A 72,089-nucleotide genomic window follows, 5' to 3' on the forward strand; every position below is an offset into this window, starting at 1 on the left:
TAAACAGCTTTCTAAAAATAAAAATTGTAATATCCCCCCTTCCCTTTTCTTCTAGGGTAATTATTCAGCCCTAGAATCTGTCCTCAAACAGAAAGAAAAATGCCTTTGAAACAGGCCAACAATACAGATCAGTGACCTGGATTCTTTTCAATGTGTCCAGGATGTTTTTCAAGGTTACAACATTGCTCAAGATACATTGTATCTAGAGTGTGGGATCAGTGTAAATGGAACTCCTGTATACCAGCATGCTACTTCTAAGATTTCAATAAGTCCACATCACTCAGTTTAGAGAATTAATTGAGAATTAAATAATTTACAATCAGTTTATACCTTCATACATTTTGGAAATGATTTAGGACATTTTATATATTATGTAAAAAATATTATTTCTAATATTTTAAAGATTTTTATTTAAATTATATATATTTATTTTATGTATATAAATATGCTGTCTTCATGCACACCAAAAGAGTGCATTGGAGCCCATTAAAGATGGTTGTGAGTCACTATGTAGTTTCTGAGAATTGAATTCAGGACCTCTGGAAGAGTAACCAGTTCTCTTAGCCTGGAGTCATCTGTCCAGCCCCTTAAATTCTTTTTAGCAGCAACTACCTTGTATTAATTTTTTAAAGTTTAGTTGTTGTGCCTAATTACATTTGCGAAGTTTTTTAGTTTTATGGATGACTCTTAGCTATTTTAGAAAAGTTGATTTAATTAGATATATACTTATATACCAAATAAACACTAAACCTTTTTATATTATATACACACTTGACAAGAAGCACTTAACATTCTGCATTTCACTGTTAATACACTAAGGAAAAACAAATTATAATCTCACCTTGTTGTGAAACCTTATTTTGAAAATTAATTACACAAAAAAATTATACTAGGCAGGTGTGGTGGTACACATCTTTAATCCCAGCACTCTGGAAACAGAGCCAGGTGGAATCTAAACAGTGAATTCAAAGCCAGTGAAATCTACAGGACTAGATTTGTTTCAAAAAGAAAGAAGGGGAGGAGAGGGGAAGGGAGGGGAGGGGAGGGGAGGGAGGAAGCAAGCAATTAAATTATGCTTAACACCACTTTAAACTTGACTGTTTTTTTTTTACTTGTTTTCTTTTGTTGTTGTTTTATTTGTCTCTTTTTAATGTTTCGTTTTGTTTGTTTTTGAGACAGAGTTTCTCTGAGTAGCTCTGGCTGTCCTTTAACTCTGTAGACCTTGAACTACAGTGGCCTTGAACTAAAGAGATTTGCCTGCCTCGGCCTCCGGATTCAAGGCCCCACCACCCAGAACAGATTTTAAAGACAACTCAGTCCTGGGTCAGGCGATTTCCCCGGTGAGTAAGTCGTGTGTTTATGTGATTTCCTGATGTGCAAATTGGAATTAGTAGAGTGTCCTAGTATTACTATCGCTATGATGAAACACCATGGCCAAAAGCAACTGGGGAGCGGGGGCGGAGGGGGTGTGTAATTTGGTTTATACTTCCATTATCATCATCAGAGGAGGTCAGGACAGGAACTCAAATAGGGTAGGAACCTGGAGGCAAAAAGCTAAGGCAAAGGCCATGGAAAAGTAGCTTGCTCCCTCTGCCTTACTCCACCTACTTTCTTACAGAACCCAGGACCACCAGTCTAAGGGTAGGCCCCTTCCTATGAACTAGGCCCTCCTATATCAATTAATAAATTAATCCTACATTAATTAAGAAAATGTCACAGACTTGCCTATAGCCAGCAGATCTTAGGGAGGCATTCTTGAATGAGATGCCCTCCTCATGGATGACTAGCTTGTGTCAAGTTTACATAAAACTAACCGGGACATACAGGAATCAGTCTTAAGTGTCATCCAAGGACTAAACGCCCTAACGCGTGTATGCACCATGCCTAAGACACAACGCTATACAAGTTTCACTCATTATTACCACAATGAGCAGCAAAACCCTCGTGGCTAAAACCCTACCTTAAGAGACTGTAAAGGGAGGCTTATAGGATGGAGCAAGCGAGAGAGACACACTAAAAGAGAATAAAGGAAAACGAGGATGGGTAGGTGGAATAGAAAAGCGAAAACCCTGAAGTACCATTCTCGAAAAGAAACATATCGAATCCTAGACTTCGGAGAGTTCGCCAGCAGTCAGTCCCAGGACCGGTTCGCACTGCGGCGGGCTCAGCAGCCGCAACAGTAAAACTAGACCAACGCCTTGTTCCTGCCTACTCTGAGCTGAAGCCACAGGTGGAGAGCTAGCGGGCGCACCCTCCTACCCAGATCTTAGCTGTTCTGCTTCTCTACAGCAGTCGCCACCACAGCTTGCTTCCGCCCGTCTCAGCCTCGCGAGGGCGCTCATGCCTCGAGGCGGCTGGAATTGGACTTCCGCGGCCCCCGTAGCTAGGATTTAGTTGCCGCTGTCACCGCCTTTTCCTCTTTTCCCTCAGTTCCTTTTCACTTCCGGGGTTGCTCTAGATCCGCTGGTTCCGTAACAACATCCCGTTGGCTTCCCTCAGGCGGCGGGACCTGTGTAGCCGCCTCCCTCAGAGAGCCTGCCCGCCTGGGCTCGCGCGCTCCCCAGCCCGGGCCGCCATGGCCACCAACCCGCAGCCGCAGCCCCCGCCGCCCGCGCCTCCGCCGCCGCCACCTCAGCCACAGCCTCCACCGCCGCCACCGGGCCCTGGGGCTGGCCCCGGAGCGAGCGGGCCGGGAGGCGCGGGTGCTGGCTCCGGGGACCCGCAGCTCGTTGCCATGATTGTAAACCACCTCAAGAGCCAGGGGCTCTTCGACCAGTTTCGCAGGGATTGTCTGGCGGATGTGGACACCAAGGTGCGGGGCTGGAGCGGCGGGCGGCGCGGGGAGTGGGGTCCCGCGTGCTCGGAGGGGCGACTTTCCCGGGCCGGACCCTCGGGACTGTCTTGCACAGGGCTCCTTTTGCAGCCGCTTCGTTTGTTTATTTGTTTGTTTGTTAGACCTGCAGAGGTGTGCAATGCACTCTGCAAGGCTTGGAATGTTCATTCATTCCCTTGCCCCTCTGTTCCTTTCTTGGGCTTGTGTTTCTTGAATACCTACTATGTGCCAGGCACTGCTTGGGCTCAGCAATCATACCGCTGTAGTAAGCTAGACCAAGTCGTTGTTCTTAGGGAGACTGGTTTGAAAGCGGGACTCGGTTTAGTGTTCGTTCTTATTTCCCATGGTCTGTCTATTTACTTTTTCCAGCTAAGTTGTTTTTTGCCTATCAAAAGTTTCTTCGGCTTGTGAACGCCACAGATTTTGCGTTTGCAGATATCGTAAAATGGTAAAGGAATGGTTTACAATGTGTTTTGCTGGATGTTGAGGGGCGGGTAAAGTTGCAAAGGTAGGAAGGCAAACCTAGGCAAAGGAAAAAAGTGAGTTGGGAGACCGGATGGTCTTTTGCAATGGCTGCCTAAGTTAGGTCAAGTCAGCTTGCTAAGATGAGAAGAGGCAGAGAGAGGGAGAGAGGGGCCGGGGGTGAGGGGGGAAGGATGGAGCCAGCCTTTCGGTTGAAAATTCCAGGAGAAGAAATGACAGCAACTTGCTGAAGTGAAAGATGGACGCGCGGGGGAAGGGGGTGGGGGGTGTGCGTTAGGAGTTGAGGCCCGTGAGGCAAGGGTCAGCAGAAAGGTTCCCTGACCAAAATGAAGGGGATATAGGCACTGAGACGGAACGGTGCTTTGCAGGTAAGCTGTCATCTTGGCAGCGATCCAAGGATGCGGGACCAAGCAATGAGTGAAGTTAGTGAAAAGCTAGAGAGTATGTTGGAAGCGGGAGAAGGAAGAAGTGTTGCTTCCTCTTGTGGGGTTTTGGTTGCTTTCACTTGGTTTTGTTTGGGGGTGTATGTGTTTATTTTTGCTGCAATGTGGGTTGCTCCATTGGATTGGAGTTGTGATAATGGAAGGTTTTCTTCAGCCTGTCAAGTTTGAAGAACCTGGTTTCTTTAAAAGGGGGTTGTTTGCAGCACCTTCACATCCTCGGGCTTTGAGGTCACCTGTACACAGTTCTGCCATCTCCTCTATAATAATTCCTCCAAAGAACTTGAGGATATCTAATACAAGGATTCTGGTCCTGGGCCCATTCCCTTAGCCTTTCCAAAATGTTGTAGGTTTTATTTACAGGGACTTCAATTAATTGGGTGTGTATAGAAAGTATAATCTTACCTTGCTTAGGGGCTATCACAGACATATTATAAAGTCATTGCTGTTGCCTTTTGAAAAATATTTTAATGGGGAAATATTAGGCATGGTCAGGTAAACATTCCCTCATATAAAGCTAGTTGTTTGCAAGTAACAAGTGGATATTACACATTAATGTTCTCAGAAATCTGTGTATCTGTGTTGTCACTGTATATCGTGTTTAATAAATTTAATGTTTTAATATTTTGATGACAGGTGCAGTCTTTACAATTGAGCCTTTTATTTATCCTGTCTCCATTAAATATTACTGTTGCCTGTGATATCCCTACCCAAACTTCCAAAAGTAGATTTTTAAAATGTTTCTTGGGGAAAGAAGAAAAGTTGGTATGACAGTGTAAGGAACGTGGCCTTTCTCTTCAAATGTGCACAGTAAAGTGCTCTTTTCAGTAGTTGACAGTGGGTGACTGTAGGCAGTTTCATGAGGTTCAGCCTTGTGCTTTGTATAGAGAGTTGAGGGATCACAGAATGTTCTTCTCTAGATAAGAAAGCTTAAAGCTAGATAAGAGTGTAACAGAAAAGACGCTCTTCCCAGAGAGCAGCACAGCGGGGCATAGTTGCTGAATCTCCCTTATAATCATTCAGTTTCTCTTCTACTCCCTACTGTTGTTTCTGTTCCCCCATATCTTCCTTTCCCTTAGATAAAAGTTGTGTTGTTTTTAACCTAAATATTTATAAATAAGTCACATTTCTATTTTTTCTAATATGTACAATGCAAAAGAATATTACTTAAGAATGTAGCATTTATAACAAAATACAATGAGTAGGCCAAAATAGAGGCAATATTCCCTATTCATGCAAATGAACTCTAAGTATCATCTGCCACTTATAGGAAGTATGGTATTCTTCACACCTGAAGATGAAAAGCTGCTCTGCTTTCTACCTAAAAGTCTCCCCTGTGGTGTATAGGCTATGAACAGTCAGTGGATTATGTCAGTCACATACATGTATAACAACCCTGGGTTCATCCAGTGTATCCATACTGGGACGAGGGGTACCAGTGTCTACTCCCACTCCTGGAGCCATAAAACATAACTATCCTGGTAGTCCTACAGTCATCAGATATTTCTATGGCAGACAGATTGACTGTCATTCTTGAAGGACTGTAGCCTTGGACAGCTCCAAAATCTAGCTACACCACTAAAGAGGCGCCTTCTAGACAGCTAGTCATCAGGTGACTGACTCAAGCTGTGTGGCTTGAGAGCCATTCTGCCCCCTTCTTATTGATTACCAACTGGAGAATGAGGAGGGACAAGCTAGAGGCCCAGCATCCTGTCCAGACAAGAATTTGATGGACCAAGAAAATTCAACTTCTCTTTTGATGACTAGTAAAAGTAGTTTTGGATACTTTCCCAATTATGAATGACTTCTGGTCAATTAGTTCATGGATCAAGTAAGTATTCACTGATCAAACTTGTGTGACAGACATAGTTTAGAAGTTGGAAGTGCAACAGTAACCCAGAATCCTGCTGCTTCACAGTTTATCCTAGCAGAGGGGAAAAAAGTAAGTAGTCTATAATCAGCTCTGTACAGAAGAAAAAAGCAGGAAAAGCGTAAGAAGGCTTACTGTTTGTTCTGGGTAAGGTTTGAGTTAAGATACTATTTGAACTATACTTGAAGGGATTGAAAAACAAACAGAAAACGGATACCTTCCAACCCTATAGCAGAGGTAGAGCCTAAGACCTGAGGCAGAACTGCTGGGAGGAGAAAGTACACCTCCCACCCCCAATCTAGTGGATTGTGGATCTCAGCCTAATTGTTTAGGGTTTTTCTAGTAGTGAGAAGTTTGTGAGTTTTGGGAAAAAGTTAATGATCTGACTTGTATCTTAGATGAGGTGATAATTCTTGGTCAACTTTGGACTACAAATGTTTTGCAACCCTAATTTTAGAAGATTTAATGTACTCTCTCAGAAGAGGGATGTGAGTTAGGCATGGGCAGGCAGGAATGTCGGATGTGAGAAGCCTTGGAGCAAGGCTGGAAAAGATAGTAGGAAATGGGTTCTGAACGTCCTCTGATGTATCTGCTAGGACCTGTAGACTTTGCTGACCAGAAGAACTTGTTGGCTTTAAATTTAAGGCAGGATCTTGCCATATAGCACAAGCTGGTCTTGAACCTAGTACGTAGCCTGAGTAGACTTTGAAATTGCTGTTCTACAAAACCCCGGCAAATACTGATTACAGACATGGACCATTGTGTCCTGCTGGTAAAAAAAAAAACCCATAAGCAAGAAAAATTGTTCTTTGTGGGGGAACTGAAATTTGAATTTATTTTGAGGGGACTAAAGAGCTAAATGTATTCAAGTCCAAATGCTTGTTAAAAGAAAAAAATACACGTTATAAATGTTAGAAAGACAGAAAATTTCCCATTGATTTAGAGTAAGTAAAGAGAGGCATGAATAAATAATTGGGTGATTTTCCTAGGGAAGAGAAAGAAGCAAAAGTTGAAAATTGAAAGTGATGGAAGAGCATCGCATAAGGCTAGGACCTTAAATTCTGTGGGAGGTAGTACCTAGTTATCACTGGCCTGCCAAGCAGTGTGGACCAGAGATGCAAAAGTACAATGCCCTACAAGAATTGCCAAGTGGTGGTATGTGTAGAAGATGGCAGGAGTGTGAAAGGATGGTGGATAATAAGCTCACTTTGGATGCAAAGAATGAGCTCTAAGGCGAGAACTTTGTCAGGTGGACGAGTAGAGGGAATGGTTATATGAGAATTGCTTACTGGGATAGCGGCTTTTATAGGAGGGAGAGAGAGAAGTGGCACAGAGTGGTGCTGCTCTATTTTCCCTAAAATCCTTCCAGGTCACTAACTTATATTGAAGGGGAAAAAGACAGATAAGCAAAGATAACCCTGAATGAGTAGATGAAGGGACTGATGTAGGTAAGGATCCTTATGTTTTGTTTGGTTTATTGTGTTTTGGTTTTGAGACATGCTTTCTCTGCGTAGCCCTGACTGTCCTGGAACTCAGAGATCCCCCTGCCTCTGCCTCCTGAGTGCTGAGGATTACTGCACACACCGCTGCAGCCCAGCTAAAAAGTCTAACTTTTTTTGTTTGCTTTTGTTTTGTTTTTCAAGACAAGATGTAGCCCTAGCTGCCCTGTGACTCATTCTGTAGAGCAGGCTCACCTTGAACTCAGATTCACCTGCCTCCCAAGTGTTGGGATTAAAGACGTGAGCCACCACCACCCTCACCACCATTTCTTAAATAAAGACTTGATCTTTCATCCTCCTCTGCTCCCCCATCCTGCCCCCCGCCACCTTTGGTGGGAGGGAGGGGCAAGAAATGGGCAGTTAGAGTTTCTAACCTTAGACAGTGTGGACCTTTTAGGCTGGTTACTTGTAGGGTCTGCCCTGAGCTGTGTGGGGTATTCAGTGGCATTCCTGCCCTCTCTCCTCAGTAATAATCTACAGTGCTTTAGACATTGCCAAATTCCCCCTGGAGGGAAGAGAGGTTAAAATCATTCCTGCTTGAGAACTACTTTTACCCCATATTTAGTGTATAGTTCAGTGGTGTCCCTGAGGAATTTCTCATGAGTCTGTAACTCGTACCTCATATCTTACCACCACAGACCTTCATTATTTCAGTTATTGCATACTTTTCCAGGTAAATTTTTTGTCTGCTTACACATAGCTGTTGAACCACTGTGTTCATATGTGTAATGAATGGCCATTCTCAAATCTTGTGCAAGTACCAAGTCCCAATCTGTTTCCAGCTTTATTTCTGATGCCATTGGACTCTCTTTGCTAACTACATTAGACTACCAATATATGGGTTTCCCTAGTACTTCTGACATATTGTTTTCTAGTCCAGTGATTCTTTTCTTTTGTTGTTGGCTCTGTCCACAAAGGGCATTCTCATCCCTAGTTACATCATGCAACTTTGAAACTAATTTTCCAGGTAGGTCATATGCCACATTCTTTTTTTTTTTTTTTTTTTTTTTTTTAACTTTTTTTATCTTTTTGAATGAATACAGACCATTTATTTGGAAGCTTTTATAAATATAGCAGAAGATATGAAATTTAAATTTTATTTAAACTTAAATTGTAAACAGTATACTGGACATTGTACTGGATCCTCAGTCCACCTCTAGTTCTCCTGTCAGATCTTTCCAGGGAGTCTACACCACCCCTTCTCAGGGCCTCTTGAGTGTGCAAACACTTCTTGCTCATGCAGCTCTTATAATATCCAACTCAACCACACCTTCCTCAGCCACTGCAGTTTTAACCTTTCATACTCTGGGGGAGATCTCTGGAGGTGATGCATTTCCTTCAAGCACAGGTCTCTGCTTTCATTCCGTAGAGATCTAGAGAATCTGCCAGTCAACAGGCTCACTGAACTATCTTGACTCCAGTACTGCAGTGTTTGGGACAGATATGAAGAGAATCTTACTGTCATACTTAAAGCAAGCCAGAGGGACATTAAAATAACATTGCCACATTCTTTTTCAGGACTTTTTTCCTCTCTCTGTTTCAAGGCCTCTAACATTAACTTTTGTGTTTTGTTTTCCGGTTTGTTTTTGTTTGTTTGGTTGGTTGGTTGGGTCTTCTTGTCTAATTTATCTTAACCCTACTTACAACTTGTCTTAGATAAACTTTATGTGTAAGTTATAACTGTGAAACTTTCCATCAACTATAAGAAACCTTAGGACTATGAAAAATGTTATTATGTTATGTTAAAATTACTGAACTGGTTTTCAATATTGTATGAATTAAAAGTTTCTAGCATTTATGGGTTTTTGGTTTGTTCTGTTTTTCTTTCTAGCCTGCCTATCAGAATCTGAGGCAAAGAGTTGACAACTTCGTTGCAAACCACTTGGCAACTCATACGTGGAGTCCCCACCTCAACAAGAACCAACTGAGAAACAATATCCGACAGCAAGTTCTGAAGTAAGTCTGAGTTCAGGGCACAGGCTAGGTTTAAAATGCCATTGTTTACTTTGTCCGAAAGCAAACGGACATACGTTCTCCTCATGTCGGTGCTTTTGGAAGTTTAATGTGACTTAGTCCAGTAGTTTTAGAGTATGGCCTCATAATTTCATATTTCTTTTATAAACTTTAACTCTTCTTTTTCTGTAGACTTATAGTTGTATTTAAGTACTTGAGAAAAGAAATAGCACGACTTAAAGGAAAACCATCCCAAAAAACTCTATGTAAATATTAATAGATGTAAATGCTATAATGTCCTAGACAGTTACATTAATGACTATTTTCTTGTTTAACAAGTAAAACATGACACAGCTCTGAAATTTAAAAAAAAAATCTCTTGATTATAGGTGTTGTCGTCTAATATATTCAGCATGTAGCTAGATAAAAGAATTTTCTCTTCAGTCATTTTTGCATCAGCATAAGACACAAAGAATAAAGGCTGAAATATTTAGAAAGTCTGAAATATTTACTTTTAAAAAAGGGCAAACTTGATTTACAGCCTTCTGCTTGTTTTTGAATATAAATATTTGCTAAGACAAAAAAGGCTTTCTATCCCAGTTGTTTAAAGAGTGCGTATTCTTCCTGCTTTGACAAATATTTATACTCAAGAACATTTATAAAGTGTGGCTTTAAACAGGTGATAGTACTGTATCAAGCCTATGTAATGTGATATTTCCAAGCTGTAGGAAGCCCCAGAAATAAAAATGCACTAAAAAGTTCATTTATCCCAGGTAATGCTAGGAACCCAGAACCAGGGAGCTTAGGCGGTGTCTCCCTGTACATAAGAAAAGGAAACAGCACTAGACTTCTTGTCTATGTTTTAAAAGCTACGAAAGAGTCTGGGTGAGATCAAAAGATGCTATCAGAAGGCTGCTTAACAATAATACCTCTTGGTAAAAAGTCAAGGCTGTTTCCTGAAAAGAAGATACTACAAGGAGTCTGTTGCATGACAGGCCAAGAAGGCCCCTTAATTCCACAAAGTCCTTCAGTAGAACAGCAAGCAAAGTAGCACAGGAGTGGGAGCTGGGGTGCAGCTGTGGTGCCTGACTCACATTTATATGCAGTGCTACTGATAATGCAAGGCTCTGTTCCCACACTTCCTCGCTGTGGCCGTCTACAGATGATTGCATTGCTTCATTACCGTCCCATTTAGAAGGCCCTTGCATTCTTCTCGGGAGAAGGGTATCTTTACAGTGCTGAACCAGTTCACAGGATCCAGCAAATCTCGCACTATTTTATTATCCAGTGTTGAGAGTCTCAAAAAGAACAGTTTTCTGGCGTTTTTATTTATACATTAGTGTGCAAAATCTCTTAAGAAGGAAACTGTCATTTGATTTTAGGTGAGGGAAATGTGAGAAATCACTTGCAACACTAGTACAGTAAAAGACATCTTGACCACAGTTTCTTGCCTGGTAAAAGGTAAGGAAGCCGAAACTGGCAGCGATGAGTGAAAGAACACTGTGAGACTAAAGACTGGGAAGGAATAGCCGTGTTCTGGGAATTCACAGCCACTCTTCCTGAGACTTCTGTACATTGTCCCCTCATTACCCTGTGGGTATGGAGGTCAAAGAAAATCTACAGTGGAATCCAGGTCATTGGGCTTGTACTGCAAGAGCTTTAACCATTGAGACATCTTGCTTGCTCCATTTGCAAATCTTTATGTTAGAAGCAGTATCATATTGAAGTTTTCCTTAGAGAAGGATTTTGTTACAGTTGATTTTGTTGTTTGTTTTTTTAAGATAGGGTATCTCTTTTTTGTTGTTTTGTTTTGTTTGTTTTTTTGAGACAGGGTGTCTCACTATGTAGCGCCGGCTATCCTAAAAGTCACTCTGTAGACCAGGCTAGAAACTCATACCACCTCCCTCTGCCTTAGAGTACATGTGCACCACTGTGCCTGGTTAGTGCAGGGTTCTTTAGTTGTATGCAAACTCAGACTGTATGGATGGACTAGCCCTATAAATAACTGTAGTCTCCAGCAGGTTTTCACACACACTAAAGGAGTACTCAGCAGACGTAAACCATCACATTTACCATTTCTATAGAGCAAATGGCCTACTGTCAGCAACTTAAAGCTTATCTTTTTATTCAGAAGGAAGGAAATTTTCACTCTATGTATTCATGCTGCAAAATCTGAAAATGCTAGATAGCTTTCAGTAATGATTTGGACAAAATTTTAAAAGAGAAAGAAAGGGTTAAAAGAGAAAGAATGGTTTTACTTATATATTTACTTTTTACCCCAGTACTAGAGGTGGAATCCTGGTTGTCATATGTGCAAAAATAAGCACCTTATCATTGAGGGACTTTAAAAAAAATAGTAGGGTCTCCGTATGTAGCCATGAGTCTCATATTCTATATGTAGCCCAGGCTGGCCTTGAACTAGAATGCTGGAATTACAGGCATCTACCATCTTGCTTCAGCCCTTTTTGTTTGTTTTTATTTTGAGGAAAATAAAGGAGGGCCTTGAACTCTTACCCTAAAATTTCCCTGTTTCTCAGGCTGGTCATAAACTTGTGATTATCCTCCTCAACCTCCCCAGTAGTTGATATTACAGACATGCACTAACCAGGTCTGAGATAAGTAACTCGAACCAGGAAGGTTTCTGTGGTCAGCATTTGACTTTACCTATGGACCTAGGGCTGAGACTTGTCTCTCTGAGGTGGCAGCTAGGGAGTACCTAAGGCAGTGAGTCTACAAAGCAGTGGACCAGTAGATGTGGACCCGATTTTTGCATAAGATCTTCCTCCATGGGAAGAAAGACTAAATTTAAGAGTATTTTTGTTTACAGGACAAGAAGCCAAAATATAGACAAAACAGAGAAAGGTAACTGAAGCAGCACTTTTGGGTTCAGTGGGTTTTATTCTTTAATTTTATGCCTTTGTACTTATACCTTAGAGCAAAAACTTTTTAATGGTTCTTTGTGCCACATTTGCAACTCATGTTTAAAGGGGTCAAAAAGACCTTCAAGATCTAGCACTGTTTTCAGGATTTGCATTCTGTTCTTTAATTTTGTAACTTGAAAAAGCAGGTAACCTACTTTGTTGCATGTCAGCTCATTTTTCTTTATGTCCCACATAAATAGAATTATGTTATCACATGGCTTCAAAGTGCCTCAGGAATTGAAAATGCAGTCCACCCTCACCAGACAGGTATACTCAGAAACAGCATTTGACAGTGTAAAGATAACACCTCCTCACCCACTCTATCTAGAAAGATGGGGGCCAAGAAGCAGGAGGTGTCTACTGCCTCGGCCTCCCAACACTGTCCTGGGCACTTTGACTCCTCCTAGTGCATTCTAAGAAGAGACGTGATCTTAACTATCTTGCTCAGATGTCCTTTTACACAAGTGCTGCTTAGGTGTTCTTGTCGTGCCTGTCTGCCCTTTGGGTTCTTAGGCTTACAGTTACTTCCTCCCTTCCTCTCTATACACGTCAAGACTCAGCTCAATGGCTTCTCTTTCTGCAGTATTCCACCTTCTTGTGGACATAGCCAATACTGCCTTACTCTTCTCTTTCCCCACAGTAGATTGTGCGTGTTCATGTCTAGCCTCTTGTATTTTAATTGTGTCTGTATCTTTAACCAACACAGGGTCCGGGTCTGGTTTGTAGTTGCCTGGTGGCCAGCATGGTGCATTTTATGTAGAAGACATTCATAACCTACGTCTTTAAATGGCTAAATCATCCTATTTTATAACAGGAAGGTAATAAAAAGGAAAGCCAGACATCTTGAGTTTTATTTTGTTTTCCTTGTTTCTTGTTTATCAATTTGATGAAATTATGCCTTGTGTATATTCTTTACCTTAACTAAAAACTCAAAGACTTGCAAAAAGTTTATATTTTCTATTTTTAAGAAAACATTTCAGAGTCAAGATTACTAGGCCTGGAACTCATCAGTCGTGAGGCCCTCTTATGTTCCAGGGATGGAGGTTGAGAGAGGCACCACCTCCTTCATGCTCTTCAGTACTGCAGCAACGCCAGAGACCTTTTCTGTGTTTTAGTCTTTCTACCAGGGATGCATTGGTGGATGGTTTACAAATGTCTTTGTAGTATAGCATGCCTAAAACCACTACTGTATTAACTTTCCCAAATAGAATAATGAAGGTTGTGCACATATAGATACTATTTTCTTTAAAATAATTTGTGCAAATAATATAAAATTATTTTTTTTTAACCTTTCTGTGAATTGCTTGTATTTCAGATCAGGAATGCTGGAGTCTGGTATTGACCGAATTATTTCTCAGGTTGTGGATCCAAAGATCAACCACACATTCAGGCCTCAGGTAGAAAAAGCTGTGCATGAGTTTCTGGCCACATTGAATCACAAAGAGGAAACAGCTGGCAGCACAGCTCCTGATGATGAGAAGCTGGAGTCCTCTGTCATTACCCAAGGTGCTTTGCTTTTCTCTTGTCGGTTCCCAGGCTTTCCTTGTTCTGATTGCCTGGATGGAGAGGTTTGGTTTTTAATATATTGCTCCATTTTGCTACTCTAATGAAATTATATGTACTTTCAATATTGCTCAAGTTCTCCAACTGGCAAGACATTTCTATTTTGAAATTAATTTCAGAAAGCATTGTAGTAATGATGAGTTTGTGTGTGTGCACACTTACTATAAGACAGAAGGCAACTGAAATAGTAAAGACATTTTTCTCACAAGTGGAATGTTCTCAGATGTGTTGGCATCCTTCCTGTAAGACACTATGTACTCAGGAGATAGAAATTTTTGAGTATGTGTGCCAGCATTGTACCTGAAAAGCCTACAGGAACATGTGTTTCTGCTCAGCTTATAACAGTTGTGTGTAGTGTCTTGAAGTAGAGGGGTGTACTTTTTCATACATTAATTCTAAGTCCTATCTTCTCCTTTAAGGTGCTCCTGCTCCTGGGCCCAGTGCTAATGTAGCCAGTGATGCCATGTCAATCTTGGAAACCATAACTTCTCTTAACCAAGAAGCTAACGCTGCCGCCAGAGCTTCAACTGAAATGTCAAATGCCAAGGCCAGTGAGAGAATATCCAGAAAACTCTCATCTCAGCCAAGCACTGACATTAGCACAGACAAGGAAAGAGGCTCAGAGGATGGGGCTGAGAGAGAAAAGGTTACCCCTGATTCTGGAGGAGAGGGGCTAGAAACTGCTCCCAAGTCAGAAGAACCCAATGATCTCCCATGTCCAGTGGAAGAAACTAAAAATCATACGAAAGAGAATAGCTTACTGTTCCTAAGTAAGGATGCTCAGCAGGAAAGCAGTGACCCAAAAATTAAATCAACGGACAAAGGAGAAAAGAAACCAGATGGTAATGAGAAAGGAGAAAGAAAGAAAGAAAAGAAGGAAAAGACTGACAAAAAAATTGATCACTCTAAAAGGAATGAAGACACACAGAAAGTGAAAGATGAGAGACAGGCCAAGGACAGAGAAGCGGAGAGCACGAAGCTTCCTTCTGAAAAGAGCAGCAGCAGAGCCAGGGCTGCAGAGGGGACAAAAGAAGGTACATGGATAAGCCACGTGGTTTCAAGAGCAGATTGTTCCTTACAGGAAGAGGGACAGTGTCACATTTGGTTTTGATTGTAATGATTTGTTTTGGTGTTTTCATGTCAAAACTTGCAAAACAGTAAAAGTAATAAGCTGTGCATGGTGGCACCCTGCAGTAATCTTAGCACTGGACATGTCTATTGCAGGGTCCAGGCTAGCCTGAGCTAAATCATTCTGCCCCATTTGGGCTGGATGGCAGGCAGGAAATAAATATAATTTCTTTACTATACTGATGTGTCTATTCACCAAAAAATTAACAGAAAAGCTACAAACTTTGTAATTTATATTATCATTTTTTCCACACTGTTCCAAGCAACTTATATCATGTATACTAATTTTCAAAAAACAGATAGTAATAATAATAGTTATTTAAAATCTACATTTGTATAAAGCCTTACATTATAAATTAATAGTTATTGTTGCAAGTGACTATTTTACCTTTGTATTTTATTAAGATAGCTGCTTTTCTTTCTGATAGCTAAACTTATTGTTTAAAGCAGGAAATTTCTAATACTGAGGGCTTAGGCTTTAAATACATTCTTGTGCTCAGTTGTTTACTTTGCTTCATGTTTTTCTTAAAGATTGTTCTTTGGTAGATTCTGATGTGGATGGCCTCACTGATATCACAGTTAGTTCTGTCCACACCAGTGACCTTTCATCTTTTGAAGAAGACACAGAGGAGGAAGTTGTCATGTCTGAGAGCATGGAAGAAGGAGAGATTACATCAGAAGGTAAGGGTAATGCATTTTTCTCAATATCTCTATGATATTTTTGTAAGCATTATTTGCATTCTGTTCTAATGGCTACTTCCTGACTATGTGGCATAACTAGAGCCTGCTACCTTGTGAGTGCAAGATTGGCTACTGATTGAGCTGCAGGGTTGTCTGTCTAATTATCCTTGTACATGTTCCCAGCCCTCAACGAGCTATCATTTGATGCTGTTACAAAATTGAGAGGAGACAGTGTACACAGGGCTGCTTTTATTTCTGTGTGAATGATACTTGGTGGAATACAAGCTCGAAGGCTGCCCTCACTTCTACCACCAGTTTGAAATTTGAGGGTCCTAAACAGCACCCTTGGAAAACTGATTTCCTAAGAAACCTAACAGAGTTAACCAAAAATAGGTATATTATACTAGTCAGGTATGTTGTCTTGTGCTTAGAATCCCAGCACTGGGAAGGCTAAGGCAAGAGAAAAACTGTTAACTAGGTCTATATAGAGAGTTCTAGGCTATACTTCTAATGTAGTACCCTGCCTCAAATAACAAATACTAGTCTACTCAATACAGTTGATCCAGCTAAGGAACATAGTCAAATCAGAGAAAGGATGGTATACAGGGGGTCAAGTTTAGAAACATTCCAAACAGGACCCCTCTGTATGTTCTCCCTAGAATTGTGGGCAACTTGACATCCGTTTCTATAATTGGGATAGACTATGATAAACCAGAGAACTTCGAATTTACAGATATTCATTTACCTCTGCCTCTGAAGTGTTGGAATTAAGGGTGTACACTACCACACCCAGATCATACCTGAGATCTTAAGCCTACCTATGTGTTCAGGGAAACATATAGAACTTCGGTCTGAACTTTGTATGTGGACTGGAGGATTAGCCATAATGGCCTGCCTGCCTTTGTGCCTCTAGCCCTAAGAGATCTTGCTGCAGGACTGGATCCCATTCCTCCATCTTAACAATAATAGACTTTGATTTGACCATGAGAGAACCAGGAAAGCAGAAGCACATCAGTCAAGTACAGCATCATGAGAGCCTGGAGATGACCTCTCAGAAGCCTAAGGCAAATGTCAGACCTCTCAGGGCAAAGTTGAAATCGTTATTATAGAGTTTGCTTGTCAGCCAACCCTTCCTACATGCTTAGTAGGGTCCAGAGACTGTGCTAATGTCTTTCTTTGTCTTAACTCCTGCAGCCCTGGAAAGGAGGCACAACAAAGGGAACAAAGTCTTGAAGTATGTCCTATCCAAAGTCACATAGCCACTGAGCACCAGGGCAGAATTCATAGCTGAGTCTGCATGTAGCCAGTACATGGTGCTGCTCTTTGCCCTGATATACTCTTACCAGTAGGCAGCATCCTTTACATTTTCTGCTAGTTTTGAATAGGATGTCTAGGAAGAAACTCAGAGGGGGAAGTAGAGCCTTTTAGCTTCACGGATCCTTTTTTTAGCCTTTCATGTCTTTAAATTTAATGTGTATGTCCAGAAGAAGCAAAGTTACATATTTAGAATAGGGGCAACAGTGTACACTAGCTATGATGGTGGTCCTTACTGCCCAGCCCATGTAGAAAGGCTAGTCCCCATCCTGTGATTTCTGTGCTTTTTCTACTCTGATGCTTTGGGGTCTGCTGGGGTGCTTTCTTGGTTGGGGCTAGATTTTATGTGTACATGCTCTAAATATAAGAAGTTCACTCAGAACAATAAATAATAAGAAATGAAAGCATTCCTTTTTTCTGCCTTTCTGCTGTGTCAAATGGAAAGAATGCCTTCCCAATGTAGAGGTGTTAGTGTAAGGTGTGTGTGATTAACTCCTGCTTTTTCCCTGAACACATAAGTAGGGTTAAGATCTCAGGTATGAGATAGGTATGGTGGTGTACACCTTTGAACCCAACACTTGGGAGGCAGAGGCAAGTGGGCATCTGTAAATTGGGGACCAGCCTGGTCCTCACAGTGAGTTCCAGGACAGCCAGAGAAAATAGTGAGACTCTCTCTAAAAAAACTAAAAAAAAATAAGTAAAATTTACTATGTTGTTTAAAATAACTAATGGGAGGAACAGTTAGGAAGGTTCCAGCAGCTTCAACTAAGTAGACTCCTGAATTACATCAAACACTAGACGGTAAAGGAAGACTTAAGCTTAGACTGGCAGAAACCATCTACCAACCTCTGAGTGGAAGCTTCCTTCCCATCAGGTCATATTCAGGTCACAGTCCTAAAGGCCTAGCAATAGTACAGCCAGTGTGTTCTTGGCTTCCATGTTGAGCCTACAAAACCACACCTCTCCAGGGGCAGAGTGGAGCCTCTGTGCCTCCTCTTCAGTTCTGAGCCTGTCCTGCTTCTGCCCTGCTCTGTGCAACTTTCCTTTATCCTTTTTTTTTATAACACAAATGTCTAACTTGGTCTGCCTCTATATATGTGGACTGTCGTTTTTTAAACTGTCAATTTCTGAATTTCCTCATACAGACAACCCCTTTGGACCTTTAAATACATTTGAAGTATATTAGTATCTTTTGCTGCATATATGACATGTTGTTGCTTGTTGACAGAAGCACTTTTTATATGGCTTCTTTCCAGATGAAGAGAAAAACAAGCAGAATAAAACAAAAGCTCAAACTAGTGATTCTACTGATGGAAAAGCCAGAAGTGTACGGCATGCCTATGTTCACAAACCTTATCTTTACTCAAAGTACTACAGTGATTCTGATGACGAACTCACAGTGGAACAACGGCGGCAGTCCATTGTAAGTCCAGCCAATCCCTGGCTGATTTAGCAGTGGTTCTAAACCTTCCTAATGCTGCAGTCCTTTAAACATTCCTCATGTTGTAGTGGCCCCCACACCATGAAATTATTTTCTTACTACCTTATAACTGTAATTTTGCTACATTATTTTGTAATTATGAATTATAATATATATCTGATATGCAGGATATCTGATATACAACCTCTGTGAAAGTGTAGATCAACCCTCAAAGAGGTCACAATCCACAGGTTGAGAACAACTATGATTTAGTCTGCTACAACAGACTGACAGAATTTGAATGGTAGTCTGTGCACGGTATAGTATGCACACAGCAGACATGGCCTTGCCCTCAGGGAGCTTGGCGTGGAACTACATAGAATAGACACAAAGGTGATACACCTCATCACTTTTCATGGGAGATCTGGAAAGTGCTGATCCCAGAGCGTTTATGCTGATGGAACACAAGATAAAAATCTGCAAGTGTAACTTTTTTAAAATGTGGTATGGGAAGCATAAAAAATATATCAGTAGTGCTATAGTATCATTGTTACAAACAAAAGTGAAAAAATGTAACTGTATGCTTCATATTGTGAAAATGCTCATATCCCTATGACTCATTCCATACAGACATACAGTGTGTAACTAGTATGTATAATATTGAGAGAAACGCAGTCTACCAATTTTCTAGGTTTGAAAATGCTTCCTACTATCAAGTACCGTGTTCAATTATTGAATGCTTTTCAAACAAGATTCATTAGTTTTTAAATGGCTTACAGTTTAAGGAACATAACAATTTTAAAAGTTTCTTACGTCATGATTAGGGAATTTATAGAAATAACTGTTGAGGACAGCACTATGCAGTGTGATTGCTAGCCAGCTTTCCTTCTAGGCTTACTTCTTAGAGAGGATTCTGAGTAGGAGCTATGCACCTGCTTGGGATTTTGAGTTGGATGTTTTGAAAGTTTGGCTTTGAGCTCTGAGCCAGAAAGGGATGGTTTGAATAACAAGATGATTATGAATTCTCTCTAGTTGAGATTCTGCCAGCAGAAAGTCCCAAGGCCACAGTCTAGGCCCAGGAGTGTAGCCACCAAGTCAGATTGGCTGTAGAATTTACCTGTCATTTGAAGTTCTGAAGACTTACGCATTTATGCTTGATATTTATGTTTCTATGACTTTTCTTTATTTTGTGGTTGTAGCATCACCTTTTTTCAGATAATGCCTTTTCTTCTTCAAATCAATAGCATTCTAATATAATAATTAAAAGTTTTCCTATCTGTGCCTTCTGTCAGCTGGTAGCTTCCAAAACAGAGTAGTCATACCCGTACCTAGGCACACACAGTTAATATCTGCTTCCTTTTTTTTTTTTTAAGATTTGTATGTATGTTTTGTCTGTGTGTATGTGTATGCCTGCAGAGGTTAGAAGGTGTTAAATTTCCTGAAAGTAGAGTTAGTGATGATTGTATGCTATCATGTGGTTGCTGGGAACAGCCTTAGTCAGCCTGGGGTCATCTGTGAGAACAGCACGTGCTCTTAACCACTGAACCATCTTTGTAACCTGATACATGTGCACTTTTGCATATTCTATTGATTTGTAAAAAACATCAGAAGAACAAACTAAAACTTTGTTGGTGGGGGCGACTTTGAGTACTAGGGTTTACAACCCAAGGCCTCCCTCATTTGCTGAGCCGGATCAATACCTCAAGGATGTACTCTCAGCTATTTTCTCACATACATTCTTTCAGAGTGTCTTTGCTTTTACCTGATAATATTCGGGCAATTGTGGTTTTAGGCTAAAGAAAAAGAAGAGAGACTTTTAAGAAGACGAATCAATAGAGAAAAACTTGAAGAAAAACGAAAACAGAAAGCAGAAAAGACAAAGTCTTCCAAAGTGAAGAGCCAAGGTATAGCAGATATTACTGTTATTTGAGAGTATCTTATACACACCATCATTTCTAGTTAGTCTCATATTGCTTGTGGCATATGCACATAAAAAGGTGATATGTTCCTAAGTGTGGAAGAATTTATTCTGCAGTAATGGTGGAATGGATTTCAGATAGAAGCAGATGAGCATTTCCGATGATGATAATGCAGCTCACATCATCTTTGCTTTTTCCTTTTCCTTTTGTTATTTCGTCTGATGCTGGGGATTGAAATCAAAGCCACAGACTTGCTAAGCACAAGCTCTGCCCCAGACTGTATTGCAGCCCTTATGTTGACATTTATCTGGCACAGTAAATATAACAAAATTGGCGTCTGTTTTTCCTAGCAGAAACGGAGACTCCTTCGAAGCTATTTTGTGTTTTATACTGATTATAAATGAAAAGTAAATAGAGCACTGTTACAGAACTGTCTTCTGAAATAAAGCTTCTTTATTTACTTTCTAGGCAAAAGTAGTGTGGACCTAGAAGACTCATCAACTAAGACTTTAGAACCTAAAGCCCCAAGAATTAAAGAAGTCCTTAAAGAACGGAAAGTTTTAGAGAAGAAAGTAGCTTTAAGCAAAAGAAGAAGAAAAGATTCAAGGTGCATTTTTACCTGTTATATTCTGAGTGTCACATTAGTGGTGTGTTTGCAGAACAGCTTTGAAAGTGGGCATAGGCTGTCTTAAAAGTAGCTAGGCATAGTGTGGAATGCATATAATCCCAATACTGGGGAGGCAGGAGCAGTGGGATCTCTGTGAATTTGAGGCCATCCTGATCTACACAGAGAGTAAGGACAGCCAGGGCTATAGACAGAGACCCTATCTCCCCATTTAAAAAAAAAAAAGTCCTTTTCAATCTGTACTTTGATGGATTGTGAGTTTCTGTGTTAACCATCATTTTTTGCACAAAGAGACATCTCTGTTGAGGTCTGAGAACTGTACTAATCTATAGGTGTAGAAATAACCCTAGAACGCTGGCCTTGGGCTCACTCTCGTCCTTCTGCCATGGCCTCTCCAGTGCTGGAATTAAAGGTGTGTAGCTTTTTTAGAGAGAGGAATTTATAGGGCAGTTTGATTTTATATCTATTCAGCAAAATAAAAGTACTATGTCCACCTCTGGGTCCCATGAACTCTCTAATCATGCATTTTAAATGTCATAAGTATTTAATATTAGTATGACTAATATGAAAATTAGTCAAATTTACAGTACCAGGCACATGTCTCTTGTGGATCAGGCCTTAAATCCAACCAGAACATGATTATGACACCCATAATGTTCCTGCCACTATTGCACCTATGAGCATGTCTTACCATGCTGCTGGTTGTGGGAGCTCACAGGGCTCACAGCTCTGTGGACTGTGGACGACTCCCTCCATCCCCAGGAGCCTGCTCAATACCTTCTGGTACCATGAAGTTTACCCAGCAGGGAAGAAGCTTTGAGAATAGGACCAGCTTGATTTCTCCATGTCCTGTGGTTGCAACCAAGATCAGTGATAATAGCTAGTACTGTTTTGGGAATCTCTGAGACTCCTTCCCAACCAACAACTTGAGGAGAAGCATCTGACACTTGGGTAGTTATTTGGCAACCTAGGGCTTCTAGGGGAAGCATTTTCCTCTGAATATCTGGGGATAGAACTCAGGCCACCTGTCTTGAAAGGAAGCAGCTTTATTTAATGGGCCATCTTGCTGACCTTGACATTCTTTTATTATTATTATTATTATTATTATTATTATTATTATTATTATTAATCATCCATTTGTTTACATCTGAAATGATATCCCATATTCTTAATAGGAAAGCAGGAACTGTTACACCCATAGGAATGATTTGTACTACAACAGATGAATAGAAATTAAAAAAAAACAAAAAAACAAAAACAAAAACCAATCTGTCAGGAAAAAAAAAGAAAAGAAAGTCTCATGTTGACTGTAGGTGTTACTGTGTGTTTATGAAGGCCTTGCCTTACAGTTTATTGTTTTACCGTTTTTCATTGTGTTACTACCTGTAGCATTTTAAAGTACATTTTTAATCTATGAAAATATGACGGAGGCTTTAGATTGTGTCCTAGAAAGTGTGCATACATAGACATTAATTCTCCCTGTTGCAGGGAGTTGACTTTATGGGCTCCTGGAAGTAATTGTAGAAGCATCACGACTGGGCCTATGTAACCACTTCTAACAGAGGTTGCCTCTGTTCACTAGTCTTCCCAGCACCTGTTTTAACATCACGCCATGATTTCCTCTTCACCGAAAGTTGGGTTTTTTTTTTTTTTTAAGTACTGTATTTTCATTGCTTCTATTAGTTATTGAAGAATTACAGAGAGACTCTTGAAAATAGCTATGATGTAATGTGAACCATAGTCTACAATTTTATTATTCCATTCCATTCCAATTCCTTTCTTAAACTCACTAATTTTATTTTATGTGTATCACATATGTGCAGAAACCTGTGGAGACCAGGAGATGGTATTGAATACTCTTGAACTGGAGTTACAAACGGTTGTGAGCTGTCATGTGGGTGCTGGGACCTGAACCCAGGTTTTCTAGAAGAGTAGTGGATGCTTTTAGTGGTTAAGCTCTCTGTCCAGCCCATCATTACAATTATGTAAATTAGTCATAAACTTGAAGATAAGTGGATTTATAGAACTCAGAGAGAGAGGAGCCAGTTCTCAGGTTTATTGAACCCTATTCATATAGCTTTGAGTCAAAAAGATCTCCCTGCGTTTTCAAAAGATGGTGAGGCATTCAAACGTCTGCATAGTGGGTACAGTGTTTGAAGGACAACACATTAAAAACTGTCCGTGTAGCGTGTTTTGCTTTAGCACCAGGGGTGTTCATGCCACACTTGGACTGTGTTCTCTGATGACTAAACATAAGGTTAAATTAAAGTGTAACCAGCCTCCACAGATGAAGTGAGTAGTAAAGAAAAGAGTTTCAACTCTCTTGTGAGATTCTTAGATTCTGATTGGAAGTTCATATTTGATTTACTCCCCTCTCAGGAATGCTGATGAAAGTTCTAAAAAGAAACCTCAGGCTGAGGAAGAATCCAAAGAAGCCCTCAAAACAAGTGAGGTATGTCTTAGTGAAACCCTTGTCAGAACCTTGTTAGGTGTGGGTCATTCAGTATTCCTTTGCAACAAAACAGCATAATATGATCTTTTCAATATTATGTCTTAAAACCATTCTGCTCAGTATCTTTAGTCTCCCATTCGGTCTAAATTCCTGTTGTAATGAGTTGATGCATATGATTTTTGTTTTGTGTAGAGAGTAAGTTCTCTTCCTTTACTCTCTTCACTCTGTTTCTTATATACAGCAATAACAAAATTGTCAATGAGAAGAAAGAAAAAACAAAAATCACTCAGAGTAGGTTCTCTATTTTATCTCCTTGGTTTCCACATATATAGAGTTTTTTGGAAGGGAAGTATTCTAACAAAAAATTTTTTTTGAGACTTTTGCTCACTTTGTGTTACTTCATAATGTGCATAATTGTTTAACAATTGATTAATCTACTGAATGGATACATTCTCAATTACTTAAGCACTACCTTATATTTGACACTAGGGTTGTGTCCAAAATGTGCACCTTTTAAATTGTGAAAATACATTCAGGGAATGCATTTTTCCCTGTGTTTGGTTATTTTCTTGGGGCAGATTTAGCTTTAATTGAATTTAAGTCTTTATTTGTATGAATATATTCATAATCCTGTAGCTAACTCACTTGTGTTTCTGAGGTAGAAACACTAATAGCTTAGCAATTGTTAAAGCCAGTAAATTTCTTTATTCAGAAACTAGAGTCATATTTAGACATAGTCCTGATATGTTACTGTATATATATAAATATTTAACTTTCCTTTTTGTGGAAATTATCTCATGAAGTCTCATACATGTTAATATATTAAGTGCCAAGACTGGGGTGGAGAGGAAAGTTCAGGTACTGTGCATGTTTCCCCAATATGTCCCCAGAACTTATAAACATACATGTATGTATGTGCTTATGTCACATGTGTATGCTTACACTGTTATTCAGTTACTATATACATTTGGGATTTTGTAAATAAAAGATTGCACAAATAGTTTAAATCCATCTGATTTCTATAAGTGATTTGGGTCTCTAAATTTTAAAATAATATAAGTCTATCCACCAACATGCATATTTTTATACTGAAAAGAGCACTAGGCTGTACCTTAGTTAGCTTACATTTATTAAGGACTGTTGGGTCATAGTGAGCTATAGTCATTTATAGTATTGAAGACTTTCTAAAGGTATGAACCAGTTAGATGAAATAATTGCTCTAAAACTGGGAAGAATGTGAGACGCAGAGTCTGACCACCTAGACACTTACATTTCACTGGATTTCAGCTTCTTGGTGCCTGATACTTACTATGGGCTACCTCATCCATGGAGCAGAAGCGCCTCCCATGTTTGAGAGCTCACATAGTAACTATACCCAAATGTTAAGTTTGTATCTAAAATGTATTTCCTAAGTACCCTTTGTTTTCCAACAGCACTGTGAAAAAGAAAAGGCCTCCTCCAAGGACCTGAAGCACACTCATGGAAAAGGTGAACCAAATAGACCTGCCAGGAGGCTTTCAGAGTCTTTGCATTCAGTAGATGACAACAAGACTGAATCAAAAGTAGAGAGAGAATATAAGCGACGGACATCCACACCTGTTGTAGTAGAAGGAGCTCAGGAAGAAACAGATACCAGAGATGGAAAAAAGCAACCTGATCGCTCAGAAATTAATGTGGAAGAAACTCAGAAGCAGAAAAGCACCCTTAAAAATGAAAAGTATCAAAAGAAAGATGATCCTGAAACACACGGGAAAGGCCTACCTAAAAAAGAGGCAAAGTCTGCTAAGGAGAGACCTGAGAAAGAGAAAGCTCAATCAGAAGAAAAATCGTCATCAAAACACAAACACAAAAGTGACAGTGTCCATAAAATGGGTGAGGAGACTGAACCTCACTCTTCTGAGAAGAGTGAAGCAGAGGAAGGTGTTCGGAAGCAAAGTCAACAAACAAAACTTTCTTCAGATGATAAAACTGAACGTAAGAGTAAACACAGGAATGAAAGGAAATTGTCGGTATTGGGTAGAGATGGGAAGCCGGTGTCTGAATACACTATAAAAACAGATGAGCATGCACGTAAAGATAACAAAAAGGACAAGCACCTGTCATCTGAAAAAACCAAGGCAGAGCACAAATCAAGAAGGTCAAGCGACTCTAAACTTCAGAAAGATGTTCTAAGCTCCAAGCAACACAGTGTAACCTTGCAGAGAAGAAGTGAGAGCTGTTCTGAAGATAAGTGTGAGACAGACTCCACTAATGCTGACAGCAGCTCAAAGCCAGAAGAGCTTCTGCATAAGGAGAGGCGACGGACAAAGAGTTTGTTGGAAGAGAAGCTTGTGTTAAAGTCTAAATCAAAAGGTCAAGGCAAACAAATAAAAGTTGCTGAAACAGAATCACAGGAAGGTGTCACAAAACAGGTGACAACTCCAAAGCCTGATAAGGAGAAGAACACAGACGACAACGACACAGAACGGCAGCGCAAGTCCAAACTTGAAGACAGAACTTGTGAAGAAGCTGTCGCTGAACCTGCATTAGAGAGTGCTATGCCTTCAGCACATAGTTCACAAAAGGACTCTGGGCACAGAGCTAAGGTAGCATCAGTTAAGGAGAAGCATAAGACGGATAAAGACTCAACCTCCTCCAAACTTGAGAGGAGGATCTCAGATGGTCACAGAAGCAGAAGCCTAAAGCACAGTAATAAAGACGTGAAAAGGAAAGAAGAAAATAAGCCAGATGACAAGAATGGTAAAGAAGTTGACAGCAGTCATGAAAAGGGCAGAGGGAATGGCCCAGTCACAGAAAAAAAACTAAGTAGAAGGCTGTGTGAAAACCGAAGAGGAAGCACGTCACAGGAAATGGCCAAGGAGGATAAGTTAGCAGCGAACTTGTCAGGCACTGCCAGTAGTTCCTCTCTGCAGAGACCCAAAAAAAGCACAGAAACCGCATTGATCCCTGAACAAGAGCCAATGGAAATTGATTCTGAGGCAGCTGTTGAAAATGTGTCTGAACTTTCTAAAACCGAGGACCTCAGTAGTAATAGTTCTCAGCAAGACACTGACTTTGAAAATGTTACAAAACATAAAGCTGCTGCTGGAGTTTTAAAAGATGAGTTAAGAACTTCTATGGTCGATTCAAAACCAGCAGCAGCTGTGACCTGTAAATCAGGGCGTGGACTAACAATAACGAGCAATTCTGAAAAGCATGCTGACCATAAAAGCACCTTGACCAAGAAAGTGCATAGCCAAAGTACTACATCAAAAGCAACTCCTAGGGAGAGGGAGCCAGTTCAGCGAGGAGCCCAGGAAATAAGTGTAGACTCTGAAGTGAGTCGGAAAGTGCTTTCTAGGGCCCTATCAGAAAATGAGAAGGGACAGAAGAATTTGAAAGGCGTGTCCAAAACCACTGAAGAATGTGGCACGCACAGAAACGCTTCTCTTGAATTCTCTACAGACTCAGACCTCTTGTCATCCTTAGGCTCTGTGAGTGTTGTTCCTCAGAAAGAATCTCGTGATTCAAGTACAATTACTGTAGTTGACAGAGAAGCCATTTCAGAAGGTGGCAAAGCCAGTACCTCCCTTGTAAATCATTCTGATATTCCTAACCAAAATTTGGCTGTTAAGAAGTCAGAAATCCTTAAGACAAATGGCAGCAAAGAAGGTAATGATGGCTTCACAGTAGATATACTAGGAAAAGCAAATGGCAGTGGCAAAAGGCACCTTTCTGAAGATAGCCAGGCCATGTTGCTATGCAGTAAAGAAGGCAAAGTAAGCATACCTCTTGCTGGCAAGCCAAGTGGCGTGATTGGGGAAAATAAGAGCATTAGCAAACAAAGGAGCCTGATGGGCACAGCCAAGAAAGAGAGTGATCTGCATGTAGATCCTGATGTAAAGCAAGACAGTGCAGCAGGCGAGCATGTCGTAGACCTGACTACAAGAAAGGAGGCTGAAACAATCAGACGTAAGCATAATAAAGATCCAGATGAGAGTAAAAAAATACCAACGGATATTGAAAGGAAGACTGAAAACAGTGAAGTAGACACCAGTGCTAGGCGTGATTCTGCCCCTGTGCCACAGCAAAGGCATGGGAAAATGGAGAGGGGGGCAGCTGGATCTGGTAGACGAGACAAATCCTTTATTGCTACTAGTACTGAAGGGACGGACAAAGGCATCATGTTAAACACAATCAAGGCTGGAGATGCCACTACCACCTCATCAGAAACAGGAGAGAAGGGGGTGGCCTTACCTTGCACCAGTATTGAGGCAGACGAAGGCTTCATTATGGGTGCATGCCCTAGAAACAATCCCCTCCAGGTTGGGGCAGAAGCCAGTGAATGCACTGTTTTTGCTGCAGCTGAAGAGGGAAAAGGTGTTGTCACAGAAGGATTTGCTGAAAGTGAGATTTTGCTTACAAGCTCCAAGGAAGGAGAAAGTGGAGAATGTACTGCGGCTGAGTCAGAAGACAGAGCAGCAGGTCCCTTGACTGCTCATACAGTTCAAGCTGAAACCAATGTGAACAGTATTACAACAGAGGAGAAAGATGATGCAGTAACCAGTGCAGGCTCTGAGGAAAAGTGTGGTGGTTCTTCATGTGCAGTCGAGGGGACGGCTACTTTTATTGGTGAAGTTGAAAGTGATGGAGCCGTTACAAGTGCTGGAACAGAAATAAGAGCAGGATCTGTGAGCAGTGAAGATGTTGATGGGTCCCAAGAAAATAGGATACAAGTTGGTCCTAAAAAAGAAACAGAAGGCACTGTGACATGTACTGGAGCCAAAGGAAGAAGTGACAGCTTTGTGTTCTGCTTGGTAACTGGAGTAGGAACCCAGGAACAGCGTGTAGTTAGAGGTGCAGATGTGGTCCAAGAAAATGATGATAAATCCCTAGAGGCAAGCGCTAACCAAGAAGGAGATGGTTCTGGAACTGATGGTACAGAAGGTGAGAGTGCAGTCACCAGCACAGGCATTACTGAAGAGGATGGGGAGGCATCAGCAAATTGCACAGGCTCAGAAGACAACACAGAAGGGTGTGCCATTAGTTCTGAAACAGAAGAAAATGCAGAGAGTGCCATGGACAGCACAGAAGCCAAAGACATGACTAATACACCTTTGGTGGCTGCTGGTCCCTGTGATGATGAAGGCATTGTGACCAGCACAGGTGCAAAAGAAGAAGATGAGGAGGACGAAGGTGTCGTGACTAGTACTGGAAGAGGAAATGAAACTGGACATGCTTCAGCATGCACAGGGATAGAAGAAAGTGAGGGAATGTTGGTTTGTGAGAGTGGAGAGGGGGGTGGTCCGATTGGCCCTACTATGGACCACGTGGATGCTGAGGCTGGGGCAGCAGCTATGAATACAAATGATAGTAATGTTGATAGTATGAGTGGTGCTGAGAAGGAAGTCAAAGACACTGACATCTGCTCCAGTGCCAAAGGGATTGTGGAAAGCAGTGTAACCAGTGCCTTTGCAGGAAACAGTGACAGGCCGCCAGTTCTAGAGGGTAGTGAGAATCCTATGGCTAGTGCAACTTCTCACCACAGTGATAGTCAGCTTACCAGGAAAGAAACAGTAGAAGATACAACTATTTCCACTGGCTTGGTGAGGGGCAGTGATGATGTTCTTCTGTCTGGTGCAGTTCCAGAATATGAAGTTGGCCACATGTCACCCAGGGAAAATGAAGAGTGTGATGGCCTTATGGCTTCTACAGCCAGTTGTGATGTTTCCAACAAGGACAGCTTAGCTGGGAGTAAAAGTCAGGGCAATGGCTTGGTGATTTCTACCAGTACAAATGATTGCACCCCTCCGGTAAGTGCGGTTATAGATGTGAGAGGAGGGCATTCGTGTACTCTGAGCACTGAAGAAAATAGGAATGATGCTAGAGTACACATGGAAGGATTTGAGGCTCCTATGCCCAGCGCAATTTCAGATGAGAAGAGCCAGCTCACTGCTAGCAGAAGTGAAGAAAAGGACGAGTGTGCCATGATTTCCACGAGCATAGGGGAAGAATTCGAAGTTCCCATTTCTAGCGCTGTTACCATCACATGTGCTGAAAGGCAGCAGCCAGTTGCAGCAGTTGAGGAAAGCACTACAGGTCCAGCCTTGGTAAGCACTGAGGACTTTGAGATACCTATGCCCAGTGCTCCCACTGAAGCTGAAAGTCCCCTCGCTTCAACCAGCAAGGAAGAGAAGGATGAATGTGCTCTCATTTCAACCAGCATAGCAGAAGAGTGTGAAGCCTCTGCCTCTGGTGTAAGTAGAAATGCACCATCTGACGGGAATGCAGTCATCTCAACAAGTTCAGTGGAAGACTGTGAAGGCTCTGTGTCCAGTGCTGTCCCTCAGGAGTCCGTCCGTCCCTCAGTTGTACCAGTAGAGGAGACAGGTGACACTGCCATGATTTCTACAAGCACCTCTGAAGGACGTGAAGCAGTCATGGTTGGTACTATCCCTACAGATGAAGACCAGGCCAGCACTGTGAGAGGGGAAGATTTGAGTGATGCTGCCATTATTTCCACCAGCACAGCAGAGTGCGTGCTGACATGCACTAGCCTAAGCAGACATGAAGAGAGTCAGCAGGCCTCTACACACAGCCCAAGAGGGAATGGTGGACGCTTACTTACAAAGCAAAGTAAGTGTGAACTACCCATGCCCAGCCTCATGACTGAGAGTAATTGTAAGTGCCCTGGGCCATTCACGACGGGCAAAGGAGTAGGGCCTTTAATGGCAGTAAGCACCAGGGGGGAGCATGACAGACTGCCAGTCTGTGAACCCTCAGCAGGACAAAGCCAGCCAGGCACTGCTTTGTGCATAGGAGAGGAAGAAAGTCATGGCATGGACTGCCCTGGTCAAGACCTCAATGCCAAAGAAAGGAATACATTGCTGAGCTGTGTTCAGAGGGAGAGCAAAAGTGTAGAGGCAGAGGCCGCAGGGGAAAGTAGCACAGTCAGTGGTATAGTGAGAAAGGACTCAGAGAGGAATGCAAACTCACTGTCTGAGACAAACTGTCTGAGACGACCAGAACAGAAGTCTGCTGAGGACTCCTCTGGCAGTATTCACTGTCTGGCAGCAGTAAATACTGGTGCTAAAACTGATAGCATGCTGCCCATCACAGATGCTGCATCGGAATGTCCTTCTGACCAGCAGGAACCTGAGAACAACTTGAAAGCTACCACCAAATGTATTACGGGTCAAGAGTCAAAAATGCCTTCATCCCACACAGCAGCCCTTCCATCTGTCTGCCGTGTAGCTCCATCTGCTCCAAAACGGGAGGGGGGCCTGCCTGCAAAAAGTGACCACAGTGGCACATGGACTAGTGAAGGGTCTGCTGAGAAAATGGGACATGTTGCTGGTGCAAGGCAGTCATACCACAGGGAAGGAAACCTTGATGTCACTATTCCTCCTGAGGATAATGGGTGTGGCATAGGTGAGAGTCTATTTATAATTGTTTATTCTAACAGGTGACTTGAGAGCAAATCCTGTGTCTTAAACATTAAAACTAGACCCATTGCTCCTGGGTCAGTAGAGAAGAGGCAGGAGGCTAAGGGGAGGCACCTAAACATGTTGGTTTTCATGAGTGGCAAGTTTCTGAGCTTCATCCGTCCATCTTCAGATTTAGTTGGTTAGTTGAGGATTGAACCCAAACCTCTCACATACTGTACAGCTGAGCTACGTACATTTCTAGCTCCTATTTTTATGAACTGAGTTGGCGATTCAAGTAAGATGCATTAATTTCCAGTTTAGAGCATTTGGAAGGGGCAGGGGAGACACATGCTCCTTCTTCAAATGTCCTGTTCTTGTGGAAATCAGTACTGTCTTTCAGAGGTGTAGTGCAGTTATTACACTGTCTGGTTTCGGGTGGTGTGTACAGTTACTACTATGCTAGGCTAGGGGTGCAGATAATCAATGAGGGGAAGACAGCTATGAATTCTGCCACAGTGATTCAAATATGACAAGAGTTTAGGGTGAAGTGAAGAACAGCATATTCTACAAACTCAGTTTCTGACTTAGAATTGAAGGAGCCAGTAGACTTTGATTCATCTCTATTTTAGCTTTATAAACTATGGCATCCTTAACATTTAAAGAGGAACCAACTTTACTTCAGAAAGCTGCGGCTAGTAGATTTAGCCCTGTTAAACAGCATTAACAAATGCCCTAAGGAGTCTTCTCCATGGAAAAACACACCAATTGGTTGTCTAGCACTAAATAGCCCAGAAAATACACATAATACATACTGAGCAGGTCATGTTTACGGGTGTATGTGTGTGTGTGTGTGTGTGTGTGTGTGTACCCACAGGCGGGTCGCCACTAACTCCAGTTCCAGAGGATCTGACATCCTTGCAGAGATGTATATGCAGGCAGAACAATGTATATAGATATAAATAAATATTTTAAAGCAAAAAATTAGGAAGAAAAGTATTCTAAAGGTTGAAATGAATAACTTTTACCATTATTACACTTAGCCTAGAATGAATTGAATACTCCAATGATTTATGTGAGTCAGTTATACTACATTCGTTTATTACTCTGTCCCCTGAAGAGCAAATAGAGGCCTTTTAACAAGAAAAACCACAGGATCTTGAGGAAATGAAGGCTCTTGCTTTTCTTTATCAGCTTCTGTGTAAGACAGGTGAGGGAAATAAGCCACAGCTACAAAGTGGTAAAATTGCTACCTGACAAGATCCCATTGTCTCTGCATCTGCCTGGCAGGTTTTAATTCTGTGTTCAGTTTCACTGTGTCAAAAGCAAAGTGAGTCTACCATACATCACCTTTTTGGTCAGGTATTTATAAATCTCAAGGTTCAGAATGTTGCTTATATATTTTTAGAGACATTTAATGGAACTGACTATAGAACGATACTAGGAAGTAAGATAAATCCACAAATAATATATTTTATCTCTTTTTCTGGGCAGCTTACCTTTTTATGCAAACACGAAGGAATTCCATTCCCCACAGATGAGCAAATGGCCACTGCCTTTTTCCAGCCCCTTTCCCCCACAGTGTACTTCTTTTTGCTGCATTTTTGCTCACAGTGAAGTAAGTCAGCAGGCCCAGGTGGCTCTGACTACCAGATAACATGCCGTTTCTTTTCTGTGTGAGATGTATTTTTGCATTCAATTTTTTTAAATTATGTTAATTCTTTGAGTTTCATTAGGCAATGAAGAGTCACCACCAAAGGGTATAGAAGGATCGGAACTGTCGGCCAACTTAACAACTGAGGTAAGACCAGACACGTGGTGTTTTCACTGTGTGGGGTGAAAAGCTAAGAACTTAGGAATCTTAGTGAAAAATACTGTTGTCACTTCCATCTCCTCAAGGCAGACATGGAGCCTCCTTCAGTTTCTCTGTCACCCATGTTTAATTTGCTGTCAACAAAACATGAGTCCATGACTTTCTGTTCCCATAGCTACCACCCACGCCTCAGTGACGTTTGTGGCTTCCCATTAGACCTGGACTTCTGCTATCACCCTTCCTATGGTTTATGTTACCATGCCCAGTGTCTTTAAACATAGAAATTGGGTCTTGTCATAGGTCTGCTTAACTTTTCCATGGTTTTATGGTTTGAATAAAATTGTTGTTAATTTCGACAGATCTGTACTATACACAGTGTAGACTCTTGGTTCCTGTTTCTAGACTGACTCCTCAGTCCTGCCAACAGTGGAGGAGCTGGCAGTGAATGGGGGTTACTAACAATGCAAAGGGAGCTTACCCCAAGAGAGCATTAAACAGGCAGCAAGGAGAGTTTGCAAAATGACATTGGTGCAGAATCCTAAAGTAGAGTTGAAGTTATTGAAAGAAAAGAAAACCTAGGCAGAAAGAGAAAGGATGAAAGCTATTGTGGTGCTCCAAGCTCCCACTGTAAAACTGCATTCTGGCTAAGGAGTGGCCTAATCAGGGAGGAGCACATGTATTGTGCTACGCTAGAGAGTTTCAACCTTTCGCAGTAAGAGAAGCATTGCTGGGTGGAATATGAGGTTGGACTGATTTTTCCTGTTTTGTTTTTAAATGTTGACATGTTCATTCTTCAGTTCATGGGAAACATTTTTAAATTCCTTCTGGATGCTGAGGGAGGAGGTCTTTAATTCACCACAGTTGACAGCTAGCCTCATCTCGCTTATTTTTGTGGTGCTTTGGATTTTCATAGATATCTGTGAGTTCAGAGGAAGATACAAATCATGGAGTTGTAGCAGCACCCGAGAACCCGTGTGTTGGAAGGCCGAGTGGGGCAGGTAGGCTGCCTCTAGCAGTCATTCACACTGTCTGTTGTTCACACTGTCTGTCTCTGCATTGAATTTTATCTTTCATTGCAGCTTAAAGGTGGTTGATAGTTTAGAGAAAACACTGACAGACTATGAATTTGCCTCTTACTTTTTAAAATAGTTCAGAGAAAATACATTTTTCTATTTTTTTGTTGTTAAAGATTTATTTAAAATTTTGTTTATTTGCGTGGGTGGGTGGGTATGCACATGAGCGTTTGCAGGTGACCTGGGAAGCCAGAGCTGTCAGATGTCCTGCATCTGGAGTTAGAAGCAGTTGTGAGTCACTTTGTATGTGCACTGGGAGCTGAACTTTGATCTTCTGCAAGAGCAGCACACCCTCATAACTGCTGAACGCTCTCCCTTGAGCCCCGTATTCTTTCATTTTGTACATACCCCCTTTCCCCTCCTGTTTTACATAGGGTTATTGTTTAAATCTGACATCTCCAAATAGTCATGGTAAAAGGAAAACTGTCTAGGTTTCATTCCCTGTGTGCTTCTTCCTGCCCTTGCTGCCCTCCCAGGGCTCCTGCAGCCTGTTTGCAACAACCAGCCGTGTGCCCCAAGCCCTCGCATGCTGGCTTCGGCCCTAGTAACAGTATGGAACCACTCTGAGCTTGCCTTACCTTTTCCATCTACAGCATTCTCTGTTGTCAGCCATAAAGCTTTAAAGAGAAGTCTCGGAATTAGAAAGGATTAGGGCAATAGCTTTCAAATGTTTTAGTTTCAAGACAGTTATGAAGGACTCCAGGGTCAAAATATTGTCAGTTTGAAGAGTTTGAATGTAGAATGTCTCCACAGACTTACAAACTTGAGCATTTGGTCTCTAGATGGTAGTGCTGTTTGGAAAGGTTAGAGAGCCTGTAGGAGGCGGAGCCTCACTGGAGGAAAGGGTTTAGATAGCCTAGCTGTTCTTCATTCTCTGCTTCCTGACTGTGGAAGCAGTGTGCCCACCGCTTTGTGTTCTGCCATCATGCCTTCCCTGCCACAGTGGACTGTGCACCTCTGGAATTGTAAGCCAGAGTACAGTTTCTAACTTCTGTCAGCATGCTTCATCCCAAAAGTGAGAACGTAACTAAAACATACATTAAGACTACTAAAATGTTATCTGCTTTATGAGTTCATGACTGTGTTAGGGAGTTTTCAATTGACCCTGCATCTGCCATGTTCGCAGTTAACTAAAAGGGTCCCAAACTCCAATATGGCTGAAAGTATAATTCAATTCAGCAGTAAGTATGGCACTTGCCTAGCATGTGGGAAGCTCTTGGTTTCAGTCACCAACACCACCGCCAGCAAAAAAATCTCCAGACAAAATTCACTATACATCTATGCTATACTTTGTTCTTATATCATGGTTTTTAAAAAGAAAGGAAGAAAAGAAAAGAATGAAAAGAGCATCCGAGGAGGTGAAAGCAGAAAGGAGGAACTCCTTCGGGCCCCGCCTGTCTAAGAGCCATTAGGATAAGGAAGCAAGAATGAGAAAAAGTATAGCAATGGGAAACTATTTTCTTCTCAGCCATACATTAAGAAGAAAAGGACTGCTCTGTCAGGGTATAGCTCAATGGTCAATTGTGCCATATCATATAGAAGGCCCTAAGTTCAATCTTCAGTCCCGTAGTGGGAGAAGTTACTAGAAACTTTTGAGGTTTTAACTCTTTCCTCTCTCCCTTGCTCCCTGTCCCCCTCACCCCCTTTCTCCAATGTTAAATATCATACAAGAAGTGGTACAGCCAACAACATGAAACCCTCCAAAGACTACCTGAAAGGAAATGTGTAGCTCCCAGAGATGAGATGCGGCAAGGCATGATCAAGGAGCATCTGATGCAGACACAGCCAGTAAAACCTGGATCTCAGCTCTTCCACTCATCCTCCTATAGATCCGATTCCTCAAGCATAATCTTGAGAAAAATGCCTTTGTACATTTGTAACTTGTTCAGAAGCCTGAGGAGTATATTAAACCAAATGCTCTATTTCTGGTATTGAATAGTGTTGCATACCAGAGTCTGGGTTCCTGCAGAAGATGCTAGGATGGCAGTCATAATATCTGCTGTAGATAGCACTTCTAAATTATTTCTCCAACAAAACATTATACTAGGTGCTATGAGAACCAACATATATGCCATGAGTAAGGTGCAGGAAAAGCAGATCATTCAGATTCAAAGAATACTACATATAAATCCAAATTATGACTGCTATCTGGGACGTTGGCAGAAGGGGCATAACTGAGGGCCTTTCTGGACAAACACATCTGAAATGACCTCAGGAGCCTTCTACACAGAAATTCACAGTCCTCAAGACTACACAAAGATGCCAAGTCACTCATTCCGGAGTTAAATAATCCAAAATATGAATCCATTGGTTAAATGAGTATGGGTCTTTAAATACTGTATAATGTTCACTGTCAAGGAGATGTTTGTGCGTTCTCAGTCTTTGGTTCCCATATCTACTTTTAGACTGTTTTACTGTGTTTAGGTACAATTCAATAAGAGATCTATTTACATAGAAGGAGGCTGTTTAAAAGAAAAATGTATATTCTGTCATTGTTGAGGAGAAACAGTAGGCTTGTTACTTCAAGTTCCAAAGAATATAAACAGACCATTGCTGTGAGGGGAAAGGATCTAACCTTTCATCTGTTGGCATTATTTTTAAGTGAGCCAGTGTTAACTGCAGCTTAGCAGATAACATTTAAGATCTTTTTCCTTTTCCTTAGCTACAGATCATTGAAATGGTTAAATCACTGCAGTGACTTAATGGGCTGCAGACATTATTGTAAAAATCCAAGCTGTTTTTCTGGTAATACGCAGAACACAGGTTGTAAAAAATGATTGGTCAGAGTTTTACGATTCACAAAAATAGAGGTCACTTGAGGTTGTCTTGTTCAACTCCTCTGCTCTGGAAAGCTTTAAATGTGTTGTTCTACATTTCAAACAGTGTTGTTTCCTTCTGTCTCATGTTTTTGCACAGCTGAACTACAGATGGAAGCTTTATTGATGAGTGAGTCACTAAATGTAAGTAGTTGTAATAGCTTGGCTTTTGATGGTGGGTTTTTTCTCCCCCCATTTAAAGATGAGTAGAGAAGAAGTAACTAGTGTATGGGGAGTTGTGTACAGGAGGCTGTGTGGAAGCAAGCTCTCCACTCAAGTTCAGCAGCTTTTACTTGACCTTTTCCACAGTCACCTTCACCCCCTAACAAAGAACTCTGAGCTTTCGGTTTTTATTATAATAGAATTGCAAATTCAATTGTAATATCTTAGATTTTAATGTTGATGTAGACAAAATAATTTGAGAGTTAGACTTCATGTTAGAAGACTTGTCTAAATAAACTGAACTGGAATTACTATAAACACTTTTCCCCAGGTATGGTTTTCATAATTGCTTTGAGTCCTTGAAAGTTTTGTTTCTGTGTTGCCTCAGTGTATCTATAGGGAACCTAACACCAGGAGTGAACATTTTTATAAAATGCTCACAGATCTACATTAGCCATGCTTTCCTGTCTCCTGGAAGAAATGGGAGAGCTCTCCTACTGCCAGGCACTCTAGGGTCAGGGTCCTTAGCTCAATTTATTGAACCACCCAGTTCTGTGCCTAGACATTCACAGAGTACGCTGAAAAGAAAGAGAAATAGTGCACTTTTGCCCTCTAAGTTGAAACCCACTCCACCAGACCAAGTATGCAAGACCATTACTGCAAGTCCCCAGTGGAGTACAACCTCCAGCGGTCATGAGGAATGTAAAATGTTGTAGGACAGAAGACTTTATAGTTTAAAGTATGGTTGCCAAATAGATAATTTTCTGACAAAAATACTTAAGAGTTTTATTATTTTTTTTTTTTTTTTTTTTTTTTGGGGGTGTTCTAACTTCTTGAAACAGAGTCTTGCTACATAAGCCGTTGCTTTATATGTGGACCATCTGACCTTAGCCTTACAGCAGTCCTTCTGCCTCAGCCTCCCCAGTGGTAGGATTGCAGGTGTGTGGACTACACCAAGCTTGAGTTTTTATAAAGAGAACTTGTAAGAGTTCTTTGAGTGAAAGAAAACTCTCAAACATGAACTTTTTTTCTTATTTTGCTTTTTCCAAAATCATTTTAAAGACAAGGAGAATAAACACTGAATCATGATAACTTAATAGGTTAGAATTTTTTTCACAATGCAGGCTTTCTTACCCTTGAGCTTCTGGGTCAAGTGAAGAGAACATGCCCCCTAGTCCTGACAGCATTGTTGCAAACAGCCAAGTGCACACATGCCTTTTACCTGCCTTTAAGTTTAAGTGAGACTATCCAGAAACCACCCTTTTATTGTGTATTTAGGTTGAAAATTCAGAATCAAGAATTAATGAAGAAATTCACTATGACTCTCGAAACAAAGAAGGTAAGTTAATGAATCCTACCATTGTAACTTTAGTGTTCATTATATTTACTATTTCTTGAGAGTCTTCATGTACTATATTCCTCTTACTTCACAGATGTTCTTATGTAGTTTATGTAATTCAATCAAATGAACATTAACCATTGCATTTGGAGTTAGGGAAATAGCTGAGCGAGATTGAGTACTTTGGCTATACAGCTAAGTGGTATTTGACCTTCCCTAACTACAGGGACTTTGCCAGCAGCAGCCTCACAGTGGGTTCAATCCGATGTTGGCCCAAACTGCAGTCTCATGTGATTTGTATGGTAGAGATATGTTAGCTTCACAGGCTCAGTGAGATACGAGATCAGGCTGTCACATTCGTAGGAGTCAGCCCTTGATGCGCATCACCTCTGAAGGTCACGAGCTCCAAAAAAAGAATTCTGTTCTCATCCAGTATGTGAAGTTTCGTTGGTTTCTGCTAATTTAGTTGATAATGTAAGTCAAGATTGAAAAAGATTATATATCATATACTCAGTTCTAATATATGACATCATATTTTAGACAATAGCAAAACAGTGCCAATGATTGATAGACACGTATGTGCCTATCACCTCATTCATCATACCTTCAAACTCAGCATATTTGTCTCACTCATTTGTTAAAATGTTACAAATGTAGTGAGTCCCCATAACAGGGCTACCTTGTCACAGTCTCTTTCTCTTTCACCTCATCCAAAAGGAACCACTATTCTGTATTAACCTAGGCATATGTAGCATATGTTGCCTTGTTTAGGTGAATGGTGACCACATTTTACAAACCATTTCTACAGTAGTTGCCTATTTTGCAGTATGTTCTGAGGTTCTGTCCTCTTTATTTTATAGTCCAGGTACTCCATTGTAATGCCAGTTAGTATTACATTGTATAATACGGCACAGTTATTCTCTTTCTTATGTGTGAATATTGCAACCTTTTTACAACTTTTTCTAATTATAGAGTACTATTTTGCATGTCCCTGTTCCTCAAAAACATGAGCAGTGTCCTGTGTCTCCAGATGTGCTTGGTTACATGTGCATGCTGAATGCTAGTTTATCTTGGTTACAAGCACATTGTCTGCATGCTGAATGCTAGTTTATCTTGGTTACAAGCACATCGTCTGCATGCTGAATGCTAGTTTATCTGCAGGTGGCATACTTGTCACCTCACACTCGCATTGTGCCTGACCTCATTAGGCTGCGATGCTTGCTGACCTGATGGCTGTGGTGCAGTACGTCATGGGGATTCCCTGGACACCTAAGACTGTTTGGCTACAAAGCTGAAGGAAGAAGGTCTTAAACTCTGCTGTGTAAAATTGAGTTTTGTAGCACTGATCTTAATTCACATAACAGTGACAGACAGTGGGACTTCCCTATCAGCACTGTTCTAAGAATCCATCATAAATGATCTGAACTGTTGTTCACAGTGCCCAGCGCATAGCTGCTACTCAAAGGGATGAGTACACAGTTTCCCTTAACTACGTGCACAAACATCTGTGTGGTTTACCTCAAAGATTTAATATGGTTTTTTAAATATGGCTTTTGTCGTTGTATTTACCATTTCAGAAATAAGCTGTGGTAGAAAAGACAGCACGGAAGCTCTAAGCGGTTGCAGTGCTGAAGCAGATCCTGAAGAGGTATGTATGTTCCCTAGTTCACTCATGTGTTCTGTGTAGGGTTTTCACCTACAGGAAGAAAGGTGGTAGAAAGGTCTTCTTGTTGGTTTTTTGTTTTTGGGTTTTTTTTTTTGGTTTTTTTTTTTTTTGGATTTTGATTGGTTATCTGAAAGTTTCATGTGTGGTTTGGTCGCATTTGCCCTCTCCCAGTTTTCTCCCTCCACCTGTACTTCTCTACCCATCCAACTCTGTTGTTCCTGCTGTTTTCTAAGCTCTTCAAGACCAATTTGTGCTGCTTAAATACTAATTAAATTAGCTAGCTCTAATGACAGTCTAAGTCGAGGTACCAGTTTCAAGTACAGTTGTCCTTTGTGTTATTATTAATGTACCTACTTACTGTAAGTGATAGAAGCTATTGCTGTATACCCCTACTTTAACTGACTGGATCCAGATCCTGCAGCCTATAACATGGTCATTGTTAATTCCAGGTTGAAGAGGAAGAAAGGCATATATTTAAAAGAAACAGAAAGCAGGATTACTCCTCCTCAGAAGAAGAACTAGGTATTCATATGTGCTTCTGTTTTACATGTTGGAAAAGTTACATTCATACCTAATAACGTGGGGCAAGAAAATAATTCATGAAGATAGTAACTGTTTATTACTCCATAACATTTGAGGCTAGTTGGAGGCACCAACAGGATCTTTTCAGCCTTGGATCCAGAAATGAAACTATTGCCTGCAGAAAACCCAACTTGTGGACACCTGCCAAATGCCTGATGGCAGTGTATGCTGTGATTCTGTTATGGGCAGTGAGTGAGGCACTGTAGCCAAGGCACATGTGACAATGCCTCTGCCTCATCCTGTTGATATCATGGCCTAGAACAGCCACATGATAGAACTTCTACAAGAGTGGACATGTAGCATTGTGACTGGCTACTAGAGGCTGATGGGCATTTGGATATGGTCAATGTGGATGAAAGGCTGAGTTGTTTTAATATTTTTTTTCAGTATATTAGATAGTATAGGCCATAGTAATAAATTTAAATACATAATGACACAGCACCATGAAGTTTTCTGTCTTAATGCTGAGCCTGATCCCACGGACCCGGAAATCCCAGCTTTTCAAGAGACTGAGCAGCAGGGCATAAGGTCCAGGCCTAGCTGGGCGACAGAGGAATACTGAAACACATGTTGCCAGTGGCTGCCATGACAGACATTGCCTGACACAAAGTAGAAATGTATTAAATACAAGTGAAGGAATATATGCAAAGAATACATATTTTCTCTTTTTTTTTTAATTAGATACATGTAGTTATTTTGTGGTAGTAAATTGAGTTCCTATTTTATATTCAGATACAATGCATGGTACTTTTATTTATAGCTCCAGTTTATCTTCATAGTATGTAGTGAATAGAAGGTAAAGTTCTGAGAGGTTTACTTCATTTCCCCAAGCAAACCTGCTCCCACAACCCAGGTCTCCTGCTCAAGGCTGTGCCTCATGGATGAAACTTATTCAAGAAAGTGAAATTGCATTGTCTCTGGGACTGAAAGCACCCAGCCCTTCCCTAGACTCAGGGTCCCTTGTGAGCTTCTTGGTGGTTGTTTTGGTTTTTTTGTTTTTGAGGCAAGGTCTAGAAATGTAGCTGAGACTTGTCACTGAACTCTCAATACTCATGCATCCATTCCTGAGTTCTGGGTAAACTGTCGTAGGTTCTCAGGGTTAGGCTCTCATGCCCTGATAACACTTGGAGGTTTGGTTTGGTTTGGTTTTGTTTTGTTTCATGCTTCCTTTCTCGGCAAGCCAACAAGTCTCTTAACATTTTTAAAATGTTTAGAATAACTTTTGGCTTTAGCATATCATAGACCAAAAAAACAAAAAGTCTGCTATCCTAAAATAGAACTGTATTTCAGTTTCAGTTACTTTTTGTTCTTTTGTGACTCTGTCCACACTGATTTACAGATGATAGCCCAGATGTCCTGGACTCCAGAATACAAACAGCACAGAGACAATATTCTGAGACTGAGCCACATGACACAAAGGTAATTCTCTACTGATTGGTTTTAAGTTTGGAGGTAGCCTAGTTACATCATTATAAATACTTATAATTTTTATTCTGCTACATTATGCTTCTGACAGTAATCAGCTTGTGATAAAAGATGAATATAGTGCTTTCTTATAACTTTGCTCGATGGTCTTACTTATTTCTCAAGGTTTTCAGATGTTTTCTTCTGGCCTGCAGTTTATCATGAAGTATGTGCACCAATGGTGATGCATATATTTACACATGTTGATGTGCTGCCTCTGATTACTTTCCGCCCCAAGTCTCGCAGCCCAAGACTGGCACTTCCCCTGTTGCTTCAGAGAAGCAGCCTATGGCTACTTGCCTTCCCTCTGCTCCTCTTCCTGCTGGTCCCAGATGTGCACACTTCCTGTTGTGTACTTTTTGAGTATTCTCTGAGCCATGGCTACTCTTTATCTTCTCTATCTCTCTTGACTGTGTTATTTTTCTCCACCTAGTTCTATGCAAATATAAAAGCTGACTAAAGCAGTTCTCCTTGCGTCCACAAGAACTGGTGAACTAAATAAAAAGAAAGGATTTTTAACAGCCAAAGAAGGAAAAGTAGCATAGTACCATGAATTTCAGTGAGTTGTGCCTAGGAAAGAAATAGGCTTTTGACTCATTCCTCATTGCCCTGTTCATAACTAGGATCATAAGACAATATTCTTAAATGAAGAGAGAAGCAGTCTGAAGAAATTTTATTTCCCCTCAATTTCATGTAAGTTTTGAAATAATTAATTGATTTAAATCTAATACCTCAGAGATAGAGCATTTGATTAGAGTACATAGAACCCTGAGCACCATCTTCAGTTCTTTAACATAAAAAAGCATATCCCATTTCACAGTAATAGTGATCTGTAGACTAGGTTGGGAGTGATTTTACCTTTCCTAAAACATTTCATGAAGTAAGGATGTATCACTTTTTATAAGCAATAAAGTCATTGTCAAATTGGTATGACAAAACTACAAAAGATAAAAATTAGATTTGGAAAAGCCCCAGACACTGGAAAAGTGGAAAACAGAATAAAAATGAGTTCACACTTGTCATGAGGAGCTGGTAGAATTCTTGTGGGACCTAGTGCTTGCTCTAAAACAATCATCCCCTAACTGGAAATACATTCTGTCCCAGACATGATGACTGGGCATCATCCTCAGACATCCATGAGCCTGAGCAAACACCAGCTAACTAACAAAGGTACGCATCTGTCCTCCCACCATCCAGCACATGAAAAGAGTCTAGGTCGGAAGTCAGTCTATACGTGAGCCTGAGTATTAATAGTGACAAAGTAAATAGCTTGCTCTAAGAGAGCTCTTAGGTTCTCTCAGGTGGGCAGACCTTCCGTATTCTAAACCCATACCCTCCAAGACCAAAAGCATAAAAAGCAACTAGAATATTTAAAAGCTGCGTTTTAGTTCTATTTTTATTTAAAATTATTCTAAAATTCTCTGTGAATATTTAATATAATAACTAGTCCTGGTGTCTGCAATCATAGAGAGCCACATTGTCATTCCATGTCTTGGTACTGGTCATATAGTGCTTTCAAAGTCCTTAGGGAAATCTGGGTGTTCCACAGGTGAGGGGACTTGGGAATGACCCCTGGCTTTCAGCATCATGCAATTAGATTTTACAGATAATCAGTTAAGTGAACTTGCAAAGTTAAATTCAGTGACCTAACACAGTGGATATCTTAGGACTCCTACAAAGAGAACATACGTTGTATAATCACACACAAACGAAAACTGCCTGAGCTCACACTGCTATTACTAGGAGATAGCACAAGCTTCTTGTCATCTTCGTTACTAGACAGGAAGAATCTGCCTCAGAGTAGGCCAGAAAACACAAATGTTTGGAAAGACTGAGATGTGGTATGATGCAGATGTGTTTGCTTTGTTTGATACTTATTTAAGTCCCTAAAAATGGGCCAGCATACATACATACATATATACATACATTCATACATACATATATAAATACATACATACATACATATATAAATACATACATTCAAACAAATAAAATAAGCTTATTTATCTTCCTAAATATTATTGTTTCTTTATGGTAGAAAACACTCAAGAGTGTGTCTTCTAGTTTTTAATATAATATATTCCTAGTATCTGTAGTCATACTACTATCTAGTAGAACACCAGGACTGGATTTCCTATTTCTTAGCAGTCATTGGCCAATAAAAAAATATTTTCAAAAATGCATCGGAAATATATACAAATATATACACATATATATATGTATGTATGTATGTATGTATATATATTAATATGTATTTTTCCTTCTCTTTCCTACTCACCAGAAATAATTTTTTTTTGCCCATCAAGTTTTTTTTTTTACTGCCCATATATTTTTGGATGTGTGGCCTTCCACTGAAGCATAATAGACCTAACAGGGACCACAATTTAAAGAAAGCTGACTCTCCCTCACTGGCAGCTATCAGTTGCCAATAGTTCCTCAGCTAGGGTTGGGACTTCATACCTACTTTCCCTCTCCCTGCTGGGATTCGATCTGGCCTCAGCTTGCAGCATAGGGTGTGTGTGTACTGTCACAATCACGGTGAGTTTCTATGTGCGGCTTCCCTGCTCTGTCCAAAGGCAGTTTTACTGTATTCATCCTCCACTTCCGGCTCACAGGATTTCTGCTCCTGTGATGATCTCTGAGCCTTGGGGAAGAGGAATGTAGTATAGATGGCCCATTTAGGGCTGAGCAGTCAACAGTGTTTTATTTTCTGTACTTTGGCCAGTGAGGGCCTCTGTGTTACTAATCTGTATCTACAGTGAATAGAAGCTACTCTACTGAGGGTAAGGGATACATTTATGGGTATAACAGGAAGTCATTAGGAGTCAGTTTAATACTGTGTCCATTTAGCAGAAGTAGTAGGAAACCTGGAAAAAATAGGTTTGCTCTAGTCACATGTTCTTGGTCCAGCAAATAGTTCCAAGTATGATTTTCATTTTGCAGAGTGGAATTTTAATCAGAAAGTGGTTAGCCCTGTGGGCATGTCTTGCTAGCCTAGTTATTACTGTAGCTTTCAGGGTTCACTTGATGCTTTGTGTTCAAAAGTTTTTTTTCTTGACTACTAGTGAATAATTTAACTGCTAGAGATTACTACTGTAAATTAGTTCAACTAGGTCCCCAGATGTTCCTTTTGACATATTCCCTCTTATTCCTTCCTTATATCTCTCTCTTCTCTACCACTCCATACAGAAATGCAATTATAGTACTTCTTCCTTTAGAGTTTCTCTTAAAACGACAAAGTACATTTTGTAGGAAGAAAATAAAACTAACCCTAACCTTGGTATCTAAATCTGCTTTTCTGCTTTCAGTTTTTGTTTATCTTCTTTTAGCAGATCCAGTAACTACAATGATGGTTATATTTTTTGAAAACATTTATCAAACTATTCTCAGTGTCAAATAGGACATTGTTATTGTGAGAAACCCAGGGAAGTGTGAATGGATGCAGAGTTAAATTTGAAAATGAAGCCTCTGTTCTTGTTCAACTTTTCTACAGGAAGAGAACTCTGGAGATCTGGAGGAATTCTCTACACTTAATTCAAAGGCAAACAGCAGCCCTGCCCTGGAAGACAGAGGTGAGTGTAAGCCCTCCATGGGAGTGCTGGAGCCCAGGCCTCACAGCCCATACCTTGCACCAAGCTTCACCTGCTGGAGCATCCTTTTGCCCATTGGCTCCCTCCCTAGAGCATAGAACTTTGTGCATACATTTGTAAAGTTGAGGGTTATTTTTAAGTTTCATCCTCTTCTCAAAGTGTGTTTTTAGTTAACTATAATTGGATTTATTGGTTTAATTATGGAAATATGCACATGAGTGTGTGTGTGTGTGTGTGTGTGTGTGTGTGTGTGTGTGTGTGTCTGGAATTGTGCTGATTCTCTGAAGCACGAGATGAAAACTTACCTGGTCACCAGCATAGCATTGAGCTCTGCCTTTTCCTCAGATGACTTTAGCAGCAGTGAGGGTACAGGGGAAAAGATTGAGCCAAACGAAGATGATGGCAGCGTCAAGTCACAGGAGGTAAGAGTTGGTTTCCTAGTTATTCTCTCAAAATAACTTCAAAATAGGACACTGTTTTAAACAGTATAGCTTATTAATGTCATTCTGATTAATTTTGTTTGCTTGGTCTTATTTCATCAAAGTATTTTTATAAAACCTATTTATGTCATCATTAGATAGGGTCAGTCCAACATTTTGCCAGGGGCACTGACAGGTTCCTGCCTTTGCAGCTTAGCACTGCAGGAGGAAATGGGAACAGCTTCAGCAGGGCCAAGGAGACCTAGCTCCGCCCAGGAGGGTGCGGCTTCCCCATGCCAGCCATGTCTGCATCCAGCCCATTCAAGTTGACAGCTTCTGCATCAGAGAATGATAGTGGCCTGAAACACACCTCTAAATCCCAAAGGAGCCATTGCTATTTTACCAACTTTTTAATGGTTTCTTGTGAGAAATTCACTAGCTTTTCTTTTTTGGGGGGAGATAACTTTTGACCACAAGTAGCTTAAACCAAATCCCAGACATAGTTCTTGTCTGGGACAGCACTCACTGAGGATTTGTTACTCATGTGGGACTCTGGATTCATAGGCCTGTCAGTACTCACTAAGCAAGGGGACTACAGTAAGAAGAAATAAAACTCCATAACACTGCACCTAAGCTGGGGTTCATTCTTATTATTAAGGGAATGCTGAATTGATTCAAGGGAAGGTATATTATTCTTTTATTGATGAGGATTTTTTTCCTCATTTCCCTCTTAGGATGATCAACCAATAATTATTAAAAGGAAAAGAGGAAGACCTCGCAAATACCCTGCAGAAACAGCCTTCAAATCAAGTAGGTGTGAGGCACATCTTCAAGTCATACACAAGAACTTTCTAAATTGACCTTCTAAGTAAATCTTTATTTTATTTTGTAGAAGAAGACTCCAAAACAGAGACTGACATTACCACTGTAAGTAATTGTAAAAGATGGGAAATGAACCATTCAAATATTTGCTCCTGGCCTGTGAACAGCTCATGTGGTAGACTCTTTGTATTATTTAAATACTTCAAAAGACTTTCTTAAAATGTGGACTAGCCGTTCAGATAATGCCTCGTTTAGTGGTATTTTCCTATGCACGGAGTTCTGATAGCTGTTTGTAAGCTGATTCCATCATACCTAGGAGTACAGCTGTCTAAAATTAGAGCACCTAGGATAAAGTACAGGAAGAAATTAACGGTTTTGTGGTTTTGAGTGGAAACTTCAAGGGAAGCTTCTCTTGGCCTTTGCTGCCTTATGATTTTCTCTTGATTGTGTTTGTACTCAATATGCACTGATTTTAGTACAGGGGAACCATCATTGCTATTTGTCTGGATGTGGGTGTGCTATGTGCATATGTTCATGTGAGAGCACACATGTGTGAATGCATGTGTGTGCATGTGCATGCACACATAAAGGCCAGAGGCCAACATCAGGTGTCTTCCTTGTAACTCTCCACCTTAGTTTTTGAGGCAGGGTCTCTCAATTAACCTGTAACTCATGATGTAAGCAGGTTGGCTGAGCAGTGGAATCCACCCATCTCTCCTGCCAACTCTGGTTTACAAATGTGCATCTCTGCACCCAGCTTGTTACATAGGTGCTAGGATCCCACTGTGGGCCCTCGTGTCTGTGGAGCCATTTCCCAGTATTGCTACTTTATCTCTTTGAATGTTCTTGTCTTTGACTCTGGAGTACATACCCAGTGAAATCATTATAGGAAGATTTTATTCCTTGTACCTCAATGGCCATGAGCAGTGACTTAGAAAGCATCACTTTAGCTTTGCACATACTCCAGACCTGTGTCATGTGGCCAGTCGTGTAATCCTCCGAGACTCCTTCTGTGGCTCTGAAGTAGTATAGTACTGTAGCATTAGAGAGCTTCTCTCGTAGGACTATAAGGCTGCAGAAGCAGAGAACCACCTGGGAAATGACCAGCTGACCTCAGGGAAAGCTGACAGCATGATCATAATTCACCACTGTGGCATTGTCTCCAGAATTGCACCAAGGTGGTGGAGAAGACGCATGGGTCAGAGATTGGTCAGAAGCATGGGCATCCACACTTGCTAGTTCTTTTTGACCAGCCACAAGAAATAGATCCCCATTATTCTGGTTATGTACTAAAGGTCTTAAAATTTACTGGTTGTAATGACAAACTGTTCTTATTTTGTGTTCATTTAAACTTAGGTAGAGCAGTCTCCACCTGGTGACAAAATGAAAGTCAGCCAAGCAGGTATGTTCCAAGCATGCCTCTGCCTGTGGTCTAAGGAGGGGCTGTTGTTTCAGTCATGTGCAAGAACTTTTAAGAGCGTTTTTCTAAATAGGATGTTTTTCCTTAAGCAGGGGACCTAGGCTGGCTGATAGGGGAGATTTACAATTTCATTGTTTCTCAATGAAGTGAGCTGCCTTTTGGTTTAAAAAGAAAGTTATATATACTTACTGTCGCTTTTCTTTAGTCTGCATTTCAGTCCGGGACACTGTCATTGCAGGACAGGGTGGTAGAAAGGACCACCTTGTGAAGGCTGGAGATAAATGTAGCGCGGTGTCCGAGCCGTGGTTGGCTGCATTTGTGTTGAGATGAGCACTGCTACCGAGTGAGCAGAGGTTCATCACGGCACCCGACTGCTCAGACTGAGATCCTTAAAAGATAGAATTCTTTCAAGTATTTTGTCCTCACTCCAAAGAGAGAGAGAAAATTCCAAAATGTTAATAATGTTTGCCCCTGGATAGGGGGCTAAATAGAAGTATTACTTATTATTTAGTCTGTCTTTCCAGATATTTACGTTTGTACATTTTAATCTCATAGCTTAAGGATTTTTAAATGAAAGAAAGCACTATCCATGGGTTTAAAACACTGACAATATGCAAAAAGCTGTTTGTATAAATTGGTAACAATCAGCTTGGGAAATCATACAGTCTGGGCATCAAGATATAGCAAGTACATAAACCTTTGTACAATGTTTACACACCCAATTATATAAGTTTTTTATTTTACTTTACTTTTTCTCTTGTCTCTTGGTAAATTAAGTTTGTTTTATTGTTTTGGTTTTGGTTTGGTTTGGGGTTTTTGCTTGCTTTTGGGGGCATGGGCTTTTATTTTTGCCTGTTAAGGGTATTTTAAATCCATACAATAAGGAATCTTTATACATTGCACTCACTTTAAAGATTCTTATCTATGTGATCATGTGATAGTTTTGTTTTTTTGCTCTTTTCTGAGTCTGGGTAATGATGACTAGCTTAGGACAGACTTTGATCTTACTGAGTTAACCTTTTCACGTTCACTAGTGTAGTGAGACTTCAGGACAGAGACAGTACTGCTGTCTTCATCTCTGACGAGGAGGGCCTTGAGCCCTTCCCCAAAAGAAGTACTTTTGAGTTGAGTACTGGCCCATAATTTTATATTCAAATAATAACCCAATCTTTATTTTCCTTACAAGAACATAATCTTATAAAATTATAACATCTATATCAGACAAATGTTTAAAGAATAAAGCATATTTTTGTTGTATATTTTTGTTGTTGTCGTTTCCATGATATGTAGTATTTGGAGTGAAAAGTCCAAATACTACTCTGCTTGTTAATTACGTGACTGAAGAAAGTATAGAAACCAAGTTACTCAAGCTCGATCTTTCTCAAACTGTAGTTGAAATATTTATAAAGCAATACTGAGACTTAAAAGAAACCTGTCAGAGTTGGGGATTTGGCTCAGTGGTAGACCGCTTGCCTAGCAAGCGCAAGGCCCTGGGTTCGGTCCCCAGCTCCGGAAAAAAAAAAAAAAGAAAGAAAAAAACCTATCAAAACCCTGAAATGCTTCAGAATCCAAAACCTTTCCAATATCGACACGATAAAGTGGATATTGGTTCCTGTTCTGGTTTGCATTCTGGATACAGATGCACTAAAAATATTGTATAGTATTACCTTCTGGCTATGCGAATGAGGCATATATGAAATATAAGCGCGTTTTACGTCTGCTTTTTTAATGTGTATATGTGAGAGTAGGGCAGGATGCTGTACTTGTATGCATGTGTGTCTGTACCTACATGTGGAGACCAGAGGAAAAGCTCAGGTGTTGTCCTCAGGTATGCCATCTGCCCCCATCGAGACCAGGTCTCTTAGAAGCTTGTAGTCACTGATTGGGGTGGACTGGCTGGCCATGAGCCATGGCATTCTCTCCACCTCACCAGGGTGATCTAGGGTTCTGAAATCGGCTCCTCGTGCTTTCAAGGCAGGCATTTAACTGGCTGAGCTAACTGCCTCCCCAAACTCCAAGTTTTATGTTTACGTGTAGCTATCTACGTAAGGTCTTTTATTATGATGTTTCCTGATAGTTCCAAATCTGGAAAAATCTTAAATAATGAATTATATAACAGTGTATTAACATTGGAATGATGACATATCAGGCTAGACCTAGTGTTGAAATTTAATTTCTGGTGTGTTTGTTTATTGTTTTTTTTTTTTAAAGATGAGTTCAATAAAGAAACCACCGACCTACAAGAGAAAAGTACAAGCAATGTAAGTTCTAGGTTTTTTTTTAATCAAAACATATTTTCTAGAAATAAACTTAATAATGCTCAGCTAACCACCCTTTCCACTTTAATGCTGTTGTTTCTAGGATGATAGTGAAGAAAAAACAGGGAGTGTGCGTCGAAGAGGAAGAAAGCCCAAACGCTCACTGACTTCATCAGATGATGCTGGTATGAGTCTAGCATGTTCTTTTCTCCCACCCCCCTCTCTCTTTAGAAAACAGCAGGCCAATTTCAAACAAAAACAAAAATAATACAAAACAGAGGGTGGAAAAACAAATAAACCAAGAAACACATATTGTTACATTGTTAATTACAGTCTTATTTCAAAATCACACTTTTCAACAAATCTTTTGGATGAAGAAAAATCCAGCTGGGTGCAGCTAGAAATAATGTTGCATAAATGTGTGTGAAATGGCTCTAATCCCTGCCAGAAATGGCACATCCCAGATGCTTTTCTGAGCACATGTGAATTTTTTGCAAATGCTGGCTGTGAACTACATAAGTAAACTATCCCAAATGTGTTTGAGATTAAGGTAAACAGTTGTGAGCTGCAAGTACTGAAACCAAAAGGAAGTGGAAAACCACTAACATCCTAAGTTCTACTCCATGGCTGTCCTTTGGAAGTGTCTTTGGGAATTGAATAGTCCAGGTGTTACCCTTCTGTCTGAACAGAATCCTCAGAGCCAGAAAGAAAGCGCCAGAAATCATTTTCTGAAACATCTGAGGACAAAAAAGATCAGGATTCTGATGAGGAAGAGGAAGAAGAGGACGAGGATGAGCCCTTGGGAGCCACCACCAGATCAGCCACCAGATCAGAGGCACAGAGGTAATGGGCGCGACCAGGGGCCTCCAGTGGCCTTCGGCAGCTGCTCTGTCTGGAAGCAGCTCTTGGTGTCATGGGACTCTCTTGAAGCTCTTTTCTTTCCGGGTTCTCTTCTTGACTGTCTCGCTTTAGAGATAATTTTTTCTCTCAGTTGCTGGGGTAACTTCAAAGTCTTCGACTGACTTAAGTGCATATTTGATGAAGTCAGTCAGTTCTCTCCAGACAGTTTTTAAGCATCTACTGTCTCAGACCATGAGAAACCCAGAGGCCCCCACACAGACATCACCTGTGCTGGCCCTGACGAGCTGCCTGAATTTGCATGTCCCCTAAAGTATGTGTTCTCAAACCCTGATAGAGGTACAATCCTTTGGGACGAAAACTGGATATGTGGTCAAATGTGTTTGAAGAAGTTAGAGTTCTCTGCTTCTAAGTTAATGTATGTGAAATCATTAATTATGAAGCATTTTAGGTGTGGCAAAGTTCTAAGTGAAGGTTGTAGTGTTTAACCGCCAGAGTCCTCCCGAGCCGCTCCTGTGTTTTTATTCCTGTTCACACCAGCAGTACCCCTTCTCCACTGAACACTGAGAGATGGTGTGTGTGATGCTGCATGGGTCTCCCTGGTATTCACCAGTACTTTCCGATGTCAGTGTCATTCATACACTGTTGATCTTGCCGTAGTCTTCTGTAAGTTCATTCTCCAAATTAATCAAAAAGGACTGAAATGTTTAATTTGAAAGTATTACCATTAATACCTGTCACCATAATATAATGGTAATACAGTATCATGTTTATACAAAGATTTAAAATCAACCCATTTCTAAATCCTCCAGCAGACATTATTAGCCTCTGGTGCTGTGGTTTGATTTCTCAAAAGAGATTTTAAATACAAAGACAAACTCAAGGAGCTTTCATGACTAAAGTTAAAATGATGGGACGTGTGGGTTTTTGGAGAAGGGGGTTGGAGAGGAGGAATAGGTGAAAGGAATAAAGTGACTGAACCACGAACCCTATTGAGAGAAGTGAACACGCCCTGTGCGCACCACATGTACCTTATGTACCTCTGTGACTCTTACGCCAAAAATCCTGGGACTCCTGCAGTGTAGTGGGACTCAACCACAGAAAGCTCATTAGACTTTGTATCTTCCAGAGGGTATCTAAAGGTCACTGCAGGCTTACCTTTCAAAATAATAGCCAAAGTGTATTATATACATGTATGGCATCATTTATGATGAGGAAAATATATTTTTAAAAGAATAAATCATGGGCTGGAGAGGCAACTCAGTGGTTAAGAGCACTAACTGCTCTTTCAGAGGTCCTGAGTTCAATTCCCAGAAACTACGTGGTGGCTCACAACCATCTGCAACTGTACCTCCATATATAAAATAAATAATTTTTAAAAAGAATAAGTCATTTAATTTGTAGATAAATGGTCATTTGAGTGTTGTCCATTTCTTTAGGAACATTTGATTCATCCACAGACTCTTCTCTCTTTGGTTTAAATTTCTCAGCATTGGTTGGTTGGTCCCAGGGCTTTAATATCTTTATGGTTTCCCAGGCCCTCAGGGTCAGATGTGAACTCTGTGATCCTCTTGTGTTGCTAACCTTGGGTACCTGAGCCATGGCATCTCCTCTGAATCAGCCACTCTCTGAGGCGTGCTGCTAGGACAGGTGAACCTCCTCTTCCTTGACCTTGTCTTCCTGTGCACTGTAGATGCTAGCGTCCCTATGACTTCTGCTCTTTTGAAGTTCTACTCTTGGGGCCTCAGAACAATTCTCCTCAAGTATTTGAGGGCAGTTTCCAGGCCTTCTTCTTGTCCTGAACTTCCTTGACATCTTATTAGTGTTTACTCTCTTATCCATATCCTCGCTAAGAAACAAATGTTCCACAGCAGGTGTGGACCAAATAATCCAGAAGGGTTGTTCTGCTGACCTTATGATATTCAGTATGCATCCAAACTGGAACTGCTTCAAATTGAATTACATATATACCATATATAGAATAAATCCTTTTTCTTCCTTTTCTCTGGAAATCTGATTTCTTTCTTGTATAATTAACTGCTTGGAGATTTAGTGCTGTCATGCCTTCAGTGACCTTAGCCTCCTATTCTGTTTAATGAGCTCTTTGGTATCCTTGTTGGCCAATATAGTTGCAGTTTTCTCAGAGTCATCTTCTTGATTGTGGTAAAATATGCACAGGAAAAGCAAAGACAGTTTCCTAGAGGTAGAGTTTAGTCCTGGCTGACACCAAGGTCTTTACTAGCAATGATCAAGACACCCAGCCCCTTTGATCCTGTGAGTCTCCATAGCTTTCTTGCTTATGCAAAATCTCTTCCTTTCTAGTAGCCCCCAGGACTAGAGAATCCAGTGCTACCATTGCCCAGTGTTTCTATAATGTGTTTCAGAAAGAATCATAGCAAGCCATCTACACGTGCAACATCCAAACTTGGCATCCCAGAAACAGTTTCTCCTAGAAATCGCCAAAAGTTAGCAAAAGAGAAGTTATCTACCAGCGAAAAAGTTAGTAAATCTCCCCCATTAGGAAGGTAAGTCCCTGCCTGCCCTTCAAGTTGTTTTTAACTCCCAAGTAATGCTTTTCCTATGTTCTTAAGGATATCTGTTTCACCAAATAGCTGACTTGGGGGATCATGGGTTTCCAGAAATAGGAAGGCTTAAAATAAAAGTGTCTGTACCGGCTTTGCCCCCTGGCCCAGCCACACAGGCTTGTCTTTGACTCTTGTGAGCCTGAATAGCCAACTGTCATGTACAAAGACTGAAGTCAGGCATGTTTCTTCCCAAGTGACTGCATGTCTGACTACGTAGTTCAGTCTGTACGATGTGGTGAAGTATGTCACAGCTTAGAGTCACTTCTGGTTTAAACTATTATAGAGGTGACAAAGAACTTTCAAACAGCCACCTGCAGCTTGCACCTTCTAGCACAGCTGGATTCACCTCTGCTTCCCACGGTGCTCCTTCCTTGCCTCTTCTGTGCTTAGGCAGTGGGTGCTCGCTGCCTGCCTCGGTGAGTCAGGTCCTTCCTTGCTTTAAAACCCTCTCCTTCAGGGCCTCCTATCTGCTGCAGCCCATTCTCATCTTTTCCTATTGCATCTGTAATCAGCACTAAACAGTTAGGAATGGCAGGTGGCAGTGGTGTAGGTAGCCTATTTGCTTCTCCCCCTGAACTGTTACGTTTCTTCCTTGAGGTTGGGAACTTGTCTTCCTCTTTGTATATGGTAACATTCATAAACAAAAGATGATTCCACGGATATAAAGATTGTTTATGTATACTCTTACAGTGTTTGATCCTAATAGCACACCTGTAATATATATGTGTCTTAGAAAGGAAGGAAATTCTCTCATTTCATCGTCATTGGGTGAGATGAAATGTTCATCCTTATTTTTCTGTGGACAATATGGATGCATGTTTCTTAGAACTGAATGTGCAGAGGAATTATTACATGGTGGAGGTGCCTGTGACTGCACTTCCAGCAGGCTTCTGGGTGTAAGGAAAGGGCTTGGTTTGGTCAGTCTACCAAGCTCCCACAAGAGGAGAGAAGGACCTGACTCAAGATCCTGCTTCCTGCTAACAGCTTACAGCACAACACTGGCTCCTGCTGTCCAGCAGCTCCACAGTAAACTAGTGTTCTGTGTGCACACAATGTGGGATGAAGTATTAGCAAACATCTCTTAGCCATTCTCAGCTCATTCATAGATAACCTGTAAGAACCATGTCGTCGGCAGCACCATTCAACTCAGTGTTTGCTTTTGCTGTTAGAAGAGCAGTAAGCATGCCTCTGCAGCAATAAAGTTGCATTTCTCTTTACCCTGAAGCTTTAGTTTTCCAGTCCTTTAATTTATTAATAAGACATTATCTGCATGTTTACCATATGACGAGCAGATGTTAGAACTCTAGCTAAATAACATGCTTAGTCTTTGCAACTGCCTAAAGAATGTCTTCTGTAATGACAGGAGCAAATGTGTATAAGACCAAACTACAGACAAAACACTCGCTAGTAAAACTTTACTAGTATGGCGACATGACAGTTTCTGTCATTTTCTATTACCATGTTGCTTTAAAGTATTGGCCGTAGTCTGCACTCTGAAAAGGCACAGTGGATAACTTCTAGTGGCTAGTGCTGTGGTAAAACTCTAAAGCGCTGTTTAGTTCCTAGGGAGCAAGCTGCTTGCTCTTTTGGAAGACTTCCCACAAGAGGGCTTTTGAACTGAAGTTGGGGGAAAAAAAATTGGTCAAATGGGTCATATAAGATGATTAGGGGGAAAAAGAGACGAGCGTGTGGCTCAGCCTTAGACTGCTTACCTAGAAGGCATGGAGTGTTGGGGTGAATCCCTGGCACTGCATAAACTGGACACGATGGTGCGTGCTTGTAATATCACTCAGGAGTGGAAGATCACAAGTCCAAACTCATCATGTGCTGCATCGGCAGTTCAAGGCTTACCTAGGTGAGCTATATGATATTTTATCTCAAAAAGGAATAAAAAGAGGAAAATCACTTGTTAAAATGTGGACAGGGGGTTGGGGATTTAGCTCAGTGGTAGAGCGCTTGCCTGGGAAGCGCAAGGCCCTGGGTTTGGTCCCCAGCTCCGGAAAAAAAAAAAAAAAAAAAATGTGGACAGGGATGACATTTGTTTGAACATAGCGGTGCTTAGACCTTATTGCAGCCCAGAGTGCTGAAAGTCTAGAGCTGGCTGTGTGAAAAGATGCACCGTGGGCTGATTGTGTTGTCCTAGAACAGTGGTTCTCAGCCTGTGGGTTGCAGTTCCTTTGAAGGTCATGTATGCTACATATCAGGTGTTTACATTATGATTCATGACAAAAGCAAAATTACAGTTATGAAGTGGCCATGAAATAACGTTCATAGTTGGGAGTTGCCACAGCATGAGGAACTGTATTAAAGGTCAGCATTGGGAAAGTTGAGAACCACTGTCCTAGAAACATAGGAGAGCCAGCAAGAGTTGTATATGTCTGAGGATGGTGACCTGCTGATCAGTTACTACGCTCCTCTAAACCTCTTCCTGCTGTGCCAGCTGGCTTCTCTAATACCACTCTGAACACGATCTGACGGGCAGGTGCTCGGTCACACTCCTGCTGTGTTTGTGCTAGTGCTTTCCAGTTGGGTCTCTGTGTGTGTGTCACTAGAACGGGAGTGTGGGAAAGGATGCTAACACGGTGAAGGTCAGTATCTCAGGGTGGCAGCTCTGGCACAGAGTGCAGGCCTCTGTGTGCCTCTTTCAGAGCACTGTCTGCTCTGTTCAAGGTTCCTGGTAAAGAACCAGGCATTCAAGCACTCCTGGTACTAAAGACTGGGGCTTTCCCTCCAGGGTACTGTTTTAAAGGCTCCCAAGTGATTTGAAACAACTGATTTTAACTCTCCTCATTGCCTTGGCTTTTGCTCAATACAGATCAAAAGCACAGCTCTCCCCTTCTGTCAAGCGCAAAAGAGAACTCAGCCCTCCTGGAGCTCGAACGAGAGGCCAGCAGAAAGTAGACGAAACCCCTCTGAAAAAGGCGAAGCGGTAATGGTGGCTCTGGCTTTCAGAGTAACAACCCAGTGGAGAGAAAAAGGACAAGCCTTGCCCATGGGCTCTTTCTTTTTTAAAACAAGAAAAGGATCTGCATGTGCTGTACGTTCTAGGTGCGAGCTTGTTCATTTTATGTTTTAAACAGCTTTATAAACCATTGTTCATGGAGGGGATTATGTACATTGACTTCAGATAAAGGAAGATAAGTTTACTTTGTATCTGAACTCAGCAAAGTAGTTGTATATTTTAACAGCGGAAATTGGAGTTTCCAATGTGACACATCAAGAATGCAGTCCTTCCAGCCCATCAGACAACAGGCTGCCCCGTGGGGATCTGTGTATAGTATATAAACATGTAAAAACAGGCTGTATTTTACTCAATGTATGATGCTAATCAATGAACACTTTATTTATTTTACAGAGAAATCTTATCTGTGAACTTTACTATATATCTGTTTATTTTATTTTATTAATTTTTTTTTAATAAAAAGAGGGTTTTAAATGCTATGCAGTCATTAATAGAAGAGTTCTAGGACTCCGAGTGCCCTGTACCTATCTGCATATGGCCTGGCAGGAAACAGAAATTCACGCATGCGTCCAAGTAAAGTAGATTAGCTGAAGAAGAGACTCCACTGCTTCCGTCCATGGCCATGATTGTTTTGTCTTTGACTACCCTTGCCCCTGTGGCTCTACCTGCCAGCCCTATAACCTGGTAATTACCTGCTTCACATCCTTCACCTGCAGGCGGCACCCTCTGTGGGTACACTCTTCTCTGTGTTCGCCCCATGCCACCATCTGCATACTGTCTGTCGAGTGACGAGAAATGCTTGAAGATAGATTACTCCAAGCTGTTCAGTTTCAGGGTGTCATGTTGTTCTATACAGGTGTTTCAGGATAGAAACTGGTTCTATAGCCAGATTCTTTTTTAAACATGATTTAACTCCCATAATGAACAAACTGTCTGACTTAAGTTTTTCATAAAATAACGTTTTCTTAAGATTGGATCTGTTTCTTGCAATGATATGATGAGTTGCCAAATGATTGAGATTTTAAATGCTCTGTTCATACTCTTTGTTTTATAATTAAAATTTACATTCATTATGTGTAGGTTTTTCATTGTTTGGGTTATGATTTTTTTTGTCTTTTTTTTCTTTATCTTTTTTTTTAACTTTTGGTTTTATTTTATTGTTTTGGCTCTTGTACGGTGAAAATCCTTGTCATTTTGCATTGTTTCTTACTGAAATTTTATATATAAATTATAAAATGTTTCCCTAAAACTTGAGTGACAAGAATTTTTTTCCCCATGTAACTTCCAGTGGTTCCGAAGCCCAGATTGAGAAGAGAAATGACTGTATGGAATAGGAGATATTGCAAGTGTGAAGAAGCAGGTTGCAGTCAGGACTTGGTGCTGATAGTATTTAGCGGGGTGGAGGGGCTTACAGCAGGAGACATCCTAGTTTACAAGGTAGTCTCAGCATCCTAAGGACTACCTGGCTTAGGGGCTAGAGAGGTACGTTGCTCTTTTAGAAGATTCAAGTCCCATCACCACCATCCATTCCTCCAATTCCAGGGTATCTGATGTCTTCTGACTGCTAGCCTAGAAAATGTTCATGGTGTACATGCATACATGTATACGTGTAAGCAAAACACTCATACACATAAAATACCCAACTCAAAATTTCTGTGGCTTTCTGCTACAAACCCAGTATAAAACACAGATCTCTCCAGCTGTCATTTTCCTGGGTTTAACATTGCCACCACAGTACTCATCAGAAGCCTTATCTGCCAGCTACTCCATCACAGCCATAATCAGTCGAGGGTAGGAGAGTGCCCCAATGACTGAAGATGCCCGGGTGCTGTGGCCCACAGAAGACACCTGCTTAGTCTTGATTCATACCCTACCACTGTTCTCCATCTCTGTTTCTGGACTCTTTCCTCAGATTCTCCAGCTTAACTCCCACCATCCAGTCTTTAAATACCAGACCCTAGTAACATTCGCCATAGGTAGGAATACTGCAGGTAGCACCACTCTCCTAATGAGATCTCTCACGTGACTTGATGCAAACTGGAAACCACTCTTGTCTCTAAGCCCTAATCCAGAAGGTTGTTTCCTTTGCTTGTAGAAAGGAGGTGCTGAGCTCTCTGCAGAGGCACCCTAGAGAACTTTTCTCCAAGCATGTTTGCAAAACCCAACTCACTTGTGATCCAAAAAGAATATTAAGTGAAAGACCAAAACCAGTTTGTTGTTATTGTTGTTGTTGTTGTGTTTATTGTTCATCCTTGATGCAACAATATATCACTTTTTCTAAAAATCACTGCTCAATCATCTTTAAACCTACACTACAGACTCGGGATAAGGAAGTATAATAGCAGGCATCTTTCCACCAAGACCACTGTTCTGGAAAGTAGATGTCTGTCTAGGACTGCATATGCCAGGGATGCATCATGAACCCAAGGCTTCAGGAGTGGCAGGGACAACAGAGTTACATCTACAGAACACAGCAAGGGGGCTGGAGAGATGGCTTAACAGTTAAGAGCACTGACTGTTCTTCCAGAGGTCCTGAGTTCAAATCCCAGCACCCACATGGTGGCTCACAACCATCTAATGCCCTCTTCTGGTGTGTCTGAAGACAGTGAAAAGAAAAGAAAAAGAAAAAAGTACACAGCAAGGAGCAAAGCACTAATTCCTGGCCAGCTTTGTACTTCAGGTTTTAAATGTTCCAAGCAAAGTTGGATCTAAAGAAAACATTTTTGAGGTCAAGATGGGAAGATGAGACAAAGGTGCCACGGTTTTTATCACCACATCACATTTCCAGAAACTTGCTGAAGAGGACAGAAAATAATATAAAATACCAGTTCTAGGAGATATGCTTTCATCGGGTCCTAACTAGACATTCCATGTGCACATTAACAAGTATTAAGACATCATGAAGCTGGGCCTAGTGACATATGCCTTTAATCCTAACACTCAGAGACCGGCAGATCTATGAATTCTAGGCCAGCCTGATCTACATAGGGAGTTCCAGGACAGCCAGTGCTACTTAAAGAGACTGTTTCAAAATCAAGAAAATATGACAATGACCGGAGGGCTCTGTGGTCAAGAATGATTATGACTTTCACAGAGGACTGGAATTCAGTTCCTTTCTCCTATGTCAGGCAGCTCACAACCATGTGTGACTCCAGCTCCAAGGAATTCCCAATACCTTTGACCTCTATAAGCACTGCATTTATGTGCACATACCCACAAATACATAATTAAAAATGTTTTTAAAAAACATCTTAAGAGGAATCTGGTTGGTTCAGCAGTCTTCCCCAACATGCATGGAACCTAAAAACATCCATTAAACTCAATATCAGGTATCACTTTGAAAACCTTTAAGTCAAAGGAGCCTTTGTGGAGGATTATCTCATTCCATGTTTTACAATTGGAAGAAGTAGAATATATGGTGGGTAATAGCTTGCTCGAGGACATGAACAGCAAACCCGAGTGGGTCTGGCAACAAGATCATCTCTGTTGACCTTAGGGATTCTTCCATCTCAAGTGCCCACAGTGGACTCTAATATTCTCTTTCAACCTTGTGCAATGTGCTTGATTTTTTTTAAAGCAGATGTTATAAAGTATCAACAGTTAATAATACCATGAAGTCATGTCTGGATTGTAAAACAAAGTCGAGGTTTTTGGTCCTCTTTAGTGTCTGTCAGATACCCATGTACACTGCCTGTCACCCTGGTCAGGCCTGTGGTAAGCAAAGTCAGAAGTATCCCTGGGACTTTCTGGTCAGCAGACTCATTACAACTTCAGTGAAAGACCCTGTCTGAGAGGACTAAGACTCCCACTCACCTGTTTCCCTAACCCTGGCCATGCCCACTCTACTTTCTCTTTCTGCTCTGCTGTGGACTCCTTAACATGCCTTTGGATATTTTCTCTTACAATAAAAACCTTCACCCCAATAATGGGCCAGTCATATCAACAGTTTCTTAATGCACCTCTCAGATACACTATCTGTAGGCACACTGAGGACAACATTAGATGCCATACAGCTTTCCTGATCTGGTTTTCTAGTCTTTCCACCCTAGACCCAGGAGCTTATGCCAGCCACTCAGACCAGGTTCTCAAGCTTTGAGCCTCAAGATAAGAGTTGTCCTACTAGCTTCCTTAGTCTCAGACTTGCTTCCAGCCGCCCAAGGTCTTCAGCCTACAGACCCTCTGTGGGAGTCCATAATTGTGGGAGCCAATCTCCTGCCCTATATCTACAACTTTGACCAATGTAAGACAGTCACACATAAAGAGCCTTTACTTCATAACCTTGCAACTTCACTTACATTGTTTGGCAGGGTACATAGAACTGAAGCATTTGGCTTCTGATGGCTTTATGCTTCTTCTAATCTACTAAGGAGACAAGCAGTTTGGTAACTATATGTGATGCTTTTGAACACTTCTGGAGAAGCAGGAACAATGATACTGGCTGGGTGTCCCTACCATCTATCACTGGCTAAATGATAAGAAAAAGGTTTTTAAGATATTATTTATTCACCCTACTTTCATATAAGTCACCTGAGACTTTTTAAAGATATTTTTATATTTATGTGTGTACATGTTTTGTGAACATATATGTATGAGTACATGTACCCATGAGTGAAGTCATTAGGTATCCTGCTCTGTCACTGTCTTAGTCCTCTCAGACAGGGTCTTTCACTGAAGTTGTAATGAGTCTACTGACCAGAAAGTCCCAGGGATACTTCTGACTTTGCTTACCACAGGCCTGACCAGGGTGACAGGCAGTGTACATGGGTATCTGACAGACACTAAAGAGGACCAAAAACCTTGACACCTCTGCTTCATGTTGTCACTGACTCTGCCTTCTTAATCTTTGGGTCAGATCGTCTTCACTCCATTCTGCACAGACCAAATATTGGTCCCGAATCGAGGGCACAGTATGGATATACTCAAAAGTTCTTTCTTTTTTTCCAATCTAGATTGGGGGCATAAAGATGGGAATAAATATTTTTAGAGCCATCATGACCTTGGTATATGTGAATGCCAACTATGAGCTTTCACATCAACCTGTTCCAGACTACCAGTGATACTTGATAAGTCTCCACTTACAATCTTCCCTAACTATATGCCCTCTCTTCACCTTTACTTAAAGATAAAGGACCTTAAACTTCATGATGAAGGACTGAAGAGATAGCTCAGGAGTTAAAAGCACTTGATCTTTAGAGGACCTAGGTTCCATTCACAGTACCCACATGCTGGTTCCTAACCATCCATAACTCCAATTCTGGGGCACTCAATACTCCCTTCTGATGTCTGCAGGCACCAGCCCTGAACATTGTGCACATGCCTGGAAATACTCAATCTACATAAAAATAAATCTTTTTAAAGCTTTGTGTTGAGCTAAATTTGTCTATTTAGAAAGTTCATCCACCACCTTCTTAATTTTGCTAGATTAATAGATGATTTTTCCTGACTTTGCACCTTGTTCTGTTTTTAAGTAGCAAGTAAACAGTCTTGGGCTTGGTGACAAGGGCATTTGGCTGGAAAAGAAGGAGCCTACGAGTTGGGATGGGAATCCATGGGAAGACCAGATGAGGCTGTGGATGTCCACACTCCTACCTTTAATGAGTCTTCCTTGCCTGACGTAACCTCTAAAGCAGATACATCCTCTCCCATCATGGCACAGATCTGACCCTCTTCTGTCTGAGGACACTGATGGGAGGAATCAGAATGTCCTCCACCGAGGCAGTTGACAAGAAAGACAACTTTGAATATTTTCAAGATCCACTCCTATAATGTGTGTGTGTGTGTGTGTGTGTGTGTGTGTGTGTGTGTGTGTGTGTATGTGTGTGTGTCCTATAACTAATGGAAAAAATACAAGCAGAAAGGTTAACTTTCAGGTTAAATGAACACAACTTCAGCAGCACTCAAAAAAAAAAAAACAAAAACAAAAACAAGACACCCAGTGGACACATTTCCAGTTCCAGAATAGACAAACTTTGTCCAGATAGACAAATTAACAACACTTGTATATTGGTTCTCTGAGTTAGAGAAAGAGAGAGAGGTCTATTTAGTGGGAAGGGCCAAATGTAAATCATTAGAGCTTCCAAGATTTGAGCATTTTGTGGAGCTATAACCCCTTGACTGAAGGGGAATTTGGGACTATACCAAGAACTCAGAACATCACTGAAAAAAAAAAAAAAAGTACACTGTTAATCTTTCTCCCAGTTCCTCCCTAAAGAGACCTACAGTCTTTTGTTAGGATAATTGTTCATCATAGAAAGGAGAACAGTTAGAGCTTTAAGAGATTACTGGAGCAAATCTCTGAGCTGGTGCTGATTTCAGAAGACCTACAGGCCAGTGTGTTTCACCAATCAGGAACCAGGTAATACCCGAGGCATCAGCTCAAGCCTGACTCACGGTGTGTTCACAGGGGCCCCAACTCAGTTTGGAGTTGCTTCCCCAGTTTCAGAAAGCATAATCGAAGCATATGTATTTAGATGACACAACACAGTCCTGGTTTCCTGACCCGGATAATTTTCTCACGGCCACAACAGAATAATAAACAAAACCCAATTAAGGAGAGAAGGGTTGATAGTGGCTCGCAGTTTGAGAGTACAGTCCGTCATAGTGCAGAAGGCATGGAGGCAGGAGCTTGAAGTGGCTGGCACATGGCACCTTCCTTCAGCTCTCCTATCTGTCACATGAAAAAGACAGACGGGGACTGGAGAACACCAATGGATTATCCTAAGCCTAATCAAAAGGTAATTTCAATACAGGTGTGAAGTGGGGGTTGGTCTAACGCTGCTTGTCTTATAATATTAATTTTGGTCCCCAAAACTGCTTATACAGTGTCTGCATGTAAGACACTGAGGGATCCTACTGCTGTTGGCTCCGATTGGTAGATAAGTAAATAAAGAACAGACAGAGGCAGGACTTTTAGGCTTGGGACAGAGAGGATAGAAAATCCAACTGCCATGAGAGGGATGTAGGACAGACCAGCCATGTAAGAATTCTGGTAAGTGGCTCTAGTGGCCACTTCCCCTTCCCCGATTGAGTCTGGCATAGCAGAGATGAAATATAGATTTTAAAGGAGGGAAGCATTTGCTAGCTGTGGGAAGGATTTAGAAGTGCCAAGCCTTTGAGCTAGCCAAGGCATATCAAAATTAAACTCTCTCTCTCTCTCTCTCTCTCTCTCTCTCTCTCTCTCTCTCTCTCTCTCTGTGTGTGTGTGTGTGTGTGTGTGTGTGTGTGTGTGTGTGTGTGTGTGTGTGTGTGTGAGCAGGTGTGTGTGCGACCCATTGGGAGCACCAAGTGTTTAACAAACTCGCTTCTACACAGATGCTATACTCTTGCAAGGTAAGTTCACCAGAGAACACCCACAGATGCTCTTAAAGCAGAGTAGAAAGTCTGTAGCCAGTGGCTACAGTGGAATTATGTTCAGATCATGTAGCCTCAAGCCTCACTATTCTTTGCCTTTTATGTGCAAACCCCACATCCCAATTGATACACTGTGGTTAGCAAGAACACTTAGCAAGAAGTAAATCAACAGAAGCCCAAAAGCAAGGTTCATATATTTAAGGATTTTTCCTGACTCCTTGAACTATGGACTGTCTTCGTTCCCATTTTGGCTGGTGTTGGGGCTTATGTATTGGGTTCTCAAGTCAGAATGGTGTATGGAAATCATGGCATCTGGGGCCTACTAAAGTCTGAGGACTTGCTATATTACCTGATACACTTTCACTGCTTCCGTACATTAACAATCTCCTGACAACAGTTATGCAGCCTCTGACCTGAACAATAGCAACCCTCTTGTCATCCCTGTCCATAAGACCCACCCAAAGCAGCTTGTTTCCAATTGCTGGGACCAAGAATACTGAGTCACAATAATGCACCAATTTCTCATCCCTTTGGTTTGCTCAAATCTTTCTCACTTTTTCCTTCCGTGTGCTAGTGCACAGTTCTATTACATCTATTACATGATAGCATTCAATCACTAGCAATAAGAAGTGATTATTGTTCTGGATTTACTGGTAGGTTTTATTATGTCAGAAGCTAGGGAATAAGCAGAGTTTTCTCACTCAGTGAAATTTCTAGGATGCCCTGGTGTAGATATGCAGAGATAGTTCTTGTAAGGTCGAGGATAAACTGTTGCATCTAACAAGAAAACCAAGAAAGAGACCCAGTGCCTGGCAGACCTGTTTGGATTTTGGAACGTAGTGGCATTTTCAAGTGCCCCACCTACAAGTAACCTAAGCGGCTGCCTCTGAGTAGGCCTCAGAAGGAAGGCTCTAAAATAGATCCCTGTAGCTGTGCAGGCTGCTGTGCACTTGATTGATATAATCCAGTAGATTCTATAGTTTTGGAAGCACCTTGGTAGAAAGAATTCTACCTGGAGTCTTTGGAACGCTCCCTTTACAGCCCAGGTACTTGGTATAATTTTATTAAAAAAAAACTATTTTTAATGATGGTTCTTAAATGCTTTAGCCCCCCTTCTAGTCTACTACCCACCACAGGCAGTGGAAAAGAAGGAATACAGAGGAAATGGACCTGTTTAGAAATGGTTATTTGGAACAACTCCCATCTGTGTTGTCAGGAAATTGCCAGTTTAGTTCACAGGTCAACAACGGCAGCTACATCTATTCCTAAACGCGTTATGGATATACTGGGAGTCCAGTTCCATAGATTCAACATAGCAAACATACATCAGCAGTGATGGCGCTGCCTAGCAAAGACAGCCGGGCCTCAGCCTCAGCACAAGTCAGCAGGAGGGAGTTCTCAGTTCCTCTGTACCTCTCTCAAGGAATCAAGGATCATCGACTGCAAGACCAACAAGCATTGTACAGTCAGTTCTACCAGCAAGTCAAGCTCAACTCCATTACGGTCCTTTTCGAATCCTTTCCATTCTCCCTCAAACATCACGTGTCCTCCAGCTGACATCACTCTGACAATCAGCCTAACTCTGAAGAAGGGACAGGAAACTACATCACCAGAAGTTTTTTGGTGCATTTCTCTCTATATCGTCCTGACAAATGGAACTCAACTACACAATGTAAGACAGACATGTCATTAGCAAAGAATCCTTCATCACATGTCCTTTTCACCTGTGTTGACTTCAGCAATGCGCTCCTTCACGAATCTTAGTCTTTCACCTAGGTCTGCTTCAGCAAAATGTTCCTTCATGTGTTTACCCCAACAAAACACCATCCAATACCACTGACTTTCCAAAGAACCCTGAAGTTTCCACTTTAGCTTGGGATTTTGGAAACCTTGCTAATGTTATCCACTGCTAACTCTTTTTCCTTTTTTAAAATTACTTTTTGTTATTTCTAGACGTAATGGTAATTACGTAATGAGCACTGTCATAAATATTTTCTCCCTATTTTGTTAAGAATACACATAGACTCACATACACACACGCACACATGTATGTACATACACAGACACAAACACACATACATACATGTACATAAACATACACATATACAGACATGCACATATGCACAGACACATATATAAATACACAGACATAGTCACACACACATACACACACATATATAATATATATGTATATTTAAGTCATAAAGTATCAAGAGAAAGTAAACACCACTCTAGGCTTTGTCTCCTATTACTGGGGTGCAGGATTAGTTCACTTTGATGGGTGGAATTGCTGCACCACATTTGTATGCTATCAATATTAAAGCATTATTAACTTATGAGACTGGTATTTACATACACTAAGTGTGGATTAAAATGATGTGCACAGCAGGGAAGTTGTGATGCTAAGATATTATCCTCAGTATACGTAGAAATTCCTAGAAATCTGGTAAAGCATTAATTTTGCATGTGTCTGCGAAGAGGTTAGTGTGTAAGTTTGAATGGACTATACAGAGAACATCTGCCCTCCGTGTGGATAGATACCACCCAGTTAGCAGAAATTAGGAAGAAGAAAGTGAAAAGGTAAATGTATATGTTTCAATGAGCTGGGATATCCTCTTCTCTCCCATACTTAGCCCTCTGGCCTCAGGGGTCTAAGACTCAATCAGCCCCTTGCACAGTTCTCAGGCCTTCAGTGACAGCTACCTCAACAGCCTCCTTGTTCACTGAAGGCCTTTGGACTTTCACTGAGCCAGCTACTGTTTAATACCAATCTCCAAAGCACAAACTAAGTTCCCCTATAAATGCCAGTCAACATTTGCCTCTTTAGATACCTGAGTGGCTCTCTTTCTCTGGAGAAGCAATCCTCTCTAGACAGAACTTAAAAGGAGCACACAGGCAAGAGGGAAAGGTGGACTTTAGAGTCCCAGACAGAACAAAAATATAGGAAGAAAGACTGAAGAATGAGTTTCAGAGACAATGACGGACGTATCAGATCAAGCCACTTTCTGCTTCTAGCTCACCCTTCTAGATATTCCAACTTCAAGGCCATGGAGATGGTTGTACAGGTAAAAGTGCCCGCTGTGCAAACCTGAGGACCTGAGTTCAATTCTTAGAGCCCACAGTGGAAGGAGAGAACCACCTTCCAACAGCTGTCTTCTGGCCCTTCAGAAACTTCTTTCCCCAGCACGCACTGTTGGAGTTTAAAAGGTTGTAACATAGGATTTCAGAGTGCTTTTTAAAAACACCCCTATCCCCTCTGTGAAAGCCCCATCTAAGATTTGCCCACCCTCCATACCTGGGCCCCTATCTTTTCTGACCTGGTGCAGACTTTTCCCAGAGGCAGCTTGGAGAATATGCCTATGATTGCCTTTCCCATAGCTCACTAACAATCCACTTTGCATTTACAGGAAGTGTGTGTCACTGTCCTGGTTCACCTGTGATTCTTCCAAAGCTTCTCCAACTGCTTCCTTTGATAGTTCCCAGGACAGCCCCATCCCATCTGTTCCTCTGACACTCCATTAAGCCTTCCTCTACCACAGGATCCTCTTTTCCCCTTCCTGTTTCTAGCCACACTTACTCAGACCAAATGGCAGTGCTCGCTCGCTGTAATTCCTTGCCATAAATCTCTTGGGTGAGCTTTCTCCCTATCTTAAGCCTTGTTCTCTTAAGGCGCGGCCCTCCAGCAGTCTCCCTTTCAGAACCTAGTCCAAAAGGTCCCATCCTGGAAATAAACATCTGCGAGTTAGATCTCAGAAGATGATTTAACAACAACAAAAGAAACTGAAATATGTTATTTGCGCTAAAAGGGCTAAGGGAAGAATTGGTTTCCTTGGAGTGATGTTGAGTGAACACACATTTTTACTAGACAAACTCTGTGACAGGCATCCTGATGAGCACCCATGTTCCAGGTGACCTGGAACAAATCGCGTGGCTTCTCTAAGTCTCAAGTTCTTCATCTGTAAAAAGAAACCTGATGCCTGCTTTGCTGACCCCAAAGGGCTCAGGGTAAAATGAGACCATGCACGCAATAAACATTTGCTAAGAGCCTACCATGTGCTGGGCCACTCAGCATTAGGGATGTGGTAGTGACTCATATAAAGAATTGAGTGTGCCAACCAAACAGAGCTTCCAGGGACTAAGCCACTACCCAAAGACTATACATGGACTGACCCTGGACTCTGACCTCATAGGTAGCAATGAATATCCTAGTAAGAGCACCAGTGGAAGGGGAAGCCCTGGGTCCTGCTAAGACTGAACCCCCAGTGAACTAGACTGTTGTGGAGAGGGAAGCAAGGGGGAGGGTTGGGGGGGAACACCCATAAGGAGGGGGAGGAGGGAGGGGGATGTTTGCCCGGAAACCGGAAAGGGAATAACACTCAAATGTATATAAGAAATACTCAAGTTAATAATAATAAAAAAAATAAAATAAAAAAAAAAAAAAAAGAATTGAGTGTATGAGATTCATCTGTGTGTATGCATGTGATTATAGATGGTTCACTTCATTGATGTATATAATATCTTAATCTGTGACTGTATCACACATCACACTCAATTTATCGATTCCAACTGCTGAGTATTAGAGTAGTGTATTAGTTACAAAGTAATTGGAAAGAAGGATTGTGTGTGTGTGTGTGTGTGTGTGTGTGTGTGTGTGTGTGTGTGTGTGTGTGGTGTAGTTCACAGTTCAAAGGCACAGTCAGTAGGCCAAGGTGAGGGATGTGAGATATCACGTTGTAACCAGGGTGAGGAGTGAGAGATATCACATTGTAACAACAGGGGGAAACAAGGAAAGATGATTGCTTTCACCCATGTTCTTCCTCCTTTTCAGGCAGTCCAGGACCCTTGCTGGTCAGAAGATAACAGCCACACTTAGCGTGTGTGCTCCCTCCTCACTTAAAGCTCTCTGAGGGTTTCTCACTCCTATGTGATTTTGAGTCCAGTCAAGTTGACAATTAAGATTAACCATCCAAGTTAGTTTCTAGGATTTTAGCCATTACCAAACCAAACCAACCAAACAACAACAAAAACAAGACAAAACAAAACAAAAAGGCTGCAGACATTCTGACATGTGTCTTGGTGGGCTCATAGGCATTTCTGTTCCTTTTAACATTTCCAACTATGCCAGAAACTTGTAAGTTGATTCTGCTAGGATGTGACAACCTTGTAGCCTTGTTAATGTGTACTCAGAACAGGAGACACCACACCATCATTCTCATGTGTTGTAATTCAAAGGTCACACTGGTTTATCTACAGTGTGTGTTTGTGTGTGTGTGTGTGTGTGTGTGTGTGTGTCTGTGTGTGTAAAAAGAAAAGCTATCCATGGCAAAATAATGTTTTACTTAAATATTTATAAATTGATTAATATTGCTTTTATATCACTTCTACAAATATTTGAGGGTAAAGCTTTTCAAGTTAAGAATAAGTCATTTAAATAAGGTCATTGGTTGGAGAGATGGCTCAGTGGTTAAGAGCACCGACTGCTCTTCCAGAGGTCCTGAGTTCAAATCCCAGCAACCACATGGTGGCTTACAATCATGTGTAATGAGATCAGACGCCCTCTTCTGGTGTGTCTGTAAGCAGCTACAGAGTACTAATATGTAATTAATAAATAAACCTTTAAAAAATAAATAAGGTCATTAAATCAATTGTGATAATAGGATACACACAATGGTAAAAAGGGATATATGAAGGCTAACATTAAAGGCATGCTACTCTTTAAAAACCACCCTTTTGATTACCTCAAAACGTTTGTTTATTATCATGAAGGGAAATTTTTCCTGAGTGAGTTAATTTAATTGAAGACATAGTGCTCATACTCTGCAGAGGGGGAAGCCATTCTAAAGCCATGGCTTTCCTTATTTCCAAGAGAAAAGGTTAAATGTGAAGGGGGAGTGGGAAAGTCCTAAACATAGTCATTCAGATACCAAGAAAAGGCCAGAAAGAAAAGATTAGGGAAGTACTATACAGCTGTGCAAAGTGGAGGGTGCATCTGCGACTGAAATCCTGAGCAGTGAGCACTCACTTATGCTCCTGCCTCGTTACAGTCCATCTGGGTAAGGCCTAGGAAGGAGAAACAGTTGCCCTCCCAGAGTTTGACCATTACAATGGTATAATTACATTAAATTCCAGGGATTTAAGATTGAGAAGGATTTGTAATCACAGACTTGTGAAATACAAAATGAGCCTTTGTAAGACATGCCGACACAAGGAGCAGGACCTATAGTTGCAGGTTGGTGGGTTAGGCTTTTGGGGAGAGTCAAGGAGCATTGTTGGGGCATGAACACTGGGGAGGAGAGCACGAAGGAGGATGTCCAGAGAGCTCGGAACTTAGTGGCTGGCACTAGAGTGTTCTCAGGCTGTCAGTGACACCGAAACCAAGGTTTATAGACCTGCAGGTGCTGTCCTGTCATCTGCGTCCCAGTTTGATACACAGCCAGTGATTCTCTGGTGCTCCTGTGAATCCTCTCACGAGCTTCCTGCAGTGTATTCCACCCACGTGTCTGCTCCCTTCTTCCTCTTACGGGGAGGTTCCTTTTCTCATTCTCCCCCCAGTTATGTGTTCTTCCCTCTTCTCCCTCCCTCCAGCCCTGTTTGCTTTCTTATTGCATATCCTCTGTCACACTCTTTACTTACTATCTGTTTTAAGATCCTCTGAGCACCTTCTTGGTTTGTGACCTGCACACATGCACAATTATAAAGAAGTGCATATATGAGTTCTGGGGGCTGTAGATCAGTGGTAGTGTGCTTGACTGGCATCCATGGGGCCCAAAGTTCAATTCCCAGGACTGCCAGAAATATTTAAAAAAATAAAAAGGAAACCTCTGATTCATTGATTTGATGTTGCCTTGAGAATACTTTAAGGCTAGGACTGTAGCTCAGTGGTTCAGTGTGTGTGTGTGTGTGTGTGTGTGTGTGTGTGTGTGTGTGTGTGTGTGTGTGATTTAAAATCTAGGTTCTTCATATGAAGGAAAACAGTTTAATGAGAGCATAACAGGTAGAGTAGCTCCTACTGAGTATTTAAGTAGATGCTACTCAGAGTCTTTAGGCAAATGAAACGCTCTTCTTTGTCATTCTCTCAACAAGTGTGAGGCCAGCTGGTGTGAAGCATTCTCCTTCCAGCTGAGAATTCCCCAAAACAGTTCTAGCCCAATCTCCTCTTGAAGTCTTTCTTCTATTTCACATCCCCCGTTGTCAGTACACGGCTTACGAATACTTTCACTGTGGTGGTTTGCATAAGAATCACCTCATGGATTCATGTACTTGAGTGCAGGCGAGGAGCACTGTTTGAAAGGATTAGGGGGTGTGGTCTTGTAGGAGGAAGTGTGTCACTGGGGGCAGGCTTTGAGGTTTCAAAACCCCAAACCAGACCTAGTGGCTCTCTCTTCCTGTTGCCTGCGGATCCATATGTAGAACTCGAAGCTACTTCCCCAGCTGGCACCATGCTCGCCCTCACAATAATGACGGACTGAATCTCTGACACGGTAGGAACGCAATCAAATGCTTTCTTTTGTAGGAGTTCCCCTGGTTATGGGATCTCTTTGCAGCAATAGAACACTGACTAAGACAGTCACCCGCTCTACATGGTTGTCAGTATTTCGGGTCTGAATCGCTGAACAGTAGGTAAGACGGAACCCATCTAAAACGGATGACTTTCTCAACACAACTCCTCCGATTCTGAGCTGCTCTCGAGACCAGACCCAGAACACACCTTGGATTATGTCCTTTTTCTCACCTCCATCCAACCCACTGAGTCCTTTGAGAATACTGACAGATGGGATGGGAGAACATATTTCAAATCATCCTTTGTATAAGTAACCGATATCTACAAAGTATAAAGAACTTCTCAAATTCAGCTCCCAGATAACAGCCCAGTTCTAAAACAAGCAAGCAACCCAAATAGACAGCTCTCGTATGCCCAATAATCACGTCATCTGATCTTAAAGAAATGTGGAGCAATCCAACAGCATTGTGTCGCTACTCGCTCGTTAGAACGGCTACTATCACAAAGACAGAAAACAACAGAAGTTGGTAAGGAGATGAAAAATTAGAGTACTCGTGTTCTGTAGGTAGAAACATAAAATGGGGTAGCCATTATGACAAAATGGTATGGAGATTTCTTAAAAATTAAAAATAAAATATGAAATCCACAAATTCTCATATTCTGAAGAATATGACTCTATATTCTGAAGAATTGTAAGCAAGATCTGAAAGAAATATCGACATGTGTGATTTCTTTCTATGCACAAACAGGTCTTCTTGGCAATCATGATTTCATCAGTACTCAGAATTACTGAGAGATACAAACAACACGAACGTTCAAGGGAGCCAGGCGTGGTGCTCAAAACCAACCCTGGAGAGGCACAGGCATTCTTAGTGAGTTTCAGACTAGCCTGGTCCTCATTAGCA

The 72,089-nt window shown here is 41.2% G+C and overlaps 1 protein-coding gene across 6 annotated transcripts; it reads left to right on the forward strand.

The window, feature by feature from the left end:
• Positions 1 to 2,453: 2,453 nt before the first annotated feature.
• Bod1l1 (biorientation of chromosomes in cell division 1 like 1) lies at positions 2,454 to 57,582 on the forward strand. 6 transcript variants are annotated; one of them, XM_032917057.1, is made up of 27 exons: positions 2,454 to 2,812; positions 8,957 to 9,081; positions 13,315 to 13,505; positions 13,982 to 14,596; positions 15,222 to 15,371; positions 17,942 to 18,108; positions 19,898 to 20,009; positions 20,493 to 20,631; positions 23,029 to 23,101; positions 24,535 to 30,511; positions 32,232 to 32,305; positions 33,231 to 33,315; positions 36,307 to 36,350; positions 37,647 to 37,707; positions 39,285 to 39,355; positions 39,823 to 39,895; positions 41,295 to 41,374; positions 44,913 to 44,991; positions 45,355 to 45,431; positions 46,163 to 46,238; positions 46,321 to 46,355; positions 47,607 to 47,652; positions 49,882 to 49,931; positions 50,032 to 50,113; positions 50,618 to 50,771; positions 53,171 to 53,311; positions 56,187 to 57,582. In XM_032917057.1, the coding sequence occupies exons 1-27, from the start codon at positions 2,576 to 2,578 to the stop codon at positions 56,302 to 56,304; spliced, it is 9,132 nt and encodes a 3,043-aa protein (XP_032772948.1). In that variant the 5' UTR covers positions 2,454 to 2,575; the 3' UTR covers positions 56,305 to 57,582. The 6 variants fall into 6 exon arrangements, with proteins under 6 accessions (XP_032772948.1, XP_032772952.1, XP_032772954.1 ...); XM_032917061.1 differs by having other exon boundaries at positions 24,535 to 29,716; XM_032917063.1 differs by having other exon boundaries at positions 24,535 to 29,716; positions 32,241 to 32,305.
• The last annotated feature ends 14,507 nt before the right edge of the window (positions 57,583 to 72,089 follow it).

The sequence above is a fragment of the Rattus rattus genome, chromosome 11 (genome assembly GCF_011064425.1).
Source record: "Rattus rattus isolate New Zealand chromosome 11, Rrattus_CSIRO_v1, whole genome shotgun sequence".
NCBI lineage: Eukaryota > Metazoa > Chordata > Mammalia > Rodentia > Muridae > Rattus > Rattus rattus.

What these genes read in the sequence shown, in the direction of transcription:
- Bod1l1 (XM_032917057.1), top strand. Translation starts at nt 2,576, where the DNA reads ATGGCCACCAACCCGCAGCCGCAGCCCCCGCCGCCCGCGCCTCCGCCG. An exon ending in GTCCTCTGTCATTACCCAAG is followed by an intron (nt 13,506 to 13,981) that starts GTGCTTTGCTTT and finishes TTCTCCTTTAAG; the next exon opens with GTGCTCCTGCTCCTGGGCCC. An exon ending in GACTTCATCAGATGATGCTG is followed by an intron (nt 50,114 to 50,617) that starts GTATGAGTCTAG and finishes CTGTCTGAACAG; the next exon opens with AATCCTCAGAGCCAGAAAGA.